General features: G+C 36.3%; 3 protein-coding genes across 16 annotated transcripts; 1 reads left to right on the top strand and 2 right to left on the bottom strand.

Annotated features, from left to right (window-relative positions):
• Positions 1-3,756: 3,756 nt before the first annotated feature.
• On the top strand, positions 3,757-5,541 carry LOC127849610 (uncharacterized). Its single transcript, XM_052382338.1, has 3 exons — positions 3,757-4,220; positions 4,559-4,716; positions 5,180-5,541. The coding sequence occupies exons 1-3, from the start codon at positions 3,875-3,877 to the stop codon at positions 5,378-5,380; spliced, it is 705 nt and encodes a 234-aa protein (XP_052238298.1). The 5' UTR covers positions 3,757-3,874; the 3' UTR covers positions 5,381-5,541.
• Positions 5,542-14,850: 9,309 nt separating this feature from the next.
• On the bottom strand, positions 14,851-23,896 carry LOC127850671 (uncharacterized). Of its 3 annotated transcripts, none has more exons than XM_052383862.1 (2): positions 23,698-23,896; positions 14,851-16,420 (listed from the first exon to the last, which is right to left on the bottom strand). In XM_052383862.1, the coding sequence occupies exons 1-2, from the start codon at positions 23,748-23,750 to the stop codon at positions 15,817-15,819; spliced, it is 657 nt and encodes a 218-aa protein (XP_052239822.1). In that variant the 5' UTR covers positions 23,751-23,896; the 3' UTR covers positions 14,851-15,816. The 3 variants fall into 3 exon arrangements, with proteins under 3 accessions (XP_052239822.1, XP_052239823.1, XP_052239824.1); XM_052383863.1 differs by lacking the exon at positions 23,698-23,896 and adding an exon at positions 22,655-22,835; XM_052383864.1 differs by lacking the exon at positions 23,698-23,896 and adding an exon at positions 19,276-19,662.
• Positions 23,897-42,736: 18,840 nt separating this feature from the next.
• Positions 42,737-67,612, bottom strand: LOC127850669 (uncharacterized). Of its 12 annotated transcripts, none has more exons than XM_052383849.1 (2): positions 67,435-67,612; positions 42,737-43,652 (listed from the first exon to the last, which is right to left on the bottom strand). In XM_052383849.1, exons 1-2 carry the CDS (start codon positions 67,491-67,493, stop codon positions 43,040-43,042), a joined length of 672 nt encoding a protein of 223 aa, XP_052239809.1. In that variant the 5' UTR covers positions 67,494-67,612; the 3' UTR covers positions 42,737-43,039. The 12 variants fall into 12 exon arrangements, with proteins under 12 accessions (XP_052239809.1, XP_052239815.1, XP_052239810.1 ...); XM_052383855.1 differs by lacking the exon at positions 67,435-67,612 and adding an exon at positions 67,003-67,326; XM_052383850.1 differs by lacking the exon at positions 67,435-67,612 and adding an exon at positions 58,354-58,649.
• Positions 67,613-72,089: the final 4,477 nt, after the last annotated feature.

The following is a 72,089-nucleotide window of genomic DNA, read 5'->3' as shown; positions in this document are numbered from 1 at the left end:
CATGATCATCATCGTCATCATCATCATCATCGTTTGTCGTCGTCGTCGTCGTCGTCATCATCATTACAATCATCATCATAATAATAATAATCATCATCATTATCATCATCGTCGTCGTCGTCGTCGCCAACATCATCATCCTCATCATCATCAGCACCATCATCATCCCCACCACCATCATCATCATCTTAGCTATCAACATCATCATCTTAGCCACCAACGTCATTATCAGCATCATCGTCGTCGTCGTCCTCCTCCCCCTCCTCCTCCTCCTTCTCCTTATCATCATCATCATCATCATCATCATCATCATCATCATCATCATCATCATCATCATCATCATCATCATCATCATCATCATCATCGTCGTCGTCGTCGTCGTCATCATCATCATCATCATCATCATCATCATCATCATCATCATCATCATCATCATCATCATCATCATCATCATCATCATCATCATCATCATCATCATCATCATCATCATCATCATCATCATCGTCATCGTCATCGTCATCATCATCATCATCATTATCATCATCATCATCATCATCATCATCACCATTATCATCTTCATCATCATCATCATCATCATTATCATCATCCTAAACATCCTTATCATCATCCTTATTCTCATCCTAATTCTCCTCTTCATCGATATCATCAAGATCATAATCATCTGAATGTTTATGCCATCGTCATTAAAAGCAATATTCCATTTTTGTAATTTTATTCTTACTGCATGTTTTAAATGTTCAATACCCCATGCGTGTTGCTATGTTCAAAGTAAGTTATGTAATATGTTATCTATTTAAATCTATCCATTTAAAGTAACATAAATACTCAAAATCACTGAATATTTCGCAAAATATTTCCCAAAATAAAGTTAACCCATACAAAATCAGTATTTCTTATAGCAATAGCCACAAGTTCTACGATAGATGTGGCCTGGTAATATAGATTTAACGTGGTGGTATCGTCTACAAACTATTTTAACCCAATTATGCTTTGCGTCTTTGCAACAACGTAGACCCAGATGAGACGCCGCATGACGCGGCGTCTCATCTGGGTCTGCGCTGTTTGCTTAAAGGAATTTCTGTAAGAAATATTCTAAATATAGAAATATTTCTAAATAAAATATTCCAACCTATAGATATAATGCTTAAGTATTACACGAAGAGTCATATATTGTCATATTATTGTCGATTGATGTTTGAAACAAACCAAAAGAACTAAAGATAGCTTTGGCAGAAATTGGAATATATACAGATATTAGTGCCAGATCTTGCTTTTTTGCTGGTATGAGTTTACGGTTAGTTCGTAAACATAGAAGTTTGAGCTGCAAACACGTACGCGAGTTTCCTTTTATTCGTATTTTGTATATTTAGTACTAGTCTCATTTCATATACTTTACAAATTGAGATAATGGTAATTCATGTATGTTCCACTGTCTTCTATTTAATTCAACATTGTATGCATTGAGAGTTTTTAACAATTGTAAAAACATTTTATGACGTGATACAAAAAAGAACACGCGACTGCCTTCGAAAAATAGGTTCGACTACAACTGTTGTCATTATCTGTTTAAACAACTTTGCCGAATTCCCGGCTTCTGACTCAAACGTTAAACAACATTGAACCGTCATTGAACACATACCTCTTGCCAAAAGAAGTTTGTTTTAGTCCAATGAAATGTCACGCGATTAAAATGCTTAAACAGATAGGCTCTTTGGCAATATTATAATACATTGGAATGGCTAGCCAAGAATGTCTGTAATTTCAGCCACTATTATAATGTATTCCGTACCCTCTAAATAAGAAATCGTGTTTAGTTATATATGTGTTGTTTTGTAATAGATGTGTATCAAACATTTATTTAGAATATAGTCGCCGCTGTTTCCGTATCGGAATCCGGATAGTGCAATCTATAATCTCGTTCTTCTTTCAACAAGGGCGACACACGAAGCGATACACGATATTTTGCGCGACACACGAAGAGTCACACGATATTTTGCGCGATACACGAAGAGACACGCGATATTTACCACGATATATCGCCTTTTGGGCTACATACACAAGGGCGATATTTTGTGTTACATTCTCGCGCGTCGCTTCGTGTATCGCGCTAAATACCGTGTGTCACTATGTGTGTCGCGCTAAATATCGTGTTTCGATTCGTGCGTCGTGTGTCGCCCTTGATGAAAGAAGAGCGAGATAATAGATTGCACAACCCGGATTCCGTACGAAACAATGTTTTTGTATGACATTAAGAGTGTTCAAAAAAGGCTGGTTGTAAATTGATAGCGAACGTAACATGTTTACACAAATGTTACTTTCAAAAATACATTACACAATTGAAATTTGTTCATTGTTCTCCATTCTGAAGGCTCTAGATTTCAGCATAAAATGTGTCAATATTGACAGACATGGCGATAGTGCGACAGCTGCGCTACATATTTTCCTTTTAAGTCGGCGCTAAAATCTATTGCGAAATGGAGAAATTACTCTTCATGTGAAGATGTACACTTTATATTGATCCGAAGATGGTTCACTAGACGTTTTGCCGATATTTAACAAATGTCTTGATATTAAAACATATGAATCTCGCTATAGAAAAACTGGGCTTAATGCAAGTGCGTAGAATGTAGTCCCAGCGCACAACGGACTACAGAGGCTAATCCTTGAAGACACTTTAAAGGGATCTTTTCACGGTTTGGTAAATTGACAAAAGTTGTTTCAGATTCGCAATTTTTTCAAATCGTCAAAAGATACATATAATGGCTATATTGGACTATGGTAAATGTTCAGTAATACTGTTTCCTCACAAATATCATAACTAAAACGAAAAGTTGCGAATCTGAAACAACTTTTTTCAATTTTGTCAATTTACCAAACCGTGAAAAGATCCCTTTAAAAGTTTTTTGTACATATTTGGTGCCATGTCAGTTGTGTACTTTCCCTTTACAGTGATTATATTGATGGATAAGTGTGCGGTTTGACATGACTTTAAGCTGATTCAAATCCCCAGCATTGACCCGGGCTTTAACCATTTGCCATGTTTATTGATGTATTCTATTTATGCGTGGTCCGGTAAAAGCAATTGGTCGCTTGTCTTAAATAAAATACTATCGATATGAACACACACAGTCTGTTCATAATGCTTATGGAGTTTCCGTATTTTTATATAATGAGGAAATTACTTAAACTGATTAAAACCCGCCTTTAACAGCGTATATAATTTATGCAAACATGGATCCACATTTGAACTACAACTCGATCAACCGAAAATCATTATCTTAAAAACATTCCACATGTCTATTATGGCAAGTCGTAACTTAAACTGCGCTGTGATTTGTTAAAGGTGCTAAATTGTGTTGCAAACAATAACACAATTTAAAATTATTGACAATATTTGAAAGATCTGCAGTAAAAATTAATGGTCGGTCGGTATACCTGAACGAGAATATTCATTTCATGCCCGATGGTACTCGGTTTCTCATTGTCAGTATTGCATGTTTTGAAACTACAAGAAATATTAAATCCAAATTAAACTAAACGTTCACTATGTTTACGAATGACTTGGTATGGTTGCTTAAAGTGCATCGGTTCAAGTGTTCTAGATCATCTTATCGAAAATGACAGGTGCTGCGCGAATTGGAATCGAAAAACAATGAGCATCACCAAATCTCCGCGAAATGACCGGAATATATTTAGAACATCTACCAAATCGACGTTTATTAAACAGATAACGATGGTATTTAATCGATCTGTAGATTGGCAGAAGCCAAAGCACCAGGTCTGACTTAACATTTGGACGTTTATTAAATTTAAGACGCGACAGTTCATTTTCCATACCGCACACCATTTTAATATGATAGGATACGTCTTTCTATTGGCAATATGCCTCGTAGCGAAGCCGACGTCAGGTACCATGACGTTAAACTGCCAGAAAGCGTTCCCTACGTCAACGCTGACCAAGAACTACAATGAGACGATTGCGCACGCCATTCACTCCATGACGGTCGCCGGTCTGCGCGTCTTCAGTCCCAAGGCGTCGGCGAACAACTTCGTGCCGACTGTGAACCAGGATCTCAGTCAGGAGCAGACGGTGCTCGACCACGCCCCCGAGCATGTCCTTGGGCACGACTTCAGCACGCTGACAATGAACATAATTGACAATATACTGTCAACTCTCGGGAACTCGATGGATGGTCTAGGTAGGATTACTACTATTAACTTACGCAAGTTTTACACATAAGCGTACGTCTATTCTATCCAACAATTGAAACATATTTAGTGTGCTGTTTACGCGTTTGCTTCTTTTACGCTTTACGGATCAAACAAACGGATTTGAGATGAGAAAACGATATCAAATGCATAACACCGTTGGAAATTTCTGCGCGCTTCCTGTTTTTAACAATGTTTGAATAGGCCTAAGTTTATCCATTAAGGTGTTATTTAGAAAATATGGTGAAATAAATGGGTCTATCACGTCGACAACTAGCGATTCCATCCATAAATTGATATAAATCTATTTCATACCTATTAACCATAGGCCCCCACTGGTCGCCGGTGGAGCGTGTGACGCACGTGTTCCACATGTGGGACCTATGGTACCGCATCAAGGAGAGCGCCTGGCCGCGCGTGCAGAAGACCCCGCCCACGGACGAGATGTGTACGTGCCTCGCCTCCGTCGAGTTCAACGGAATTAAAGTAAAAGGAGATGTCTTAATGCATGGTGTGTTTTTTTAATGCATGAACAAATACTCTGAGAATGTTTTTAAAATACGGGATATCCACAATTCGCAGAAATTGATGATTGATCCGTACACGTTGTTACTTATTTAGCATTTCGTTCTAATTATTAAGTTAAATACTAGTAAAATGAATTCATGGCTCCGACTCCTTTTAACTAAACTTAGGGAACACAGCGAAACTAAGCAACCTTAACGTTCGTAGAAATCAGCTTTCTCTATCATATACTGGATTAAGCCGGCAAACGGACCAATGGTGCCCCAATTACTTCCCTGTTTTCTAACAAAACAAGCTTAAACTAATTATTAGCTACTTTAGTATCTGAAAAGCATAGATAGCGTTTCGGTGGGAACACAACTTTTACACATCAACTCTTCTGCTTTATTTCATAAATATAAATACTTATTAATTTAAATTTCAGGACGCCGTTCAATGGGTAGCAAACCACTACAAAACCGGAACTCCCACTTCTTATCTTCTTACGCTTCTTAACCAACCGATCCCCAAATTGACGGACGCGTTTGCATGGAGCGTCTGGAAACAGCGTCTGATGCACTACTACACACCGGAAGCGCTCCAGGACGCCGCCATGTACCTTCATTGCGTCTCTCAGTTCTGGTAGGAACAACGAAGTCGGTGGAAACGCGCTTTTCTACGTGAATCCGGACAAAGCCCTAGAACTTACGGATGATAAATAGACCTGCATTGTTTGATTACTGTTTCCTATATACCTTTGTGTTTATTGATGTGTTTATTGACATTAAATAAAGGCGTTTCTAGCTAGATTTTTGTCATTTGTAAATAAGTAATAAACTTAAATATATATTGAATATATATAATTCGGATAGAATATTTGTAATAGTTATTATGAATTTACTTATTTGGATATTTGTGCATGATGACAAACGCACGTGTTAAGAAAAGCTTTATTTAAGATTTAGAACGAAAAATGACATTAACTTACACACTCATCATTCAACAGAATTACAACAATGAAGCTGGATTTCCATTTAAACAACTATTATTTATCAAACATTAATATACATGTAGAATAAAGTACTGACGAAAAGTATTTTCTTAAATGCTATTCTAACTTCAACTGAACAAGAAGTGTTCTTGAAAACAAACACCGACGGTAGTTAAAGGGGCCTTTTCACAGATTTTGGCATTTTTTAACTTATTCATTAAATGCTTTATATTGATAAATGTAAACATTGGATCGTAAAAGCTCCAGTAAAAAATCAAGAAAAAAAATAAAAAAAGGAAAAGAACATTGCTCGGAGCAGGTTTCGAACCAGTGACCCCTGGAGTCCTGCCAGAGTCCTGAAGTAAAAACGCTTTACCCTACTGAGCTATTCCGCCGAGTACACATTCGTGACGTATTTTATACCTTATATAAGCAATCTTCGTAGTTTCACAAAATTTAACGACAAAAACAGAACTCTCCAAATTATTCAATCGTTTCGCGTTGCAACGCTTTATAATTTTTATGTTTTAAAATCGTCAAAAGATGCATATAATGGCTATATTAGAGCATGGCTAATGTTCAGTATTACTGTTTCCTCACAAATATCATAACTAAAACGAAAACTTACGAATCTGAAACAACTTTTTTCAATTTTGTCAATTTACCAAAGCGTGAAAAGATCCCTTTAACAAGTTCTATAAGACAAGAGGACCATGATGACCCAAGTGTTCACTTGTTGACTAGAAGAGATGAAGATCATGTTTGATAATAAGGGTATCTGCATACCATTCATCTGTATCGAATTAAAGTGTTATGAGAAGGTTCGATTCTGAACAACGGTTAGTAGGCCTATATGGGATTGGTCTCGAGTGTTATGGGATTATCCAAATGTAATGAGCTTAAATGAACAATAAAGTTGAAGTTTATATGAAAATACGTTTCTTTCCTTAACTAGAAAACACACACTGAAGAGCCTTATTGAAGAATATTGATCAATAGAGACAAAACATGACAGAATGACATAATTCTACCTTATATAGTAGCAGCCAGAATTCCTTCCTTTACGCTCATCTACACACCATGTTCATTACTGCGGAAGTAGAAGCTAAATCTGCCGAGGACTTTAAGATGAGTTGAAAACACAATATTATCGGGACTTTATGTTCCATAGTAGAAAACAGACGAGGGGCGGTATTCAGCAAAAACAGGTCGCATGAATGATTTATGTAAACGTTTGAAAACATTTCACTCAACCGTTACATAGAAATAAGAAACATACACGTGGATACCTACGTGATACAGACGTTAGGAGAATTGCAAAACCAAATGCATTCCCTTCTCCACAAAGACAAGCGTGTGTAGCACACTCTGGTTTTCTTCTCATACACAAACTTTGAACGTTTTGCAAAAAATGCATTGAAAATCAAGTCTAATTAACTAAATGTTCCTTTCTTAATAAACAAGAGGGCCTGAAAGGCCCTAAGTCGCTCACCTGAGATAACAAGATATTATTGGGACAAATCTTCTGACCAAGTTTCACGAAGATCGGAAAATAAATGTGGCCTCTAGAGTGTTTACAAGGTTTTACTATAGCCATATAAGGAAAAATGCCCCGCTCCCTGGCAGCCATGTTTTTCAACCAACCGGCATCATTTTTGAACTCATCCAAGATATTATCGAGATGAATCTTCTGACCAAGTTTCATGAAGATCGGACAGTAAATGTGGCCTCTAGAGTGTTAACAAGATTTTACTATAGCCATATAAGGAAAAATGCCCCGCCCCTTGGAAGCCTTTTTTTCAAGCAAGCATAATTATTTTCGAACTCATCCAAGATATTTTTGAGACCAATCTTCTGACCAAATTTCATGAAGATTGGACAATAAATGTGGCCTCTAGAGTGTTAACAAGATTTTACTATAGCAATATATAGCCATATAAGGAAAAATGTCCCGCCCCTGGTGGCCATGTTTTTAAAGCAACCAAAACCATTTTCGAACTCATCCAAGATATCATTAGGACAAATCGTCTGACCAAGTTTCATGATGATCGGAAAATAAATGTGACCTCTAGAGTGTTAACAAGGTTTTACTATAGCCATATTAGGAAATTAGCCCCGCCCCTGTGGTGGCCATGTTTTTCAACCAACCGGCATCATTTTTGAACTCGTCCAAGATATTATTGGGATGAATCTTCTGACCGAGTTTCATGAAGATCGGACTATAAATGTGGCCTCTAGAGTGTTAACAAGGTTTTACTTTAGCCTTATATAGCCATTTAAGGAAAAATGCCCCGCCCCTTGGCGGCCATGTTATTCAAACAAACGTAACCATTTTCGAACTCATCCAAAATATCACTAAGACAAATCTTCTGACCATATTTCATCAAGATTGGACAATAAATGTGGCCTTTAAAGTGTTAACAAGGTTTTACTATAGCCATATAAGGAAAAGTGCCCCGCCCAATGCGGCCATGTTTTTCAACCAACCGGCATCATTTTCGAACTCGTCCAAGATATTATTGGGATGAATCTTCTGATTAAGTTTCATTAAGATTGGACAATAAATGTTGCCTCTAGTATGTTAACAAGATTTTACTATAGCCATATAGCCATATAAGAAAAAAATGCCGCGCCCCTTGGCAGCCATGTTTTTCAAGCAAAGGTTACCATTTTTTAACTCATCAAAGATATCAGTGGGACAAATCTTCTGAGCAAGTTTCATGAAGATCGGAAAATAAATGTGGCCTCTAGAGTGTTAACAAGGTTTTATTATAGCCATATAAGGAAAAATGCCCCGCCCCCTGGCGGCCATGTTTTTCAACCAACCGGTATCATTTTCGAACTCGTCCAAGATATTATTGGGATGAATCTTCTGACCAAGTTTCATGAAGATCAGACAATAAATGTAGCCTCTAGAGTGTTAACAAGATTTTACTATAGCCATATAAGGTAAATGCCCCGCTCCTTGGCAGCCATGTTTTTCAAGCAAACGTTACCATTTTCGAACTCATCCAAGATATCATTAAAACCAATCTTCTGACCAAATTTCATGAAGAATGGGCAATAAATGTGGCCTCTAGAGAGTGAACAAGGCAAATGTTGACGTCGCACAACGGACAACGCACGACGGACAAAAGACGATCACAAAAGCTCACCATGAGCATGTTGTGCTCAGGTGAGCTAAAAAGGGGGCAATAACTCTTGATTTACTGGTGAGATCTACATAAAAAGCATTACTAAATAATATTGCATTGTCAAACACGAATATTGCAAATTTGGTTAAGGTAAAACCAAGTGTGCTCTCTAGCATAAGAACAAACACAATGCAGACACAATAAAAACAACGACGAAGAGGTCCCCGATAGTAACTGAAAGCTCGCCAAACACGTTGTGCTAACGTGAGATAAACAACAACCAGACGAATTTGATACTATTAAAACATGTGCAAGTACAAAAAAACTCACCACAGTATAAATACAAACATATATTGAACAACAATATAATGACTATCAAAGCGCTTGATGCTTGTTTTCAGATCTCAGATTATATCTCACTGTTCGTTGTTTATTTTAAACAAGTATGGAAAGCCACACAGATTTATGCAGTCCACTGAAGCACTGATGAGTTGTCACTGATGAGTGGTCTCCCTTTGATCTATATGTCCTGTCCAAACTTGCTCCTGTGGGCAGAACTCTTGGCTGGTCCAAGGGCCTTTAAACAAAGAAGACTCAGTTATATAATGTTAGTTAGAATTGTCAAACCAATAATTGTATGCATAAAAACATATACACAATTATTATTCTAGAAAATGCATGTTATTACTATAAAAGTTGAAATATTTAAATGACAAAAGAGTGAAGTGTACAGAAACGTGGTTAAAACCCAGTTCAAAAGGTTCCCAGTCTGAATAAAACTTTGTTTTCACTATGACTTATGTTATAAACCCGGAGAAGATCTATACCAAATCTAAATTAATCTTTGCCTTTAAATATACAATTAAAATACTTTCAAAGCGAATAGTTTGACATAATATGATATAATTTATAATGATTTTACAGGTACATAGGTAATTTAGAAATGGGACTTTAAAGACAGAAACACCAAATCACTTGCCTCGTTATCAAGGTAGTTTTCGCATTTGCAACACCAGACAGATAAGTCAGCGTAGCTCAACACCATGGGGTTTTCAGTGTCCCCCCCCCCCGTGTTTCACCCCTATCCAGTCATTACACCCCACAGACGTTACACCCCTAGTCATTACACCCTCTAAGTCTGGACATTACACCTCTCAAGGTGTAGTCATTACACCCCCCAAGATATTGATTAGATTAGTAAGGTGTGATAACTCCTTCCAAAAGATAACTTATGAACCACTGATTAGATTTGTTGTGTGTAAGATGACACTAATGAGATTAATGGTTGCTCAAATTATTTAATTGAGCAGCCATCATCTAAAAGTGTGTCATTTACATTACAAGCCCAATCAGTGAATATAAGTTATTTATTTGTTGATGTGATCATACCCACTAACTTGTTAGTATAACTATCTTTGCTGCATGTTATAGATTAAATTAAATTAATTTAAGACATTAAGTAAAATGTTATGGTCAATTATACTTTATTAATTGATCCAAATGAAATGCTGCATTAACAGAGAACTTTAAAATGTTTTTTTTTTCAGTCATGCTAATATATTAAATCAATGATAATAGCTTATTTTGATAGAAATAGAAGTTCTTAAAAGTTATCCTTTAATGGAGAATTTATTTCAATCTAATAAATAAAATAACTGTAAAAATCTTAATTTATAATAACAAATACAAGAATAAAATATTTTTGCAGATGTTACTGTATATACAGATTTTTACAGAAATACTTGCCAAAGGTAACAAATTAAATTAATTATCATTAAATGAGCATGCAGCAAAGAAAGTCAAGCCTATAATGAAACTGATCAAATTTTTGGTGGGCCATTTTATAGCCTTTCACAGGAAGTGTCAAATATTTGTGAAATTCTTTGAGACTGGAATGCAGCAAGAATGTAACAGACCATCTTTGTTTACGCCTTTAGGACGTTTTCAAATGTTCCCTCCATATAATCCGCGTCTGTGATTGGCCGATTATCTTGTGCGCACAATATAGCGATTGTGTTTTCAAGTCTCAAAAAAGAGACGGGAAAACAGAACTTGTGTTTTCTGCTCCAAAAAAAGGCGTGAAAACAGAACTTTTGTTTTCCCGTCGCCAAAAAAAAAACTCCTGAAAACAGACTTATTTTGTGTTACCCCGAGTTAATTTTTTTTTTTTGGCGACGGGAAAACATAACTTGTGTTTTCCCGACTTTTTTTTTGGAGCGGTGATGTCACCTTAGTGCCACCGTAGTAATGTATTCCAAATTAAGAGTAAATTGACTCTAATGTTCCCAGTCTCACACGGTGTAATAAATAATCCAAAAAAGCTGAAAAAAACGAAACTTACTTCAGCCTATGTAAATTTTAATAAACGTGCACGCTTTTGCTCGGTGATTATTTCGACTCGCGCTTGGCTGTAACAAAACTACCAAGTAGCCAACCGTAGCAATCTGACGAATATTAAAGTTTGAATTATTATTTGGATTGCTATTTGCACCATACGTTCAAACATCATTTTTCAACATAAAGTAACCAGCCGCACAGAACGTCTCAACCTAGTTACTAAGTACATGTTCATGTAAACAATAGATTGCCGATAGAGCTATTAAATTTGGCTATGGCATGTTATCAAACATGAATGTTCTATAATAGCCAAGTGCACTGAACTTGGCGGTTACTGCTTTGAAGAAGATATCTCATTTATAAACCTTGCGACGAATAATTTATTGACGGTCAGATAAAAAAATCTTAAAACGTTGAGACACGGTAAAAAAACTGACATTTTGCCCATCGTGACCCTCCTGTGTTATTTCGATCTTTTTAAAGTGATTTTATGGCTTTAACCCTTTAAGTGCGGGAACCGAATTTTAAAGGCCTTTGCAAACAGTTTGGATCCAGATGAGACGCCACAGAACGTGGCGTCTCATCAGGATCCAAACGGTTTGCTATTCTGATAATTTTATTTGAAAAAAATGCTAATTTTAGAAATTAAGCAGACGACATTTAAGCAGACGACAAATTTCCCAGCATGCAATGGGTTAAATAAACTGCCGAAAAACAAACATGAGCCCCGCTCTGTGAAAATGAGGCTAAATGCATGTGCGTAAAGTGCCCCATATTAGCCTGTTTTGTGGAGACGAAACATTCCGCTTTTAATGAAATGTTGTTTATGAAAAGTCTTTTTTTTAGGGTAAAGCCAGTTCCGGCGAAAAATATCGGCCTAGATTAGCCTGTGTGGGCTGAAGAGGATATTCTGAGAGGATGCTTAACACAAATGCATTAAAGGGGCCTTTTCACAGATTTTGGCATGTTTTGAAGTTTGTCATTAAATGCTTTATATTGATTAATGTAAACATTCAATTTTAAAAGCTCCAGTAAAAAATCAAAAATTAAATTTAAAAAGGGGATAAAAAAGTAGCCTGGCGCAGGGCTCGAACCAGTGACCCCCGGAATCCTGAAGTAAAAACGCATTTGCCAACTGCGCTTTCCTGCCAAGCATACATAAACTTTTTATTTATACGTTATATAAGCAATCTTCGTAGTTTCACAAATTTAAACGACAACAACAGAACTCTCCAAATTATTCAATCGTTTCGCGTTGCAACGCTTAATAATTTTTATGTTTTTAAATCGTCAAAAAAATGCATATAGATCTAATTGCTATATTAGACCATGGCAAATGTTCAGTAATACTGTTTCCTCACAAACATCATAACTAAACCGAAAATTTGCGAATCTGAAACAATTTTTTTCAATTTTGTCAATTTACCAAACCGTGAAAAGATCCCTCTAAGTAACGTTTCACCAGAGCGCGGCTCATTTGTGTGTCCCTTATAATTACGTGGAAATATTCCTCTACCCATTTATGCCTAGTTGACTCTCCCATCCTTCAAAATTGGATCCATTTATTTCCAAAATTAGGGATGTCTAGTATATTTTTTTTCTATATTTAGAATATTTCTTACATAAATTCTTTTAAGCAAACAGCGTACACCCTGATGAGACGCCGCATCATGCGGCGTCTCATCTGGGTCTACGCTGTTTGCAAAGTCCTTTTTTCAGGACGCTAGGCATAAATGGGTTAATGTTTACTTTTTTAACTTAAAAAAAAACCACTTTTTTTGTGGCATAAGACTTATTTTGAACAAAAGTTGGCCAAGTAAAAAACGTTTGTTTATAGGATCTCAACACTCTCTTTCACATGTTTGTATTTATTTTTTGGTAGTTTATAGTTAATCAAGCGAATATGAACGGCTTAAGTAAATTTTATCGCATACGTGTTCTGGAATACAAAATCACGTTTAGGGTTGGCTTTAAAAAGTGGAAGAAAATAAATTATTGTTTACGCCTTATATTTAAAGTTTAATATTTTTAATCGCAACTAACCGTCTTAATAACATTAATTCCATCAATTTATACCAACTAGAACTGTTCACTTCAATTGGAAATTCATCAAACATACAATATTTGATGGACAATTAAAAAGTTGTGCGGTTTCAAAAAATGTTTGCTTTCACCAAATATGTTTGTACTGCAGAATTTATTGCTTTCACCAAATATGGTGGTGCGCAAAGGTCAAATACATGTGTTATTAGTTCACCGTCAGGCGATCATTGAGAACCACGCGTAGCACATGCATATAACTCATGCGAGTCTGTTCTATTTTAAGAAACTCGTTTAAGCAAACATCATGCGGCGTCTCATCTGGGTCTGCGCTGTTTGCCAATGCCTTTTTTCTAGACGCTAAGTATAAATGGGTTAAATTATGAAAATGGCGCTAAGTTACTTTGAAGGTTTTAAAGGGGCCTTTTCACAGATTTTGGCATTTTTTGACCTATTCATTAAATGCTTTATATCGATAAATGTTAACATTGGATCGTAAAAGCTCCAGTAAAAAATCAAGGATAAAATTAAAAAAAGGAAAAGAACATTGCCCCGACCAGGTTTCGAACCAGTGACCCCTGGAGTCCTGCCAGAGTCCTGAAGTAAAAACGCATTAGCCTACTGAGCTATTCCGCCGAATATATATTCCTACGTATTTTATACCTTAAATAAGCAATCTTCGTAGTTTCACAAAAATTTAACGACAAAAACAGAACTCTCCAAATTATTTAATCGTTTCGCGTTGCAACGCTTTATAATTTTTAGGTTTTAAAATCGTCAAAAGATGCATATAATGGCTATATTAGACCATGGTAAATGTTAAGTATTACTGTTTCCTCACAAATATCATAACTAAAACGAAAATTTGCGAATCTGAAACAACTTTTTTCAATTTTGTCAATTTACCAAAGCGTGAAAAGATCCCTTTAAAGAAAAAACAGCTGACATTGAAATAATAGCAGACATGTTCCGCGGAAGTTATATATAAATCCGCGTCTTTGAATTATATGGCTATAGTCAAGTCGTCTTCTTTACATAGCTCGTCACACCGTTCAATCGACTCGAGCGACGACTGTGGATCATGCGACGACTGAGATACTGTTTGCATGTCGGTGAAAATCGGAGTGTAAGAATTTCCCTTTTCTTTATATTTTACGTATTGGATTGAGCAGGTTTGAGTGTGTTCGTTGAGAGCCTAAGTGAGAAGGACTTTGTGTACGTAATTCCAACCTTCCTAGTTTCTATGATTTCCGAAGCTAGGAAGGTAGGGATTACGTTCACAAAGTCCTTCTTACTTAGGCTCGTAAAGAACACGCTCAAACCCAATTAATTAGATTAAAGATTAATTATAAGCGGTATTCATAAAAACAAAACATTTTATTGTTTTTCGGTTTTATTATTTTTTTATTCACATTTTTTTTTCAATCGATAAATTCATATAATAAATTGCATGGAGCAATAGACATATATACCATTTTGAACAGGTGGTATTCATCAAGTTATATATGGCACAAACACAATAAACGGCATGGTCCATCAAATACATAAACTAAAGAAGAAAAAATTGTGTTCGAAAAAACTAAAAAAATGATCCAAAAGAAAACATTTCTATAGTTATTTTAACACTTTCATTTCAAATAACGAACAATTAACGAAATCTTATTGACATGGAAATTAAGTTTGACAAAATAATAATACTTTTTTGATACATACACAATCTCACACTGACATAACATTACGTCTATTTAAAAAAACAGTAGTTGCTAGCCATGCAAGGATATTAATATAAAGAGCGTTTTGGCACAATTATGTAAAATGGTATAATGGTATTATCTTCCGTTGTACAACCAGATAAAACCCTACTCCCAATAATAATGTTCTCAAGTTGGAGAATATTTTTTCTTTGTTGTATTTTCATATATACACTGCAGAGCGCATTATTCGGTAACCAAACGATTTCTGCAACGTTTATATGCAGAAAGAAGTTCGGGAGTAGGACGCCAATTTCAAATACTTAATCCAATCCAAATCCAATGATTACAGGTAAATGCGACTAGACCTTCCACAAGGAATGTACAAAAATGGTTCAAATAAGTTCATAGTACGTGGTAACTTATCATGCAGACGATGACAAGATTTTTTTCTTGATCTTCACCCATTACAATTTTGATTCTAAGAGATGTATTTTTTGATTAGCATTAAACATTGATTTCACCGCCTATCAATTTCAATGTTTCGATGTTGAAAAAATATTTCATTTTTCTCATTTAATAATTTGGTATGCATATAATTATAGACGTAGGATAAATGAAAAATGCTTTAAATAATTAGAAACGGCTCTTTATATGTGATAATAAATAGCTTACAAAAATGAAAAATTCTAACAATGTTTCTGTCCTTAATCAATACACACGTTCACTTCAATTTCGTCTAAAGTAAGTTTTGCTAGTGAAAGCTGCGCATCGTCGAATTGATAATAATAATGCTACATTTTCTTCTGTTGCTGATGATGAGGATGAGGATGAGGATGAGAATGATAAGGATTATGATTTAATCACATTGTTGAGGTATCACTTTATGCTACCGTCGTCCACCTGTGCATACGAAGGGTAAAAGGCACTTTATCGGCGATGACGTCATATCATCCGGACTTTGTTTACTATTCACGTCACATCCTGTCATGTCCGCGCCTGCGCGCTGCAATTTCCGCACTGCGAGACTATTGTTAGCCAAGGAAGCGTACAGCACCGGAGTCTTACTACTGTTGTCTCTCACATTTAAATCCGCACCGTTTGAGATTAACACATTGATAATACTGACGTCACCGCGGTGGGCGGCCAGGTGGAGCGCTGAGCATCCACCTGGGACGCCGTCTGGAGATCCCATAGTCAAATTTACGTCGACGCCCGCCTTGAGACAAAGTTTCACAATTTTGCGAGCGCCTCGCAAAACAAAAGCGTGAAAAGGCGTCCAACCGTCGACTTCGTGCATGAACACGTCACAAGCGTACTTCCGGTTCTGCTTCACCAGCTGCTTCCCGGTGTCATTCAGGCTGTCTTCGTCCCGGTGTAAGAGCGCAAGAAGGGTACAAGCGTCCGAGTGCAGGTCATCCATGGTCATCGAGATGCATTTAACCATCGGACCAGCGGAGGAATCAGCGGATGGTGGGTGGTTAGGTATAAATCTGGAACGAGACGATACCGATATTTCAGATATATGCAGACATTTTCTAAGAAACCTCTATTGGATCACTTTACAATCTCAGAAGTGTCAAGTAAATCACATTGAAATTAAAACTCTGTATTTATTCGTCTGGAATATATTAATCTAAAGGACAACACATGGGTATCGGTAAAAACGGGTTTAAACTTTAAAACGCTATTAAACTAAACTAGTATTATGCCATTCTAGATTCATCGTTAATTCATCTTATACGTGTTTAAAGACGGGCGATACACGTTTGAACTATTCACAGGAAACTCGTGTTGATTCATTGTTCAAGGGCCGGGATTATCATTAAATTCTGCAGATAAAAATGTCTACGCTGCTAAATTCTAAAATGAATGTAAAAGCTGAAGTCTGACACTAGCAATAATTCTTTGCTCTAAAATCCATTCTACGGCTTAAAAAAGAATTGACTTAAAATCAAGTCATCTTACATGTGACTCATAATTTGATTAGAGACAGGCTATGAATGGAAAAGAAATGCCAATACTAAGCATTATTAGGTTAACCCTTTGCATGCTGGGAAATTTGTCGTCTGCTAAAATGTCGTCTGCTGAATTTTTAAAATTAGCATTTTCTTCGATTTTTTTCAAAGAATACTATCAGAATAGCAAACAGTTTGGATCCTGATGAGACGCCACGTTCTGTGGCGTCTCATCAGGATCCAAACTGATTGCAAAGGCCTTCAAAATTCGGTTCCCGCACTGAAAGGGTTAAGGGCTCCATTATTTTCTTTAAAAAACTTTGAATGCCAAATTGTAAGTGGAATGATTCGTATAACCTTACTATTGATATTAACAATACTTTTCAAAAATTGGAAACACTACAACTTTAAAAAACTATTATTAATCTTGGCAATTTTTTAAGGTATGCCCTTATTATACCAAAGTAGGGATTAAGGGCTTTTTTCCCTTTTTTGTGAAGCGGCCTTGGCCCCCACCCCATTTTGGTAAAAAAAATGAGTTGCGAACTGTTCAAAATTGTGAAAAAATGAGTCGCGAACTGTTCAAAATTGTGAAAAAATGAGTCGCGAACTGTTCAAAATTGTGAAAAAATTAGTCGCGAACTTTCTAAAATTGTGAAAATTACAGTAGCAAACTCCTTGAAATTGTGTAAATTTGAGTCGCGAACTTCTTGAAATTTTGAAACTTTGACTCGCAGATTTCCAAAAATTGTGAAAAAACGGCCATTCTTACAAAAGGAAATAAAAACCTGGATATAGAGCGTTTTGGCACAATTATGTAAAATGGTATAATGGTATAGTTTCCATGTATACAATCAAATAAAACACTGCTCCCTACAATAACTTTCTCATGTTGGCAAATATATTTTTCTTCAACTTCCTTAAACACCACAGAAAAGGCAATACGTGAGAAAATAATTTTACATGCGAATGCACTATACACGATTTTATAAATGCGGATCAGACTCTATTCAGATGAATCTAATATTTCATCTTGGACTCACTTTATTTGGCCCTGCTATGTGAAAAGGGGGTTTAATGTGTGTACGTAAAGTGGCGACCCCGATTAGCCTTGCACTCCGCACAGGCTAATCAGGGAAGACACTTTCCGCTTTTATGATATTTTTCGTTGCAACAAAATCTCTTCTTAGAAAAAATCAAGTTAATGCGGAAAGTATCGTCCCTGATTAGCCTGTGCGGACTACATAGGCTAATCTGGGACGACACTATACGCACATGCATTAAAGCCCTTTTTCACAGAGCATGGCCCATTTATGTTCCTCGCATATCAGTCACTTTGTCCAAGACCAAAGTTCATAATGCGATATCTGGTACTAGACAAAGTCGGCCAGAAGTTAAATTCCAATTTGCTTCCCCATTTACTCTTGTGTAACTGTAGATGTACAATGTAGACACGGGAGCTTCTCGTATTGAATGAAATGGCATCAATATGGGAATGAATAATTGATGTCGGCACACTTTCGTTGATTAAAGTCGCCACTGATTATGGCAGAATTAATATAATAATCAAACGACTGATGTAGCACGACCTTCATTATCAACAACTTCATCTGAAGAATTTGTAACACAAACAACACATGGTTAAAACAACAATCGACATCTACAAAAACAAAGACAACAACTACACGGTTGCGCCAAACGTTTTTTTTATTAAGTGGATAATTTCTTAAATGAATATTTATTCTCCAACGAATAATGCACAAACGAACTTATATAACAGTCAATGCTGATTATGGAATGAACCTTTGCTCTTTTCGCAGTATTGATAGGTGAATTATTGAGTATTATTCAATAACTTCGACTTTGTCGGCAATTATTGGTGCTGAAGGTATTAATCATTGATGTCGCCTTACTTTGATTAGAGTCGCTTCTTCGTATGGAAGAAATACAAATATAATAAGAAAAAGAGTGGTGCAGCACGAACTCAATTATCGTCATCTGAATAAATTGGAATATAAAAATAAACCGATGCTTACAAGAACAATCGAGGACTTGAAAAAATAAAGACAGCAGCAAAACGGTCGCGCCAAACTTTTTTATTAAGTACTGAGTTATTCATAAACGGTTATTCATTATTAGTTGCCAAGATTAAACAAAGTATATCGGCGTGATCATAGAATGAACCAGTGTTCGTACCACGGTAATGATTGATTATGTTTTGTTCCGCGTATTCAACAACTTCGATTTTGGGCGGCAAATTTGAGTTAATTTTTCAAGATACATGTTACTAAACATATTTCGAAGTATACCGGTCTAAGCAGTGAACAAATCAAATTCTGAACCAGCGAGATATTTTACAGTGTTATAAAATTTGATAATTTGTTACAAACCTTTTATTTAGACCATAATTGTAGAACCTTGCAAACAAGTCACATTACGTCCACACAGGCTACTCCACGTAGATAGAACTAGCACAATTTTGCAACACGACAGTTCACATGGTTTGAAACTTCCTGTATGCGTACGCGTCGGTTTTAATGAACTAAACATACCACTTAACGACATTTGAAAACTTGTTATGGCACGTGTGTCACAGTTTTTGACCGATAAAACACTTGAATGCATGCATTATGATTTAACGCGCTAAGATTTAAAGCGACCTAGGGCATTTTGTATTTGAAAAAGGCAGTAAAGCTGCGTTCAAGTGTAGTTAAGTACTATTAACCCATTTATGCCCACTGGACTCTCCCATCCTTCTATATTGGATCAATTTATGTCCAAAATTAGGGGTGTCTGGTATACTCTTTTCTATATTTAGAATATTTATTACAGAAATTCCTTTAAGCAAACAGCGCAGACCCAGATGAGACGTCGCATCATGCGGCGTCTCATCTGGGTCTACGCTGTTTGCAAAGTCCTTTTTTCAGGACGCTAGGCATAAATGGGTTAAACCCACTTTCGCGGTTAATGACAATTTAACCCACTTTCGCGGTTAATGACAATTTAACCCACTTTCGCGGTTAATGACAATTTAACCCACTTTCGCGGTTAATGACAATTTAACCCACTTTCGCGGTTAATGACAATTTAACCCACTTTCGCGGTTAATGACAATTTAACCCACCTTTGATGCTTATGGGACTTAACAATATTTGGCAACAAACAAACAACCACAACATCATACCATACAACCACAACATCATACCATACAACCACAACATCATACCATACAACCACAACATCATACCATACAACCACAACATCATACCATACAACCACAACATCATACCATACAACCACAACATCATAACATACAACCACAACATCATACCATACAACCACAACATCATACCATACAACCACAACATCATACCATACAACCACAACATCATACCATACAACCACAAAATCATACCATACAACCACAACATCATACCATACAACCACAACATCATACCATACAACCACAACATCATACCATACAACCACAACATCATACCATACAACCACAACATCATACCATACAACCACAACATCATACCATACAACCACAACATCATACCATACAACCACAACATCATACCATACAACCACAACATCATACCATACAACCACAACATCATACCATACAACCACAACATCATACCATACAACCACAACATCATACCATACAACCACAACATCATACCATACAACCACAACATCATACCATACAACCACAACATCATACCAAACAACCACAACATCATACCAAACAACCACAACATCATACCATACAACCACAACATCATACCATACAACCACAACATCATACCATACAACCACAACATCATACCATACAACCACAACATCATACCATACAACCACAACATCATACCATACAACCACAACATCATACCATACAACCACAACATCATACCATACAACCACAACATCATACCATACAACCACAACATCATACCATACAACCACAACATCATACCATACAACCACAACATCATACCATACAACCACAACATCATACCATACAACCACATAGTACCATACAACCACCACATCAATAACCATACAACCACAACTATTCATACCATACACCACAACATCACTACCATACACACACATCATACCATACAACCACAACATCATCACCATACACCATACCCAACATCACTGACATACAACCACAAATACATCATACCATACAATACCACAACTCATACCATAACAACCACAACCTGCATACCATACAACCACAAACATCATACCATACACCACAACAGCATACCATAACAAACCACACATCATGAGGAAGTTGGAAATAGACCCATACACACCACCCCATCCATAAACGCATACAACCACAACCATCATACCATACAACCAAACATCATACATACACCCACAACATCATATCCAAACAACCACAACATCAGACCAAACAACCACAACATCCATACCATACAACCACAACATCATACATACAACCACAACATCATACCAAACAACCACAACATCATACCATACAACCACAACATCATACCATTACGCAGGATTTTTTTCATTTTCGATATGGGGTTTTAAAAATGTTTTAAAAATAATTTAATTCCCACCCCCACCACAAATTTCTAATGTAAAGGAAACAGTTTTCAAATGCTAATTTTGGTTAATATTTAATCTCCCTTTGAAACTAAAATCAAAGACTATGACCTATAACCAAATATAAAAAGACATGAAATATGTCGATATGAATATTTACTTTGGTAAAATCGAATTGTCAAAACTAATTATAGTACATGTATAAACATACATACATGTTTTGTTTATTTTGAACTGCACGACAACGCAATCAGTGATTATAAATAAATTCGGAAGTCACGTTTCACAATCTTTAGTTTAATCATTGGAATGTTATGGGCCAGTGTCTGAAAAACTATGCGCTAAAATTCTGAATGCAATTCGCTTTGTATGTCCGAAAACAACTTAGTAGTATGTTCAATACAAACGCGTGAATACAAATTTGTTTTTAAAAATGTTAAAATATGTTTTATTACACGTAAACGAATACTTTTGGTATTTACTCAGGAACCAAAATCATCGTTATCTATCTAATGGTATCTAATGGTAGGACAAAAATACATACATGTACTCATGGAGAAGTATCCGTGTGTAACATTTTCTAATTTAACCCATTTATGCCTAGCGTCCTGAAAAAAGTACATTGCAAACAGCGTAGACCCAGATGAGACGCCGCATAATGCGGCGTCTCATCTTGGTCTGCGCTGTTTGCTTAAAAGGAATTTCTTTGTGAAATATTCTAAATATAGAAATAAATATAATTGACATCCCTAATTTTGGAAATAAATTGATCCAATTTAGAAGGATGGGAGAGTCAACTAGGTATAAATGGGTTAATGACAATTATTTTTCCGCGTAAACGTTAATTTTACCAATCGTATGCAGTCAAATAATGAATGAATCGTGGGTCGTGATCGCGGTAGAGATTTGTTGAGTCATGCCCGGAACCTGTTAGGTAAATGTTGTTTACCAACACGCATACGATAGCAAAAACATGAAGTGATTAAGATGTTTCAAATTATAAAATACTAATTTTTAAATTCTTTTAAAATTTTAACACAATAATTAAATATATATATATATATATATATATATATATTATATTTGTTCATTGCTGCATTTTATAAATACCAACATCCATATGACTCGTATATTATATAGTACAATTTTACAATCAAATATGAAATATTTTACCTGAAGTGCATCTATTCGCGTCTAATTATCAAAAGTCAAAGCAATCGAAAAACTTGAGTCCACTGTGTTTATAAAGTTAATCGAACGAATTATATCTAGGTATATAAATAGTAGGAAACACTCCCTCCATGAATTTATAGAAAATTGAAATTTTAGAATGATTGCAAAACTACAATAGTTTTCTGCGAAGGAGTGCCAACGTGTGTAGACGTGTTAACATATTGTTTATATGATGATTCACATTTACTTTCAATACGCATGCCATTATCATGGTTATCAGGGTGCAGAATCAACGGGGTTTCCCGGGTTTTACACACGGACTGGACAGAATGTAAACAAACCGTTGAGAACTTTATTTTTGCAAATATCGCAAGTTATTGAAATGCTTTTGTAAAAATCTTTAGTGCATAAAAGACAGTTTTTTCTTGCAGTGTGTGTCAATATCTTGAGGTATAGTAATAATTCATTGAATAAGTCTGAAATCGTTGACAACATTTCACGTTGCCTGAAGCATAACCGTGTACAATGAAATGCAATTGATACCGATTTTTTTACCAAGATCACAGGCTTATTTAATAAAGTAATTCCGATGTATTTCACATTGCCATAAGCAGCATAAAAATCTGTCCTTATGCACTAGTTGAAATTCTTAAGGAGAAATACTTTTAAAAAGTTATTGGTTATAAAGCACCACTTACCGTCCTGTATACATCCATTAAAGTTAAAAGGTGGAACCTCACAAAGTCACGTGATCCTGCACCCTGGTTATGTTAGTGATATTATTATATTTTACTAAATTATCGATTATCGAATAATGTTTCCGATTTCCGATTTCAATAGATGATTATCAAAAAGCGAACATATTGTTTTAAACTTCTTACGGCTTGAGTGTGATTATGCTTGTATGAAAATAAAGCGTACATTCATGTTTGAATATATGACCTTTTAAAGATAGTCATTTAGCTTAACTTCATTACGCTTAATGAATTGTACAACAAAACTCGTGGCAGTTTGAGCTAACAGCGTAAAATCGTAAATATTACCTTAATTTTGCTCTCACTTTTATCATCAATGCACTAAAATGGCTGTCTTTCATGTTTATATCCACTACGATAATAAAGGCAGTGTTTCCTCTATCCGTATTTTAATATCGATATCAGTACCGGATCACGCGTTGTGATGTCAGGTGATCGTTTTCTACTACTCGAGTCATGTATTGGTAGCAATTTCTTAATGGCTCAACTGTACATAGAAACTGATGTTCATACAACAAAACATGGGCATACACTCGCGTGATTATTCTGATGCGCTAGATCGTGCCCTCCTCACAAAAGACCGTTGAGATGCGATAGATTTAAACATTGGCATTACGCAGCATTATTTCTTAAGTGCACACGCGTCGGGAGCCCTTTTAAGAACAAAACCTACCGACATAGACATCCGTCATGCGTGCGGACGATCAGACAATTTACGTAAATATGTAACATTTTAAAACGAAATGGGCAACGTATTCTGAGAAAATTTTTATATTTGCATTATGGGCAGAAGGATCATATGGGATACAGTCAAATTATAATAATTAATAGAGCCTTAATCACATAACGGATCTAGTAATTTTGGGTGATTATCATGTCAGTACAGGTGCGGATTTCTGATTAGGAGGCGGGTTATTGACAGATTTGCTGGGGGGTCTAGGTGGCCGCTAGGGCCCTGTTGGGTGTAGGGCAAGGCCCTGTTAGAGGGTTCAGGGGTAGGGGCGAAGCTCAACGATTTTAGTGATCCTGAAGGCTTTGACAACCACTTCTCGGGCTCGTCACGCCTTATGTTCTTTCATCAAAGTACCTTCTTATAATGCCAAAATAGTGCATAGTTTATACGTAATTCTAACAGGCTTGTAGCCGCAAAGAAATCACAGCTTTCGTCTATGCGGTTGATGGTCACGCAATCGTCGTAGTTGTGTTGAATAGCTATTGTATAATATAACACCGATCATAGCGGAAAAGGAATCCATTTAAACAGCGACACAGACGTGCTTTTTAATTGGACACGACACACTTATCAACTTACATTAGCGTAACTAGGTTGCGGTGTACGGGTTTCGAAATATCGCTTAAGTAACTACAATGACAATGTTTGCGATCTGATAATCAAACACGAGTTTTAGGTGACTGGTCTGTCGCCGATAACCATCGTGTACTGGTCATGAAACGAAATGTCAAATAGTTCTCAATATTGCTTATTCCCTTAACTGTGCTGATACATTAAAAAAAAATAGTATAATATACAAAATTTGTGCCGTAGTTGTAGGCTTGTAGCCTATGCTGTGGTTGTCGCTTCTGCTGATGATGATGTTAAAATTATAATATTTCCGTACAATAGGAACTGTGTTAAACGGAACAAATTTGTTAAATGAATTTTAATGACATTCAATTACCAACAGCATGTCATTGTGATAAGAACGCGAACTGTAACAGAAAAGTAATTCGTCCTGTGCGCTAACACAAACACCCTACCTGACGATATTTAGCTCCCACGAATCGCTTTTTTATCAGAACCCCTTACCCAGATTTCTTTGAATACGAATTCCGGGTAATCTTGTAAAGTGTTTGTCAAAGCGAGCGTTTCAAAGTAAATGAAAGAAAAGGTCTGATAATTCATTTTCATGAAACAGACACTTATAAAACCGTTCCTCATACAACCGCTGATAGTGTTTACCATTGCAATGTTTACAGTTATTCGCTTACAGGCCTAACCTCAATTTGAGGTTATCTTGTCATACTTCGAACTGGTCTGAACCCATTTGTATGCGGTTCATAGGGCCTATGGTATCTGGTCGCACTTAAAACTGGTCTGGACCCATTTTGTACGGTTCTTAGGTCCAATTATATCTAGTCGCAATTAAAACTGATCTGGACCCATGTTGTATGGTTCTTATGGCCACATAGATGAATTTAACGAAAGCTCTCACTATGGTTTTGGTTTTCGCAAACGCGTGAGGAATACGGCATCATTTGTCAGGATTTAAGCTAAGAAAATATTGCGAACATTAACTAACATATTTTCTTGTTTTACAAGGGGATTATTGACGGTAAATACGGTCTTATATTTTCAAACAAAAAAAGTTTATAATACAAGAATAAAATCAGTACGATGAAACAATTTTGAAAAACAAAACACAGGTATCGTTTTTATAACCGACAGATGCAATATATACTCTTTATGAGTACACAAAAACTACCCGAGACAGATGATGTTGTTTTTGACCTGTTTTTTTCTTCTCGTTATTTTAGGGGGGGGGGGACTCGTGAAAAATTCGTTGTGCAAGTAAATTTATATGCGATTGCATAACAAGCCTAACACTTATATGAAACGCTCTCGAGTCGGTTTCCTGGCTCTAGAATCAGTTAAAACTTATTGGTGTATATGGAGGAGATCGAAAGAACGCTCCTAGTGTGGTACGAACCCGTGACCTCTCGATCGCTAGGCGGACACCATAATCACTACGCCACGGCGACCTTATTTGCTGGAATTGAATCAATGTGATCGTCTGAACCCACAAATACGTCATGGGTCTTGATATTTTTAATGTAGTGACACCTGGCTTGGATTACGACGATGTATGCATTGTAGATGTGCCTCAAGTAACGTTTCTCTATGCCGTTACGCTTAATTTTTATTTTATTTTTGTACGCTATAAATAGTGCGTTCGTTTACCAACATATTAACTAACAAGAGGTATATCGACAGGTAAGCAGGTCTTTTATTTTCCTAAAATATATGAACCATAATTTAATTGTCAGTCATTTTTATAAATTGCAAAAAAAAATCAACACTGGCCCCGTTCTTTAATGAACGCTCAATAAATACATATAGACCGGCGCAGTCTTGCTATTTTGTTAAACATAATGTCGTATGTTCGAATAGTGGGAATATGCACTGATACATTAAAGTCTATATTTTAAATTAGGTGAAATATCGTCGAAATGCCCCCGGTTATCGTTTCTCTAAGCCATTTTGCTTTATTAGTTTCTTAATTACTAACGAGCATATCGATAAATCAAACATCACAGCGACACTGTAAAAGTCAAACTCATTACGTTCGATCCGTTCAGAGTCGCATTAAAGTACAGAAGTCGTATGGGGAAAACGAGATAGCATACATAAATGATCAACTAGTGGTGATTAATTGCCGTACTTATGCCAAAGGGCATTGGCAGCTCTTAGGCAACGTTGCTTTAACTGGAATGAAATGTTATGATAAATGGAGTTATCTTTGAGTTAAAGAGTCATTGTGATATACATGAGATAAAACGACCATACAACTTCTAACTTTTTTTTCTTCAAAAAGATGTGATTCGAAGATTTGCTGCAAATCAAACGACAATATAAAAAAAGGGTTTTCCATTTCATAATGGAAAGCAAAAATAAAACGTTCAAGTATATGGACACCGCCTGTATTCTGAATGGCAAAAATACTTAAACCGGTCATAACTTACATGGGACTTTTGTTTGCAATTAAGACATAAAAATATCGTAAAAACGTCTTAGCGCTTTAAACGTAAAATAATAGAGTTTAAGACGCGCGAATATGACAGCATAGAGATAAGATAATTAAACGATTCGTTAAATTAATGTGGCATGGCATATAAGAGTGGTTGACAATGTCCCAATAGAAGTGTAATTTATAATAATGGCAGTACGCCAACACGGAAACGATTGGCTTAATAGATTGGTGGACAATGGCCCCATGGAAGTCAAGTGTAATTTATAATAATGACAATTCGCCAACAAAGCAACGATAAACGGCTCTGCATGTATACACATTACGTTAGGTATACACATGTGATATGAGAAATAAAACGTTCAACTTAGGTCTTATCTTATTTTTTACTAAGAAATGGACATGGGTTGCATCACATCAATAAACATCGCTGACTGTGTGTGCTTTCTCCTCGTGCTTAATTTGTTTCTCACCGCCGTTGTTTATTTTATGATTTGTAACGTACAAAAAACACCAGGTACAAATTTGGCCTTCCTTGTAGAAAATGTCGCCTATTCAGTACATTAAAGCGAATAGGTTGTTTAAGTCCGCGCCAATTCAACGTACGGTTATAGTTAACTATTCACTTAAACTTAATTTGTGCAATAAATATTTCGGAACACTCTATATGTACAACAAAAAAGGCTGCATTGAAATTGATAACAAAAGACGTGTAAGCACGAATGTGACATTCAAACATACATTACACAATCCGAATTTGTTAGTGTTTCTCCATTTTTTTGATGCTCTACATTTCCGCGTAGTAGTCGTTAATATTGACAAACATTGACATTGATAGTGCGTCAGCTGCGCTACATGTTGATATATAAAGTCGGCGCTTAAATCTATTGCGATTTAGAGAAATTACTCATTCTACAAAAATGAACGCATAATATTGATCCGAAGATGGTTCACTAGACGTTTCGTCGAGGTCAACACAATGTCTTAATATCAAAACATATGAGCCTCGCTATAGCAAAACGGGGCTGAATGCATGTGTGTTAAGTGTAGACCCACAATAGCCTGTGCAGACTACACAGGCTAATCTGTGACGACACTTTATACGCCCGATCATTGCACCCGTTTTCCCAAAACTCTGCTCATATTGCTTTCAGAGATGAGACGCATTTGCTCAAATATGGTAATTAAGCGATTTTGTTTGCCCAATTTGGAAAAGTACCCGTACCAGCCAAATTGGGAAAAAAAATAAACGCAAAAAATGAAATTGGGAACATTCGCGTCGTTAACTTTTCAGATTGGGAAATGAGTGCTTTTGATTTGTTGCTTACAGATACTTTAAAATTGATAACTTAATGTTTTCAGGTTGTCAATATTATGTTTACTTAGGTTTAAGCCTTAAAGCTGTACAGGGAATTTAAAAAAAAATGTTGCATTTAATTTATCAGAAAACATGTGAAAACTTTAATAGGGCTTTTTTATTACAGTTAATCGGAAAGTTTTTTCCCGATTGGAAAAGGGCCGTTTTTCGGTAATTTTATGAAGAAGGAAAAATCGCTGTTATTAATATTTCTTATTGGGGACACATATGCGCCAGAACTAAGAGGTCGAAGTTTCGCTCCTCCGCTGCATTCTAACCGAGAAACTAATTCGCCTTGAAACAGTGTCCGTCTAGCAGTCGGACAGTCGCGGGATAGACCCACACTTTCATATAAGATATTTCATTTCAAAACCTTGCAGCGAATTATTAACTGACGGTCAGATAAAAACTCGCCAAACTTTTAGACACGGTAATTAACTATAATTTATCATTTTACCCAAAGTGACCCACCTGTGTTATTTCAATCTTTTTAAAGTGATGTCTCGGCTTTATTTCACCTGCTTCAAAAATATATGAGCCGTGCTCTGGGGAAATGGGTTTAGTCCTTTGCATGCTGGGAAATTTGTCGTCTGCTAAAATGTCGTCTGCTGAATTTCTAAAATTTGCATTTTCTTCGATTTTTTTCAAAGAATACTATCAGAATAGCAAACAGTTTGGATCCAAATGAGACGCCACGTTCTGTGGCGTCTCATCTGGATCCAAACTGTTTGCAACGGCTTTCAAAATTCGGTTCCAGCACTGAAAGAGTTAAATACATGTGCGTAAAGTGCCCCGTATAAGTCTGTGAAGTCCGCACAGGCTTGTTGGAGAAGACATTCCCCTTTTATACAATGTGTGCTTATATGAAGTATTTTATTTGGGATAATCCAGTCCCGGAGAGAAATATCGGCCGGACAGCACAGGCTATTCTGAGTTTATAGTTAATAAATAAAATATGAACGCCTGAACCAAATTTTACCAACTCACCTGAGTTGGAAATTCTTCAAGCATACACTATTTGATCGACAATTAAAAAGTTGTGCGGTTTCAAAAAATGTTTGCTTTCATCAAATATGTATGTACTGCAGAAATTATTGCTTACACTATATATGTGTACACTGTTGACACGATGTAACCGATGAAGACGCGTTGAAAATAATATTTCCGAATCATCAACGGTGGTGCGCAAATGTCAAATACATGTGTAATTAGGTAACCATCCCCCAACGCCCCACTCAACTCAAGAATCCCCCCCCATTCCCCCCCCTTTTGTATTATTTTGTCTTATTTTTCAAAGATCACCCTATGACCACGTGACCCCACATTATATTCCACTCCCACCCCACCCATTTTTTTAAACATGGAAACAAAAAAACAAAATTTTTATTTTTTTTTTTTTTTTTAAGGACCGTTCAACCATCCCACCCAAGCTATTGCTATCAAACTTGAAAATCTTATTAGTTGGTTTTATGTCTTAACACATGTTCAATAGATTGTGGAAAATATACCTTAACTCAGAATCGTCTATAAAGTACAACTTTTTTTAAACATAAGCGATCAATATGTTTCAATTATGGTCCTCTTCCACTTAGAATATGACTATATAACCTTGACCTTCCCATGATGGCTTACGTTATACTGTCAAGCACTCAAATAGTCGAGCGTGCTGTCTTCTGAAAGCTCTTGTTATGGAACTTGAAACATGGATCAATGGCAATATGAAGATTATGCATATCGTTTCACAACAAATAATTAAAAAAAATACTGACATGGTGGAGTTTCACCGGTAGGGGACTTTTATTCAACAAAATAATGGGAGAATGTAGACTATAATTATTGTACCTTTCTGTTGGTGTATTGGTTTTAGAGCCTTGCATTTTCTTTTAATTTATATAGGACATGATATTTTAATATGTAATATCATAACGTGAGGATCAAAAAGAGTCCCACTTTTTTCAATTACCCTGAAAATTAGGTTAACAGAAAGATTACACATGTTTTAATTTATTAATTTGTCATATAATGAAACAAGAGGGCCAAGATGGCCCTAGTTCGCTCACCTAAGAGGAGTCGGTTCATTCCATCTTTACCTAATGTCAAACTTGACCTAGATATTGACCAGACAAATATCCTGATCAAGTTTCATCATTATTGGACCAAAACTATGGCGTACGGAGTGTTTTTGTAAGATTTGAAATGGTGACCTATCATCAAACTTGACTGTGATCTTTCATCAACTTTGATAAAGAATGCTTGAGAAATATGAATGCTAGAGTGTTTACAAACCAAATGTGGACGGACGGACTGCGGACAAAGACCAATCTTAAAACCTCACCTGAGCAATCAGGTAAGTTAAAAAGTGTGTTTCACCGATCTGAGCCATTTTCTAACTTGTCCAAGAAATCAATAAAACCAATGTATTGACTAAGTTTCACGATGATTAGGCAAAATATGTGACTTCCATAGTGTTCAATCATAAAGTTTCTATCTATAAAGTCACATAAGGAAAACTGCCCCACCCCCCTGGCAGCCATGTTTATTGACCCATCGGGACCATTTGCAAACTCAGCTGAGTTATATACAAGAGATGTGTTTGTCAGAAACGCAATGCTCCCTTTTGCGCCGCTTTTAAGCCATATATTTAACCTTTGACCTTGAATGATGACCTTGGCCCTTTCACCACTCAAAATGTGCAGCTCCATGAGGTACACATGCATGCGAAGTATCAAGTTGCTATTTTCAATATTGCAAAAGTTCTCCCAAAACTTTAACCAAAGACAGAATGACAGACAGACAGAATTACAGACAGACAGAATGACAGACAGAGAGGCCAAAAACAATATACCCCCGATCATTCGATCCGGGGGCATAAAAAGTTATGGCCAATGTTAAAGTTTTCGGACGGACAGACGCCATATATTTGACATTTGACCTTGATGGATGACCTAGATTTTCACCTTTCACCACTCAAAATGTTCAGCTCCATGAGATACACATGCATGCAAAATATCAAGTTTCTATCTTCAATAGTGAAAAAGTTATGTCCAATGTTTTAGTCTTTTTCGGACGGACGGACAGACTGACTGACATACTGACATACTGACTGACGAACAGTTCAACTGCTATATGCCACCCTACCGGGGGCATAATAAAACCAATATTTTCACCAAGTTTCATGATGATTGGGCAAACAATGTGACTTCTAGATTGTTCACAAGCTTTTTTTACTATATAAATATAAGAAAACTGCCCCCCCCGCGACAGCCATGTTATTCAACTGACCGGAACCATTTTCTAACTCATCTCTCGTATCGAGGAAACAAATGTTCTGACCAAATTTCATGAAACTTGGGCTAAACATGTGACTTCTAGAGTGTTCACATGTTTTCACTGTATACAAAAAAAAAAGAAAAATGCCCCACCCACTGGCGGCCATGTTTTTTCACCGATCTGGACCATTTTCCAACTCGTCCGACATATCAATAAAACTGATGTTTTGATTAACTTTCATGGTGAATGGGCCAAAATTGTGACTTCTAGAGTGTTTACAATGTTTCTCTATAGCCATATAAGGAAAACTGCCCCTCCCACTGGCGGCCATGTTTTTCAACAGACCGGAACCACTTTTGAACTCAACCAACATATCAGTAAGACAGATATTTAGACAAAGTTACATGATGATTGGGCATTTAATGTGACTTCTAAAGTGTTTTTAAGCTTTTTCTTTTTTTGACCTAGTGACCTAATTTTTGATCCAGCATAACCCAGTTTCGAACTCGATCGAGATATCATTGGGTCAAATCTTCTGACCAAGTTTCATGAAGATCAGACAATAAATGTGGCCTCTAGAGTGTTTACGAACAAATGTGGACGGACGGACGGACGACGGACAAAGACCGGTCACAAAAGCTCCCCTGAGCAATCAGGTGAGCTAAACAAGAGCTGTAAGAGGACAGCGCGCTCGACTATTCGAGTGCTTGACAGTATAACGTAAGCCATCATGGGGAAATTGTTCATATTCAATAATGTATTAGATGATCTTTCAAAAATAAAAAAATATAAAAAATAGGGGGGGGGTAGGGGGGAGGCGAGAGTGGGGTATAATGTGGGGTGTGGTAATTTATTAGATGATGTTTAAAAAAAAATGGGTGGGGAGAGGTTGGGGGTGGGGGGGGGGGGTAAGGGATTCTGGGTAGGGGCGAGGGTTATTGTTTGGGTGGAATCCATTGTGGAATTCATGTAAGTGTTGTTTTGTCAAAACATTAATAAAATGTGATCATAAATAAAGAAGTTATGGCAATTTAAGCATAATGTTCAATTATCTAAGTGTAAAAGGGGCCATAATTATGTCAAAATGCTTGATACAGTGGTCTGCTCTTGTTTATAGGTTGGGGTCATGTTGGTCAACAAGTATGCAAAATATAAAAGCAATATGTCAAAGGATATATCAAATATTTGGGGTAGTACTCACAGTTTAACATATATTTATCAATAATATGCATATTATAAGTATAAAAGGGGCAATAATTCTGTAAAAATGCTTGATACAGTTGTATGCTCTTGTTTATTGGTTGGGGCCATGACGGTAAACAAGTATGCAAAATATGAAAGCAATATGTTAAGTGACTTTGAAAATATTTGGGGTAGTAGGCAAACTTTAACATTTGCTGCATATTCTAAGTGGAAAAGGGGCCATAATCATGACAAAATGCTTGATAGAGTTGTCTGCTCTTGTATATAGGTTGGGGTCATGTTGGTAAACAAGTATGCAAAATATGAAAGCAATATGTCAAGGGACAATGAAAATAATTGGGTTAGTACGAAAACTTTAACATTTGCAAACTAACGGAAACGGCACGGAAACGGAAACGCCGACGCCGGGGTGAGTAGGATAGCTCCACTATATATATTTCATATATAATAGTCGAGCTAAAAATAAATAAAAAAATACTGAAATTTAACTACAACTTAAAATTAAACAAGAGATGTGTTTCTCAGAGACACAATGCCCCATAATGCGCTGTTTTTTTACCTTTAACCTGGAAGGATGACCCTGACCTTTCACCACTCAAAATGTGCAGCTCCATGAGATACACATGCATGCCAAATATCAAGTTGCTATGTTCAATATTTCAAAAGTTATTGCAAAACTTTACTATATTAAAGTTTTAAATTTTTGACCTTTAACCTTGAAGGATGACCTTGACCTTGACCTTTCACCACTCAAAATGTGCAGCTCCATGAGATACACATGCATGCCAAATATCAAGTTGCTACGCTCAATATTTCAAAAGTTATTGCAAAACTTTACTGTAAGGTTAAATTTTTGGGACAGAATGACAGAATGACAGACAGAAGAAAGAAAGGCCAAAAATAATATACCCCCGATCTATCGAACTACTGTTTTGATATCTTTGTTGTGAACTGCCGGTACGTGTTTACGTTCAACGTCCGAAAAAAAGATGTCCGAATATAACTGCAAGGTGTTAAAACGCGAATTGAAGTTTAATTGAAACAATCATGCGTTAAATATAACTTGTCATCAATCTGACATTATTCACGGCGACTGATCCGAGCAATCTCACGGGGGGGGGGGGGGGGGGGGGGGGTTATCTGACAGATTTCACGATCTGACAATATTTACGTTACAACGGTCTCAGCAGTTAATAATACTTTTTACTTAAAACGATTTTAGAATAAATACCGTCAAGTAGATACTTATTTTTTATTCTTGTTTTTCAATTTTGTAATTCATCATTTTCCTCAATTAAAAAGAGATTTTCAACATTGGTTATGAATAAATCTGAAGGAAAAACGGCTCAAGAGACGAGTGTTTTGATTGGCTGTTCAGAAAATGTGTACGTCGACGTACGAAAATGTACGTCGACGTACAAGACGTACACATATATACGTCGACGTGTATTTCATATTTGTACGTCGACGTACAATTTTTGTACGTCGACGTACATTCTCATTTAACCTAGTAGGTCTTGTTGACTTTCGAAACAAATGGTACGCCATATATGTGTTATTAGGTTACCGTCAGGCGATCATTAAAAATCACGCGTAGCACAAGTGCTCAACCCATGCGAGTATGATCTATTTTAAGAACCGAAATGACCTTCGATGCTCCCGATGTACGGTTTATTAATTATGAAAATAGCACTAAGTTACTTACTAAAGATTTAAAGGAAAAACAACCTACATTGAAATAAAAAGCAGACATGTTCCGCGGAAATTATATATAAATCCGCTTCTTTGAATTATATGGCTATAATTTAGTCGTCTTTTTCGCATAGCTCTCCACACCGTTCAATCGACCCCAGCGACGAACTGAGATACTGTATACATGTCGGTGAAAAGCGGAGTGTAAGTTTTTACCTATTCTTTATATATTACGTATTGAATTGAGCAGGGTTGAGTGTTTTATTTGAGAGCCTAAGTAATAAGTACTTTGTGAACGTAATCCCTACCTTCCTAGCTGCTTCCTTTTCAAGAAATCCTTTACTAGGATTTCCGAAGCTAACAAGGTAGGGATAATGTTCACGTAGTCCTTCTTACTAAGGCTCTCAAAGAACACGCTCAAACCCGATTAATTGGATTAAAGATTATGTGTGTATTGTTCTGATAAAATTGGGTTAAATGCATGTGCGTAAAGTGTCGTCCCAGATTAGCATGTGCAGTCCGCACAGGCTAATCAGGGACGACATTTTCCGCTTTTATGGTATTTATAGTATCAAGGAAGTCCCTCCTTGCCGAAAATCAAATTTAGGCGGAAAGTGTCGTCCCTGAATAGCCTGTGCGGACTGCACAGGCTAATCTGGGATGACACTTTACGCACATGCATTAAGCTTAATTTTCTCAGAACAAGACATAATTATAAGCGGTATTCATCGAAGCAAAACATTTTATTGTTTTAGCGTTTTTATTTTATTTATTAACTTTTTTTTTCAATCGATAAATTCATATAATAAATTGCATGGAGCAATAGACATATATAACGTTTTGAACAGGTTGTATTCATCAAGTTATATATGGCACAAACATTATTAACGGCATGGTCCATCAAATACATTCACTAAATAAGAAAAAATGGTTTACGAAAAAACGAATACATTTTTGTAGCTATTTTAACACTTTCATTTCAAATAACGAACAATTAACGAAATCATATTGACATGGAAATTAAGTTTGACAAATTAATAATACAGCTAATTTTTCGATACATACAAAATCTTTAAATGACATAACATTACATCTAATTTTTAAACCACCAATAGTTGCTAACCATGCAAAGATATTAATATAAGAGCGCTTTGGCACAATTATGTAAAATGGTATAATGGTATTATGTTCCGCTGTACAACCAGATAAAACCATGCTCCCAATAATACTTTTCTCAAGTTGGCAAATATATTTTTCTTTGTTGTGTTTTCATCTATACAATGCAGAGCGCTGTCGGACCGTATTTGGTACAAAAACGAATATGTACAAGTTTGTACCATATTCGGCCGAATATGGTACAACTGTCTAATTGTACCATATACGTATCTGCAGTTTTGGGGTAAAATGCCTGACCGAATATGGTACAAACTTGTACCATATTCGGATGAAAAATGTACCACATTCGTTCCGAATATGATACACACTCATCATCGTAATCATCATCATCATCATCATCGTTATCTCATCATCATCATCATCATCATCATCATCGTTATCTCATCATCATCATCATCATCATCATCATCATCATCATCACATCAATTATCAACACCCCAATGATCATCATCGTTGTTATCTTTACCAACACCACCATCATCATCACCATCAAAACCAACATCATCATATCCATTATCATGATCGTAATGGTGATCACAAAAGTTTTTTTTGTGATGATAATGACAGCGATGTTTTCGGTCGATAATGAGGATGTTGTGATGATGATGACGACGATGAGAATATCATCATCATCATCGGCCAATAAACATCGCCATCATCATCATCACAAATATTTTGTTATCATCATCATCATTATCATCATCGTCGGCCGATAAACATCGCCGTCATCATCATTTAAAAACTTATCATCATCATTATAACCATCATCATCGTCCGATAAACATCGCTGTCATCATCATCCCAAAACGTTTGTTATCATCATCATCATCATCATTATCATCATCATCATCATCATCATCACCACAATCATCAAACCCCAATCATCATAACCACTGTCATCATCATCACCACCACCATCATCATCACAATTTTTTTACCATCATCATCATCACAAATGTTTTGTCATCATCATCATCACATATTCATTTTACATTTTGTATTTTATAATTTGTTTCATTCAAGAGATTCAACAAACTTGTACTTTTTTCATTTATTGGTATACTGACAGGATTTTTCAAAGTAATATTGAAGAACATAGAACAGCATTTAAATTTTAATCCAACTGTAGCATTTTGACAAGACATAATATACATATATACATTCATTTTAGTAGCAGCCAAAATATCCCAAATGTGCTTCGTAAAAAGTTACCAGTAAATGAGCAAATGACAACAAATTTCCGGTAGAAGAACATAATCATCAATCACAAAAATAACATAACAGGTTTCCAAACACCGATATACATGTATATTTCACCTGTAATGTCTGTACATGACATCTATGATATCATACCAACCGATTCCACTAACACGCAAACGCAGCCATGCGTTTGCCCATTTTGGCCCCTTGATGATTTCTTTTATTGCCGAAATAAGACCGCTGTTTCTGCCCGCTCTTGTTAATAGGAAACGAACGCTAACAGGATTTCTGTTACTAGTATCTAGTCCAATATCCGGCCGAATGTAAATTCTAGGTGTTTGCAAACTCATTGACCTTATTAAATCTCTAAAGGGTTTGCCGACCTTCGCCAACACAAACTGGATTGACGGGTTTGATTGTATGCAGAACTTAAAAATTTCAACTTGAATGTGAAGTGGTAACATCAGAAATGGAAAAGTCGTTCGCTTCTGTGCCCTCCTATTGTTTATCATATCTTAAAGCTCTTTCAGGGCTGAACACACAGAGACGTCACCGTTGTCGCCAGAGTCACCGTTGTCGCCGGAGTCACCGTTGTCGCCAGACGCAGCGTTGTCGCCGGAGTCACCGTTGTCGCCGGAGTCACCGTTGTCGCTGGAGTCACCGTTGTCGCCGGAGTCACCGTTGTCGCAAGAGTCACCGTTGTCGCCAGACGCAGCGTTGTCGCCAGATGCAGTGTTGTCGCCAGACGCAGCGTTGTCGCCGGAGTCACCGTTGTCGCCAGACGCAGCGTTGTCGCCGGAGTCACCGTTGTCGCCGGAGTCACCGTTGTCGCTGGAGTCACCGTTGTCGCCGGAGTCACCGTTGTCGCAAGAGTCACCGTTGTCGCCAGACGCAGCGTTGTCGCCAGATGCAGTGTTGTCGCCAGACGCAGCGGTGTCGCCGGAGTCACCGTTGTCGCCAGAGTCACCGTTGTCGCCAGACGCAGCGTTGTCGCCTGACGCAGCGTTGTCGCCAGACGCAGCGCTGTCGCCAGAGTCACCGTTGTCATACGACTGTTCTAAGCGTGATATTATGTCCTTGTACACGCGTTGATTGATACGGATACTAACGTAATGCATGCCAAATCCTTCTGGGAAATACCCCAATGCAATTGTTCCAACATCACCATCGAACTTTCCATCTGCTGACACAATTGATGAGTGTTCTAGTCCTCGGGTAGAAACTACCAGGCACTGCAAATTATATTCTCTCATAAGTGCAATGAGCGTGAGGTTGTCGCCGTATGTCCCATTCTTAGACATATTCTTTACGTATTCATCAAATGTTTCATCATAGACAAAAGTTTCATAGAAATATCTGTTTTCTACAATGTGATGGACTGCTTCCTTACGTAAAGCATCTACGTCTTTGTATATACCAATTTTACCAAGTTGATGCGATATAGCAGCAAATTGACAATTTCCATCCGGATTTGGGTCCATGGCAATATTCACCCCATCCAACAACTGCAGATTTTCATGGTGTGTTAAAACATGATAGTACTTAGTTCTGTGATTTTGTTTCTCTAAGCGGTTCTGTTTTAATGAATGTTTTTTAATTTTTCGTTGTTTCTCTAACGCAACAGTTAGGCTAGTCATGTTTTCGACCCCAACCGATTTGCTTACGAATCCAAGTTCGGGTTTGTTCGGTACTTGAAATGACACGATATAAACACCATTTCGTTTTACTTTTTCTACCTTGCCTTCGATAACATATCTTTTGGTTGGCACCCTGGATTTTCGAAAGGGATAGCGAATTAATACTGTCTCTCCTACTTTGTACTTGCTTGGGGAAGTTGCGTTTTTCAACAGCGACCTGTAAGCCTTTTTATTTGCTCGCCGTATGGTTTTCTTTATTTCACGAGAACTATGACGTTCTTTGGTAAAACATGACTTCTTCCGTAGTAGGCTTCAGAGGGCGTGAGACCCCCAAGAACTCGTTTGAAACTTGTGTTTATGGCATAGGCTAAATCTTGAAGCCCTTCGACCCAGTTAAATCCACGTTTACTTTTTGTTGCAAATAGAATCTTGGCCTTTATAACACTGTTTGACCTTTCACACTTGCCCTGTGATTGAGGATGATACGGCCTACTATTGATCATTTTGATGTTGTACTTGTTCAACAAAAGTTTCATACTAGGGCCTTTAAATTCCAGTCCGTTGTCACATTGGATGATGTCAGGGGCAAGGTTAACCATCAACACGTCCTCTAATGCCTTTGCAACTTCACGCGAACTCTTCGTTTTCAGGGGTTTTGGCATAACGTACCTAGAATAAACGTCCACGACTTGTAGAATATAACTGTATGTGGACCCCTTGTAGCTAACACTTTGATTTTTCATGTTAATTATGTCAATCTGCCATCTTTTGCCTGGTTCCTCTTCTGTAATTGTCTTTGGCTTTGGCTTGTTTGTAAATCTCGGATACTTCTCATGGTAATACTTGCTATTGTACAGTATTTCAAGGATAGCTTGTTCCGAGAACCCCGTGTAATTTACTTTCAGTTTGTTGTAAATAACCCTTGCTTCACATCCTTTGTTTTCCATGAACATCTTCTCAACAAATCTAGGAAGATCTTCTTTCACAAGGACTTGCTTTCCGCCACACAATAAAGAACCCCGGTCACCAAGCTCGAAGTCCTTACGTTTTCTAATCATGGCCAAACAATTATTCTCTTCAGGTGTCCGTTTCTTCACAGGGACATCGAACGATCCGTTTAAACGTCTGACAATAATGTCGTACTTCGACCTGGAAAAGCACCCTAATTGCTTCCTTTTTCTCCTAATTGCTTCCTTCATCTGAAATAATATAATAAGTTATTATACATTTATACTTCATTAGTTAATAGAGCTTGTATTGAACACCGCGTGTCGAAAACGAATGTCTCACGACATGAGCTGAGCTAAAATCACTCGTCTGATAGCTCCGCTAAAATTTACAATCCGAACTTCCGGGCAATATGCGCAATGAAAGTAGCAAGTACTTCATGTAAAGTTTCATTGAAATCCAACCGAATTCAAATTCAGGGGAAAAATAGCGGGCAAACTTATGGCGGTCAACGGACAAACGGTCTGTAGAAACCAATGCTACGTGGATGGAAGGGATATAAAGAAGGGGCCCTGGGGGCCTAGGTCGCTCACCAGAAGTCACGACTAGGCAGGGTTCGAAGGTCAAAGACCTATAAACTCCATAAAATTTAAAATGTTCAAATCTACAGATTACAGGAGCTCGATCTGATTTTGGTGGAAAATACACTTTCGAAAAAATGACTGTAGCTTAAATATTTTAGCAGTTTAGGAGTTACGCACCCGGAAGGAATGCCACGGACAATTGGATAGACGGACGGACAACTGCAAATGCACTCTGAGGGGGGGGGGGGGCATAAAACATAAAAATCAATGCATGTTAAAACATCAATGCATATTAAGACAACTGAAAATTAAAATTATGTACAGTACTTACTGTCAAGAATTCTTTTGAAGTTTGAAGAAAGTTTGGATTTCAATTCTTTCTAGTCGAAAATCACAACTTTTCTTGCCGACCGCCAAGTCAAATATGGTTACTGACTTCTGAGTAAGACTCGTGTGCAAAATTCCCGCCTTTTTAAAGCGGCACGTTATCAAAGAAAAAATCGGAAACTTCAAAGCTTTGTCGGCTTCTCAGCAATATGACGTCGGAACGACAAATCAACTTTACAAAGTAATGTTTAGGAATACAGTCACACCTGTCTAAAGCAGCCAGTCAAACATCCTTATTTTTGGAGAGATATATTCATTTAAAAGAGCTCAAAATCTCTTAAATCGGATTTTGGTGAAAATACACTTTCGAAAAAAAAAGTTTTAAAAATTTGAAAATTGCTATTAATGATCTCCACGAAAGTATCTGGCCCGCCCGGGAATCGAACCCAGGCCGCCTGCGTGCCAATCTGACGCGCAACCGACTGAGCTAGCCGGCGAAACTGTTACACAACCAGCAAAATCCATGTAAAGTGTGGTTAGGTTAGCTGTTTCTGTTACTGCTAGTTACGACGACGACGACGACGATGATGATGATGATGATGATGATGATGATGATGATGATGATGATGATGATGATGATGATGATGATGATGATGATGATGATGATGATACTTTTGTCACTTCCAATATTAGGTTAATACAATGTATTTGAGTTTGAAAAAAAGTTTACACATCGGCAGACTATTTCATTTATTAAGAAATACATAATTTATGTACCATATACGTAGGCCATTTTCATTTTTATGAGTTTTTTTGGTATGTACCAAATACGTTTTGGCGAGCATAGAAAAACTTATTCCAACCGAATATGGTACAATGTTTGTACCATATTCGGTCGAAAATTGTACCATCTTCGGTCCGAGTATGGTACATTTGTACCATATTCGGCCGAATATGGTACAAATGTACCATATTCGTTTTTGTACCAAATACGGTCCGACAGAGCGCATTATTCGATAATCAAACGATTTCTGCAACGTTTATATGCTAAAAGAAGTTCGGGAGAAGGACGCCAATTTCGAATACTTAATGCTAATCCAATGATTACGGGTAAATGCGACTAGATCTTCCAAAAGGAATGTACTATAATGGTTCAATTAAGTTCATATTACGAGGTAACTTATCATGCAGACGATGACAAAATACACGCCACTTAATCCGCAAACAATCAATTAACATGAGTGTCATAACATGATTGTCATAATAAGACTTTAACCCATTTATGCCTAGCGTTTGGAAAAAAGGTCTTGGCAAACAGCGTAGACCTAGATGAGTATGAAGCGGCGTCTCATCTTGTTCTGCGCACTTTGCTTAAAGGAATTTCTGTAAGAAATATTATAAATATAGAAATAAATATACTTGACATCATTAATTTTGGAAATAAATTGATTCAATTTAGAAGGATGGGGGAGTCCACTAGGCATTAATGGGGAAATTGCGTTATCAATTTATGCAAACAAGGACAGTGTAAACGTTGATTCTTACTAGTTTCTTATAACGCCAAAATACCTGTATACATACACAATGTACGAAGTAAAACGACTCGCACCAACATGTAGAAATTCACATTAATATGAAATTTTTAATGTAAAGTGTATAAATGTAATAATAATGAAATTCGATCGGTAACGCAACAATAATACGTATATATCAGTCGACAAACGTACTTTTATTTAGCTGTAAAAGTCGCCCAACAAGATTAAATTCTCCTTAAAGAAATACCATTAAAACACGTAATGGCAGTATTCGAACAAATTGTCCGGCATTGATTTAATAAAGGTAAAATCTTTCTAACAATCCCCGTACAACAGTGTTTCCCTTTTTCAATATCTGTCTTGACTGAAGGTTTTAACAACCAGTATTTGAGGGTACATTTGTAAACGGGTGTGGTGTCCGACGGGTATGATTTACGAATTTAAATACAAAATATTAGAAACAAAATACGCTAAAACTAATTTCCCCACACGCATTTTACAGATGTACAATTATTATCCATTATCCGACTTTACGGATCTTTTCCTTAATCTTCACCCATTACAATTTTGATTATAAGAGATGTATTTAAATTAAAATTAAATATTGGTTTCGCCGCCTATCAATTTCAATGTTGCGATATTGGAAAAAAAATCATTTTTCTCATTTAATAAATTGGTATGCATATAATTATAGACGTAGGATAAATGAAAAATGCTTTAAATAATTAGAAACGACTCTTTATTTAGATCATTAATAGCTTGCAAATTATAACAATGTTTGTGTCCTTAATGAAGTCACACGTTCACTTCAATTTCGTCTATAGTTAGCATTTCTAGTGAAAGCTGCGCAGCATCGAATTGATAATAATAATGCTACAGCTTCTTCTGTTGCTGATGATGAGGATGAGGAGGATGAGAATGATAGGGAATATGATTTAATCACATGGTTGAGGTATCACGTTATGCTACCGTCGTCCACCTGTGAAATGAAGGGTAAAAGGCACTTTATCGGCGATGACGTCATATCATCTGGACTTTGTTTACTGTTCAGGTCACATCCTGTCAAGTCCGCGCCTGCGCGCTGCAATGTCCGCACTGCGAGACTATTGTTAGCCAAGGAAGCGTATAGCACCGGAGTCTTACTACTGTTGTCTCTCACATTTAAATCCGCACCGTTTGAGATTAACACATCTATAATACTGACGTCACCGCGGTGGGCGGCCAGGTGGAGCGCTGAACATCCGCCTGGGACGCCGTCTGGAGATCCCATAGTCAAATTCACGTCGACGCCCGCCTTGAGACAAAATTTCACCATTTTGCGAGCGCCTCGCAAAACAAAAGCGTGGTAGGGCGTCCAACCGTCGACTTCGTGCATGAACACGTCACAAGCGTACTTCCGGTTCTGCTTCACCAGCTGCTTCCCGGCGTCATTCAGGCTGTCTTTGTCCCGGCGTAAGAATGCAAGAAGGGTACAAGCGTCCGAGTGCAAGTCATCCTTGGTCATCGAGACGCATTTAACCATCGGACCAGCGGAGAAGTCAGCGGATGGTCGGAGGTTAGGTATAAATCTGGAACGAGACGATACCGATAGTTCAGATATTTGCAGACATTTTTTAAGAAACCTCTATTAGATCACTTTTCAATCTCAAAAGTGTCAAGTAAATCACATTGAAATTAAAATTCTGTATTTTTTTGTTTGGAATATGTGGAATATGTGGAATATGTGAAACTAAAGGACAACAAATGGGTATCGGTGCTTTTAGATTTTAAAACGATATAAAATAAAACTAGTATTATTCCATTATAGATTCATCATTAATTCATCTTATACGTGTTTTAAGAGAGGGCGATACACTTTTGAACTATCTACAGGAAACTCATGTTGATTTATTGATCAAGAGCCGGGCTTATCATTAAATTCTGCAGATAAAAATGTCTACTCTGCTAAATTCTAAAATGAATGTAAAAGCTGAAGTCTGGCACTAGCAATAATACCTAGTTGTACAACCCATTCTTCGACTTAAAGGGGCTTTTCACGTTTTGGTAAATCGAAAAAAAAGTTGTTTCAGATTCGCAAATTTTCGTTCTAGTAATGATATTTGTAAGGAAACAGTAGTACTGAACATTTACAATGCTCTAAAATAACCATTATATTCATCTTTTGACGATTTAAACCTGAAAATTATAAAGCGTTCCAACGCGAAACGATTGAATAATTTAGAGAGTTCTGATGTTGTCGTTGCATTTTGTGAAACTACGAGGATTGCTTATATAAAGTAAAAAAAAGACATCCAACATTTTATGAGCACGGACAGCCGAGTGGTATAGCGGTAGACTTTTACTCGAGGACTCCAGGGGTAAGTGGTTCAAGCCATGTTGAGTTGTTTTTTTTTTTAAATTTTATTCTTGATTTTTTTTCCGGAGCCTTTTAGATCCAATGTTTACATTTATCAATATAAAGCATTTATTGACAAACATCAATACATGCCAAAATCTGTGAAAATGCCCCTTTAAGAATGAAGAACAGACTAAGACTCAAGACATCTTACATGTAACTCATAATTTGACAAGATAAGGCTATGCATGGAAAAGAAATACACGTACTAAGCATTACCAGGTTAAACAAATTAAGGGCTCAAAGGGCTCCATTATTTTCTTCAAAAAACTTCGAATGCAAAATTGTAAGTGGAATGATTCGCATAATTTGACTATAGAAATTAACTATACTTTTCATAAATTGAAACCATTACAACCTTAAAAAATATTATTAATCTTGAACAAATGGGTGTGCCCTAACTCTACCAAAGTCAGGATTTATATATAGACCGTTTTGAAACAATTATGTAACATGGTAAAATACTTTATTTTCCTTTTACACAATCAAATGAAACACTGCTGCTTACAATAATGTTCTCATGTTGGCAAATGTATTGTTCTACAAATACCTTACACACCACAGAAAAGGCAATAAGTGAGAAAAGATATGTTCATGTGAATGCACTATACACGAGTTTATTAATGCGGATCAGACTCTATTCTTATCTTATATTTCATCAGATAAATATCTCTTGGACTCAATATATTTGACCCCGCTCTGTGAAAAGGGGGTTTAATGTGTGTACGTAAAGTGGCGTCCCGGATTAGCCTGTGCGGTCCGCACAGGCTTATCAGAGAAGACACTTTCCGCTTTTATGATATTTTCTGTTGCAAGAAAGTCTCTTCTTAGAAAAAATCAAGTTTATGCGGAAAGTATCGTCCCTGATTAGCCTGTGCGGACTGCATAGGCTAATCTGGGACAACGCTTTATGTACATGCATTAATACCCCTTTTCACAAAGCACGGCCCATTTATGTTCCTCGCATATCAGTCACTTTGTCGGAAACTAAAGTTATAATGCGATATGTGGTCTAGAAAAAGTCGGCTAGAATGTAAATTCCAATTTGCTTCCCGTTTACCCTTGTGTAACTGTAGATAAAGAATTTAGACATGGACGCTTCTCGTATTGAATGAAAGCGCATTAATATAAGGATGAATAAATGATGTCGCCACACTTTCGTTGATTAGAGGCGCCACTTATTATGGAGAATTAATATAATATTCAAACGACTGATGTAGCACGGCCTTCATTATCATCAACTTCATCTGAAGAATTTGTAACGCAAACAACAAATTGTTACAACAACAATCGATAACTATAAATCAGCAGCGACAGGGTTACGCCAAACGTTTTTTTATTAAGTGGGTAATTTGTTAAATGCAGATTTATTCTTCAACGGACAATGCACACATGACTTTATATAACAGTTTATGCTGGTTATGAAATAAACATTTGCACACACCGCCGTATTAATAGTTTGACTTATTGAGTAGTATTAAATAGCTTCGACTTTGTCGGCAAATTTTGGTGCCGAAGGTATGAATCATTGATGTCGCCTTACTTACTTTGATAAGAGTCGCTTCTTCTTATGGCAGAAATAATATAATAAGCAAAAGACGGGTGCAGCACGAACTAAATTATCATCATCGCCATCTGAATAATTAGGAATATAAAAACAAACTAATGCTTACAAGAACAATCGAGAACTTCAAAAATAAAGACAGCAGCCAAAAGGTTACGCTAAACGTTTTTAACTTTTTATAAAGTGCGGAGTTATTCATAAACGGTTATGCATTTATGGTTGCTAATATTTAACAATTTATACCGATGTGAACATAGAATAAACCTGGGTTCCTACCACTGTATTGATTAATTTATACTTTTGCGTATTCAACAACATCGATTTTGGGCAGAAAATTTGAGTTAGTTATTCCAGATACATGTACATGTTACTTAACATATTTCGAAGTACATTTGTATACCGCCTTCTAAGCAGTGAACAATAAAATCCTTAACCAGCGAGATATTTTACAGCATAATCTTTCTGGTCATTTCCTTTTAAGAAATTTATAAAACTTGATTTTTTTTACAAACCATAATTGTAAAACCTCGCAAACAAGTGACATTAAGTCCAAACAGGCTCTTCCACGTAGTCAGAAGTAGCACAATTTTGCAACACTACAGTCTACATGTCACACGTTTGAAACTCACTGTATGCATACGCCTCGGTTTAAATAAACTAAACATACAACTTCACGACATTTGAAACGAAGTAATGGCACGTATGTCACAGATTTTGACCGATAAAACACTGTAATGCATGCGTTATGATTTAAAGTAGGACTTTGAAGCGTTAAGATTCAAAGAGACTTAGGGCATTTTGTTTTTTTTAAATTGCAGTAAAGCTTTGTTCAAGTGCAAGTAAGTAAACCGATTTTCGCGGTTAATCGACCTCTGATGTTTATGTAACTTAACAATATTTAGCAATAAACAGATAACCACAACACCACACCAATACGCAGGATGTTTGTCATCTAAATGGGCCTTTTTACCACAAGAGAGTGTTTAAAAATGATTCCACCCCCCCCCCACCTTCCAATTTCTAATGTATGGGGAACAGTTTTTGAAATTCTTATTTTGGTTACCTAAAATGGAAGACTATGATCTATAACCAAATATATATATAAAAAAAAACATGCAATGCGCGAATTTGAATATTTTTTACTCGGTAAAATAGAAATGCCAAAACCAATTATAGGACATGTATATACATACATAAATGTCTTAATGATTTTGAACTGAACGACAACGTTATCAATGATTATACATAAATTCGGAGGTCACGTTTTACAATCTTCAGTTTAATCATTGGAATGTAATGGGCCAGTGACTGAAAAATCGAAACACTTCCTATATCAATATAGTTTAAGTAGTTTAAAGGTCGGGTTACAGTCGACTAAACGTAAAGCAACTTTCAAACATAGTTTGACTGGCATTAACTTTGTGTCATAATTCTGATTGCAGTTCGCGTTGTCTGTCCGAAAACATCTAAGTAGTATTACAATACCAATGCGTGAATACAACATTGTATTTAAAAATTGTTTTATTAAACGTACTTTTGGTATTTCCTCAGGCACCAAAATCACCGTTATCTATCAAATGGTAGGACTACAATAAATACTCACAGAAATAACATTATCCGTATGTAACATTTTCTAATTAAATGACAAATAGTGTATTTATCCACATTAACGGTCATTTTACAAATCGTTTGCAGTCAAATAATTAATGAAAATAACTTCTTAAAATCCTACATTATTAAAACGGTATTTGAATTGACCATCGTCACGTGGGTCGTGATCGCGGTAGGGATTTCTTCAGTTATGATCGGAAACTGATACTGATAGGTAAATGTTGTTTACCAATACGCATATTATAGAAAAAACACGACGTGATTAAGATGTTTTAAATGATAAAAAATATAATAATAAACTTTTAAAATTGAAAATAACAATAATTTCAATTATTTAATATATTATCTTTGCTAATCCTGCATTTTATAAATGTATACCCACATTTATATGACTCGTATTATATAATACAATTTTACAATCAAATACATTTGATGAAATATTTTACCTGAGATGCATCTAAAAACGTCTAATTATCAACATTTAAAGTTATTAGAATACTAAAGTGCACTGTGTTTTAAAAGTATATCGAACGAATTATATATAGATTTAGAAATAGTGGGAAAACGATCCCTTCGTGAATTTATAGAAAATGATACTTTTAGAATCATTGCAAAACTGCATTGGTTTTCTGAGAAGGAGTGCAGACGTGTGTAGACGTGTAAACATCTTGTTTATCCAGGTCCCTGGTTTATCTAATGACTTACAATTTCTTTTACATTGTATGCAATCGGTTTACTGAATGCGACAACAATACGTATGAATTTATCATTGTTATGATAGTGATATTATTACATTTTACTATATAATCGATTTATTAAAGAATTATTTTCCGATTTCGATAGATGATTATCAAAAAGCGAACATACAGTTTTAACATTCTTAAGTCACGAGTGTAATTATTTTTGTTTGAAAATAAAGAGTGCATTAATATTTGAATATATGACTTTTAAACATAATTATTTAGCTTAACTAAGAACAAGTCCCCTTAACGACTTATACAACAAAACTCGTGGCAGTTTGAGCTAGTAGCGTAAAATCGTAAATATTACCTTAATTTTGCTCTCACTTTTATCATCAATGCACTAAAATTGCTTTCTTTCGTGTTTAAATCAACTACGATAATAAAGGCAGTTTTGCCTCTATCCGTTTTTTAATATCGGTATCAATACCGGATCACGTGTTGGGATGTCATGCGATCGTTTTTCACTACCGGTACTCTAAAAAATCGCTGCGCCGCGGTTGATAGCACCTTCTTTATGGCTCTACTGTACACAGAAAGTGAGGTCCAGAAATCTCCGCTTTCTTCTATTCGGTGAATTGTAACGCAATCGTTTTTATTGTCGTTATTAGCCGTTCTATTTTATAACGTTGATTATGTCGCAAATGGAATTCAATTGTACAACGACACAGACCTGCTTATTAAGTGGACTCGACACACTTATCACCTTACATTAGAGTAACTAGGTTGCGGTGTACGGGTTTCGTAATAATGCCTAAGTCACTACAATTACAATGTTTGCGATCAGATAATCAAACACGAGTTTAAGGTCTGTCGCCGATAACGATCGCGTACAGGTCTCGAAACGAAATGTCAAATAGTTCTCAATATTGCTAAGATCCCTTAACTTTTCTGATAAAGGTAAGAAAAATGAATGTAATATACACAATTTGTGCCGTTGTTGTAGCCTGGTGCTGGTGTTGTCGCTCGTGCTGCTAATGATGTTGAAATTATAATATTTACTTACAATAAGTACTATGTTTAACCAAACAAATGTGTTAAATACATTTAAATGAAATTCAATAAGAACGCGAACCGTAACAGAAAAGTCATTCGTTCTGTGCTCCAATACAATCACCTTAACTTACGATATTATTGCAAGAATCGCTTTTTTATCAGAACCCCATTCCCAGATTTCTTTGAATACGAATTCCGCGTAATCTGTTAAAGTGTTAGTCAAAGCGCGCGTTTCAAAGTAAATGAAAGAAAATGTCCGATTATTTATTTCCATGTAACAGAAACTTTTAACCGTTTATCAAACAAACACAGGCTTTCCTCTCACAACCGCCGATAGTGTTATACCATTGAAGTTGTTCGCTTGCAAGCATGACTTAAATTTGAGGTTATCTGGTAGCACTTTAAACTGGATACATTTTTGCACTGTTTTAGGGCTAATGTAATCTGGTCGCACTTAAAACTTGCCTGGGCCCATTTTGCACGGTTCTTAGGGCTAATGGTATCTGGTCGCAATTAAAACTTGTCTGGGTCCATTTTGTATGGTTCTTAGGGTCAATGCTATCTGGTCGCACTTAAAACTGGCTTGGACCCATTTGTACGGTATTTTGGGCCACATAGATGATTTAAACGAAAGGTCTCACTATGGTTTTGATTTTCACAAACGCGTGAGGAATACGACATGATGTTTCAGGTGTAAATCTGTAAAAAAAAAATATTGCGTACATTTACGAACATATTTACAGTATTAAAGGGGGTGTATAGACGGTCAATACGGTCTTCTTTTTTTTTTAATCTTCTGATAATTAAATACTAAAATCAGTACGATGAAACAATTTCGAAAAACCAACCACAGGTCTCGTTTTTTATAGACGATATTAACACTATATACTCTTTCTGAAAACACAAAAACTGCCCGAGACAGATGACATTGTTTTTGACGTGTTTTTTTTTCTCTCTTTTGCGGAGGGGTGGAGGGGACTTTTGAAAAATATTTGCTTTCATCAAATATGTATGTACTGCAGAAATTATTGCTTTCACCAAATATGTGTACACTGTTGAGACGATGGAACCGGGGAAGACACGTTGAAAAAAAATATTGCTGAATCATCATTGGTGGTGCGCAAAGGTCAAATCAATGTATCATAAGGTTACCGTCGGGCGATTATTGAAAACCACGTGTAGCACATGTGCTCAAATCATGCGAGTCTGTTCTATTTTAAGAACCGGAATGAGAACTTCAATGCGCCGGATGTACGGTTTATTAAATTATGAAAAAAACGTTTAGTTACTTTGAAAGATTTAAAGCAAAAACAACTTACATTGAAATAAAAAGCAGACATGTTCCGCGGAAAGTATATATAAATCCGCGTCTTTGAATTATATGGCTATAAGCTAGTCGTCTTTTTCACATAGCTCTCCACACTGTTCAATCGAATCGAGCGACGATGGTGGATCATGCGACGAATGAGATACTGTATACATGTCGGTGAACAGCGGAGTGTAAATATTTTCCTATCCGTATTAGATTGATCTGGTTTGAGTGTGTTCTTTGAGAGCCTAAGTAAGAAGGACTTTCCAAGAAATCCGTTTCTAGGATTTTCGAAGCTAGGAAGGTAGGGATTACGTTCACAAAGTCCTTCTTACTTAGGCTCTTAAAGAACACGCTCAGACCCGATTAATTAGATTAAAGATTAATTATAAGCGGTATTCATAAAAACAATTATTTTTTTTATTTTAAGCGTTTTTATTTTATTTCATTTTATTTTCCAATCGATAAATTCATATAATAAATTGCATAGAGCAAAAGACATATATACCGTTTAGAACAGGTTGTTTTCATCAAGTTATATATGGAACAAACAAAATTTAATGGCATGGTCCATTAAATACATAAACTAAAGAAGACAAATTGTTAACGAAAAAACTGAAAAATTACATTCATAAGAATACATTTTTGTAGTTATTTTAACACTTTCATTTCAAATGACGAACAATTAACGAAATCATATTGACATGGAAATTAAGTTGTACAAATAATTATACTTTTTCGATACAAACAAACTCTTAACTGACATAACATTACATCTTTTTTAAACTACCAATAGTTGCTAGCCATTCACGGATATAAATATAAAGAGCGCTTTGGCACAATTATGTAAAATGGTATAATGGTATTATGTTCCGTTGTACAACCAGATAAAACCATGCTCCCAATAATACCTTTCTCAAGTTGGAAAATATATTTTCTTTGTTGTATTTTCATTTATTCACTGCAGGGCGCATTATTCGGTAATCAAACGATTTCTTGAACGTTTATATGCAGAAAGAAGTTCGGGAGTAGGACGCCAATTTCGAATACTTAATGCAAATCCATTGATTACGGGTAAATGCGACTAGATCTTCCAAAAGGAATGTTCTAAAATGATTCAATTAAGTTTATAGTACGTGGTAACTTATCATGCAGAATGATGACAAAACACATGCCATTTAATCCGCAATGCAGACGATGACAAAATATTTGCCACTTAATCCGCAATGCAGACGATGACAAAATATATGCCACCTAATCAGCAATCAATCCATTAACATGATTGTCATGCCAAGACTTAACTCATTTATGCCTAGCGTCTAAAAAAGGCCTTGGCAAACAGCATAGACCCAGATGAGAAATATAGAAACAAATATACTTAACATCCCTAATTTTGGAAATAAATTTATCAAATTTAGAAGGATGGGATAGTCCACTTGGCATAAATGGGTTAAATTGCGTAATCACTACATGCAAACAAGGTCAGTGTGAACTATGATTTCTTACTAGTTTCTAAACAAGCAAAATCTACTTTAAACATACACAATGTACGAGGTAAAACGACTTGCACCAAAATGTAAAATTTTACATTTATATGAAATTTGTAATGTCATGTGTATAAATGTAATGATAATGAAATTCGGCCGGAGACGCAACAATAATGCGTATATTACAGTCGACAAACGTACTTTTATTAAGCTGTAAAAGTCGCCCAACAAGATTAAATACTCCTTAAACAAATACCGTTTAAAAATGTAATGGCATTATTCGCACAAACTGTTCGGCATTGATTTACTAAAGGTAAAATCTTTCTAACAATCCCCGTACAACAGTGTTTCCAGTTTTCAAAATCTGTCTTGACTGAAGGTTTTAAAAATCAGTATTTGAGAATGTAATTTTTTAAACGGGTGTGGTGTCCGACGGGTAAGATTTACAAATTTAAACACAAAATATTAGACACAAAATACGTTAAAACATATTTCCCCACACGCATTTTACAGATATAAAATTATTATCCATTTTCCTCCTTTTACGGATTTTTTCTTGATCTTCACCCATTACAATTTTGTTTCCATGAGATTTTTTTAAATTAGCATTAAACATTGATTACACCGTTCAATTTGAATGTTGCGATATTGGAAAAAATATTTTATTATTCTAATTTCATAATTTGGTATGCATACAATTATAGACGTAGGATAAATGAAAAATGCTTTAACTAATTAGAAACGGCTCTTTATATGTGATCATTAATAGCTTATAAAAATGAAAAAAATTATAACACTGTGTCCTTAAAGGTGACCACTCATGCCGAGCGAACCAGACCAGTACCCGACCGCTTGGTCGGGCTTGATCGAGTTGATCTGATCGGCAGTGGGAACCCAGCTTAATGAGGTCACACGTTCACTTCAATTTCGTCTGTCGTTAGCATTGCTAGTGAAAGCTGCGCAGCGTCGAACTGATAATAATAATGCTACAGCTTCTTCTGTTGCTGCTGATGATGATGAGGAGGATGAGGATGATTATGATTTAATCACATGGTTGAGGTATCACTTTATGCTACCGTCTTCCACCTGTGCATACGAAGGGTAAAAGGCACTTTATCGGCGATGACGTCATATCATCTGGACTTTGTTTACTGTTCAGGTCACATCCTGTCATGTCCGCGCCTGCGCGCTGTAATGTCCGCACAGCGAGACTATTGTTAGCCAAGGAAGCGTACATCACCGGAGTCTTACTACTGTTGTCTCTCACATTTAAGTCCACACCGTTTGAGATTAACACATCGATAATACTGACGTCACCGCGGTGGGCGGCCAGGTGGAGCGCTGAGCATCCACCTGGGACGCCGTCTGGAGATCCCATAGTTAAATTCACGTCGACGCCCGCCTTGAGACAAAGTTTCACCATTTTGCGAGCGCCTCGCAAAACAAAAGCGTGAAAAGGCGTCCAACCGTCGACTTCGTGCATGAACACGTCACAAGCATACTTCCGGTTCTGCTTCACTAGCTGCTTCCCGGCGTCATTCAGACTGTCTTCGTCCCGGCGTAAGAGCGCTAGAAGGGTACAAGCGTCCGAGTGCAGGTCATCCTTGGTCATCGGGACGCATTTAACCATCGGACCAGCGGAGAAGTCAGCGGATGGTCGGAGGTTAGGTATAAATCTGGAACGAGACGATACCGATATTTCAAATATATGCATACACTTTCTAAGAAACCTCTATTGGATAACTTTACAATCTCAAAAGTGTCAAGTAAATCACATTGAGATTAAAACTCTGTATTTATTCGTCTGGAATATATGAAGCTTAATGACAAAAAATGGGTATCGGTAAAAATGGGCATGAACTAAACGCAATAAAACTAAACTAGTTTTATGCCATTAAAGATTCATCATTAATTCATCTTATACACGTGTTTAAAGAGGGGCGATACACTTATGAACTATCCACAGGAAACTCGTGTTCATTCATTGATCAAGAGACGGGCTTATCATTTAATTCTGCAGATAAAAATGTCTACGCTGCGAAATGATAAAATCAATGCAAAAGATGCAGACTGGCACTAGCAATAATACCTAGTTGTACAATCTATTCTACGACTTAGAGGGGCCTTTTCACGTTTTGGTAAATTGACAACATTAAATTAAGCTGTTTCTAATTCGAACATTTAAGGTTTAGTTATGATATTTGTAAGGAAACAGTAATACTGAACATTTACCAGGCTCTAAAATAGCCATTATATGCATCTTTTGGCGATTTAAATACCTGAAAATTATAAAGCGTTCCAACGCGAAACGATTGAATAATTTGGAGAGTTCTGTTGTTGTCGTTATATTTTGTGAAACTACGAGCATTACTTTAATAAAGTAAAATAATAGTAGTGGTCTTGGCGGTAGGCTTTTACTCCAGGACTCCAGGGTTCAGTGGTTCGAACCCTGTTTAGGGATATATTTTTTTCTGTTTTTTTAAGATTTTATTCTTGATTTTTACTGGAGCTTTTTAGATACAGTGTTTACATTTATCAATATAAAGCATTTAATGACAAACTTCAATACATGTCAAAATCTGTGAAAAGGACTCTTTGAGAATTAAGAATAGACTAAGACTCAAGTCATCTTACATGTAGCTCATAATTTGATTAGATACAGGTTATGAATGGAAAAGAAATGCACATATTAAGCATTATTTGGTCAAACCAATTAAGGGCTCTGTTATTTTCTTTTGAAAGAGTTGATTGTAAGGGCAATGATTCGTATAACCTGACTATTGATATTAACAACACTTTTTACAAATTAAAAGCATTTCAACTTAAAAAATTATTATTTATCTTGGCAAAATTTTTAGGCATGCCCATACTATACCAAAGGTAGGATTAATATACGTATAGCGTACTCTGGCAAAATTATGTAAAATTGTGTAATGGTATGTTTTCCTTCATACAATCAAATAAAACACTGCCCTCGATAAAAACGTCCACATGTTGGCAAATATATTTGCTACAGCTACCTTAAACACCACAGACAAGCCAATAAGTGAAAAATAATTTTTTTTATGCGAATGCACTAAACACTGTTCGGATCAGACGCTGTTCTGGGCATCTAATATTTCATCAAATAAATATCTCTTGGATACAATATATTTCTGTTCCTCACATTGCAGTCACTTTTGAAGAGACTAAAGTTCATAATGCGATATCTGGTATAAGACAAAGTCGGCTAGACTGTAAATTCCAATTCCCGTTTACCCTTGTGTAACTGTAGATATACAATGTAGACATGGACGCTTCTCGTATTGAATGAAAGAGCATCAATATAGGGATGAATAAATGATGTCGCCACACTTTCGTTGATTAGAGTCGCCACTTATTATTGAAGAATTAATATAATATTCAAACGACTGATGAAGCAAGGCCTTCATTATCATCAACTTCATCTAAAGAATTTGTAACGCAAACAACAAACTGTTACAACAACAATCGATAACTACAAATCAGCAGCGACAAGGTTAGTCGGGTTACCCTAAACTGTTTTTATTAAGTGGATAATTTCTTAGATGTTTATTTATTCTTCAACGGACAATGCCCACATGAACTTAAAGGGGCCTTTTCACAGATTTTGGCATTTTTTTTAACTTATTCATTAAATGCTTTATATTGATAAATGTAAACATTTGATCATAAAAGCTCCAGTAAAAAATCAAGAAAAAAATTTAAAAAAGGAAAAGAACATTGCCCGGAGCAGGTTTCGAATCAGTGACCCCTGGAATCCTGCCAGAGTCCTGAAGTAAAAACGCTTTAGCCTTCTGAGCTATTCCGCCGAGTACACATTCTTGACGTAATTTATACCTTATATAAGCAATCTTCGTAGTTTCACAAAATTTAACGACAAAAACAGAGCTCTCCAAATTATTCAATCGTTTCGCGTTGCAACGCTTTATAATTTTTAGGTTTTAAAATCGTCAAAAGATGCATATAATGGCTATATTAGAGCATGGTTAATGTTCAGTATTACTGTTTCCTCACAAATATCATAACTAAAACGAAAACTTACGAATCTGAAACAACTTTTTTCAATTTTGTCAATTTACCAAAGCGTGAAAAGATCCCTTTTAGAACAGTTTAGTCTATTTATGGAATGAACGTTTGCTCATACCGCAGTATAAATAGTATTGAGTAGAATTAAATAGCTTCGACTGCGTCGGCATATTTTGGTGCTGAAGGTACTAATCATTGATGTCGCCTTACTTGCTTTGATAAGAGTCGCTTCTTCTAATGGCAGAAATACAATAATAAGCAATACTATAATAGGCAAAAGAGTGGTGCAGCACGAACTAAAGTACCATCATCGTCATCTGAATAAATTGGAATATATAAAAATAAACTAATGCTTACAAGAACAATTGAGAACTTTAAAAAATAAAGACAGCAGCAAAACGGTAACGACAAACGTTGTTATTAAGTGCTGAGTTATTCATAAAAAGTTATGCATTAATTAATTAGCCGCTCAGCCTGTATGCATACGCATCGATTATAATAAACTAAACATACAACTTAACGGCATTTGAAAACTAGTAATGGTGCGTATGTCACAGTTTTTGACCGATAATACACTTTCATGCATGCGTTATGATTTAAAGCGTTTATACATTCATAAATGTTTTATTTATTTTGAACTGAGCGACAACGCAATCAGTGATAATATATAAATTAGGATGTCACGGTCCACTATCTATAGTTCAATCATTGGAATGTTATGGGCCAGTGACTGAGCAATCGAAACACTTCCTTTATCAATATAGTTGAACTACTAAGGTCGGGTTACATTCGACTAAACGTAAAGAAACACTTCCTTTATCAATATAGTTGAACTACTAAGGTCGGGTTACATTCGACTTAACGTAAAGAAACACTTCCTTTATCAATATAGTTGAACTACTAAGGTCGGGTTACATTCGACTTAACGTAAAGATTTTAAAGTTTTACACATACTTTGACTAACATTAACTTTGTGTTATAATTCTGAATGAATTCCCAATGTCTGTCCGCAAAAATTGTATTATTAAACGTAAACGAATACTTTTGGTATTTACGTAGGAACCCAAATCTATCTAATGGTAGGACTACAATAAAGTACTCACAGAAATAACATTAGCCGTGTGTAGCATTTTCTAATTAAATGACAAATAGTGTATTTATCCGCATAAACGGTCATTGTTCAAATCTTTGGCAGTCAAATAATGATTGAAAATAACTTCTTAAAATCCTACATTATAAAAACGTGGGTCGTGATCGGTAGGTATTTGTTGAGTTATGCCCGTAACCTGTTCGGTAAATGTTATTTACCAATACGCATAGTACAGCAAAAAAAACGAGGTGATTATGATGTTTTTAATGTTAAATACTAATACTTTTAAAATTGAAAATAACAAAAATTTCAATTATTAAATACACTATCTTTGCTAATCCTGCATTTTATAAATGTATACCCACATTTATATGACTCGTATTATATAATACAATTTTACAATCAAATACATTTGATGAAATATTTTACCTGAGATGCATCTAAAAACGTCTAATTATCAACATTTAAAGTTATTAGAATACTAAAGTGCACTGTGTTTTAAAAGTATATCGAACGAATTATATATAGATTTAGAAATAGTGGGAAAACGATCCCTTCGTGAATTTATAGAAAATGGTAATTTTAGAATCATTGCAAAAATGCATTGGTTTTCTGAGAAGGAGTGCAGACGTGTGTAGACGTGTAAACATCTTGTTTATCCAGGTCCCTGGTTTATCTAATGATGTACAATTTCTTTCACATTGTATGCAATCGGTTTGTGGAATGCGGCAACAATACGTATGGATTTATCATTGTTATGTTAGTGATACTATTATATTTAACAAAATTATCGATTTATTAAATAATTATTTTGCCGATTTCGATAGATGATTATCAAAAAGCGAACATATAGTTTTAACATTATTATGTCATGTATGTAATTATGTTTGTTTGAAAAAAGTGTGCATTAATATTTGACTTTTTAAACATAGTTATTTAGCTAAACTGTGAACAAATCCCCTTAATAAATTTTACAATTAAAATAGTGGTATGGTATTTTGTGCTAACAGCGTAAAATCGTAAATTTTACCTTAATTTTGCTCTCACGTTTATCATCAATGCACTAAAATTGCTTTCTTTCATGTTTAAATCCACTACGATAATAAAGGCAGTGTTTCCTCTATCCGTATTTTAATATCGATATCATTACCGCATCACTAGTTGTTATGTCATGCGATCGTTTTTCACTACTGTAGTCCGGTATTGCAAAATCGCCGCACCGCGGTCGGTAGCAATTTCGTAATGGCTCTAATGTTCATAGAAACTGATGTTCATACAACAAAACATTGGCCTACGCTCGTGTGACGCTGACTATTCTGATGCGCTAGTGCCCGCCGCATAAATGACCGTTGACATGCGATAGATTTAAAGATTGGCATTACGCAGCATTATTGCTCAAGTGCACGCGCGTCGGGAGCCCTTTATAAAGAACAAAACCTACCGACATAGACATCCGTTATGTGTGCGGATGATCGGACAAAGTACGTAAATATGTAGCTGTAACATTATAAAACGGAATGGACAACGTGTTCTAAGATACAATCTATTCATCTGGGATACAGTCCAAATTTAATAATTAACGTAGCCTTAACCCATTTATGCCTAGCTTCTAGAAAAAAAAAGGCATTGGCAAACAGCGTAGACCCAGATGAGACGCCGCGCTGTTTCCTTAAAGGAATTTCTGTAAGAAATATTCTAAATATAGAAATAAATATACTAGACATCCCTAATTTTGGAAATAAATTGATCAAATTTAGAAGGATGGGAGAGTCCACTAGGCATAAATGGGTTAATCACGTAACGGATCTAGTAATTTTCTGTCTTGTCAATAGTTTGAAATATTGATAGTAAGTTCGACCACTCCATTTTTGTAACAAGCCTGCATTGTGACGTAGTATAGTCGTGTAGCCTCAAAGAAATCACAGCTTTCGTCTATGCGGTTAACCCTTAAAGCGCTGGAGCTGAATTTTAAAGGCCTTTGCAAACAGTTTGGATCCAGATGAGACGCCACAGAACGTGGCGTCTCATCTGGATCCAAACTGTTTGCTATTCTGATAGTATTCTTTGAAAAAAATTCGAAGAAAATGCTAATTTTAGAAATTCTACAGACGACATTTTAGCAGACGACAAATTTCCCAGCATGCAAAGGGTTAATGGCAACGCAATCGTCGTAAGTGTCGTGATCAGCCATTCTATTTTATAACATTAATCGTGACGCAAATGGAATCCAGTTGTACAACGACATAGACCTGCTTTTAAGTGGACTCGACACACGTATCACCTTACATTAGCGTAACTAGGTTGCGGTGAACGGGTTTCGTAATATCGCATAAGTCACTACACTGTTTGCGATATGATAATCCAACACGAGTTTAAGGTCTGTCGCCAATAACGATCGTGTGCAGCTCTCGAAACGTTATGTCAAATATTTATCAATACATGTATTGCTTAGATCCCTTAACTTTGCTGATAAAGTTAAGAAAAATGCATATAATGTACAAAATTTGTGCCGAAGTTGTAGAATTTGCTGTTTTTGTCGCTTCTGCTACTGATTATATAAACTTATAATATTACAATACGTACTATGTTGAACCGAAACAAATTTTTTAAATGCATTTTAATAAAATTCAATTTCTGGCAGTATGTCATTGTGATAAGAATTGTAACAGAAAAGTGATTCGTCCTGTGCGCTAACACAAATACTCTACCTTACGATATTTAGCTCCCACGAATGCACGTATCGTTTTTTTAATCAGAACCCCATACCCAGATTTCTTTGAATACGAATTCCGCGTAATCATGTAAAGTGTTTGTCAAAGCGAGCGTTTCAATGTAAATAAAATAAAAGTTCTGATAATTCATTTTCCTGAAACAGACACGTATAAAACCGTTTATCAAACAAACGCATGCTTACTCATTAAAACGCTGATAGTGTTTTACCATTGCAATGTTTCTAGTTATTCGCTTACAAGCATAACCTCAATTTGAGGTTATCTGTTCGCACTTCAAACTTTTCTGACCCCAATTTTTGCGGTTGTTAGGGCCAATGGTATCTGGTCGCACTTAAAACTGGTCTGGACCCATTGTGTACGGTTCTTAGGGTCAAAGGTATCTGGTCGCACTTAAAACTGGTCTGGACCCATTTGTGCACGGTACTTAGAGCCAAGGGCATCTGGTCGCACTTAAAACTGGTCTGGACCCATTTTGCACGGTTCTTAGGGCTAATGGTATCTGGTCGCACTTAAAACTGGTCTGGGCCCATTTGTGTACGGTTCTTAGGGCCAAAGGTATCTGGTCTCACTTAAAACTGGTTTGGACACATTTGTGCACGGTTCTTAGGGCCTAAGGTATCTGGTCTCACTTAAAACTGGTCTGGACACATTTTGGCACGGTTCTAAGGGCCAATGGTATCTGGTCGCACTTCAGACTGGGCCGGGACAATTTGTATACGGTTCTTAGGGCAAAAGGTATCAGGTCGCACTTCAAACTGGTCTGGACCCGTTTTTGTACGGTTCTTAGGGCCAAGGGTATCTGGTCGCACTTAAAACTGGTTTGGACCCATTTTGTACGGTTCTTAGGGCCAAGAGTATCTGGTCGCACTTAAAACTGGTCAGGACCCATTTTGTACGGTTCTTATGGCCAATGGTATCGGGTCGCACTTAAAATTGGTCTGGGCCCATTTTTTGTACGGTTCTTCGGGCCAATGGTATCTGGTCGCACTTAAAACTGGTCTGGGCCCATTTTGTTCTGTTCTAAGGGCCACATAGATAATTTTAATGAAAGCTCTCCCTATGTTTTTGGTTTGTGGGGAATACGACATAATTTGCCAGGGGTTGAGCTATGAAAATATTGCGTACATTTACGAACATATTTACTAGTAGTAAAGAGGGTTTATAGACGGTCAATACGGTTTTATATTTTTAAACAAAATCTGTTGATAATACAATGACAAAATCAGTACGATGAAACAATATCGAAACACAAAACACAGGTCTCGATTTTATAAACGACAGATGCAATATGTACTCTTTATGTATACACAAACACTCCCAGAGAGGGGGGGGGGGCTCGGGGAAAATTGGTTGTACAAGTAAACGCATACGTCGGACTTATTGATAAGTGTACTATAGCGGTGTAATTTTGGATTGAAATGCGAATACGCATTTGCTGTAAGGGTGACTGGAACCGTGCAGCAGATGTATTTATTGAAATTGAATGAATGTCATCGTCTGAACCCATATTCATTCAAATACGCTCTGGGTCTTGATATCTTTAATGTAGTGACACCGGCATATATAACTTGGGTTACGACGATGTGTGCATTGTCAATGTGCCGCAAGTAACGTTTCGCCAGGCCATTACGCTTAATTTTTATTTTTATTTTTTTTACGCTATAAAAATAGTGCGTTCATTTACCAACATAATACTTAACAAGAGGTATATTAACGGATAAGCAGGTCTTTTATTTTCCAAAAATTATTTTAACCTAAAAATAATAGTCAGTTATTTTTATCCATTGCAATAAAAAATCAACAGAACACTCACCATCAACACTGGTCCCGTTTTTTATGAACGCTCAATACAATACATATCCACCGGCACAGTATTGTTAATATAATAAACGTATTTTCGAATAGTGGGAATATGCACTGATGTATTAATGTCTATATTTTAAATAATGGGAAATATCGTCGATATGCTCCGAATAACGTTACTCTAAGCCATGAAGTAACGAGCATATCGATAGGTTAAACGTCACAATTGCTCTGTATAAGTCAATCTTTATAAGTTCGATCCGTTCGGAGTTGCATTACAATACAAAAGTCTTTCAAGAACGAGATAGCGTACAAGTATGAGCTATCAGTGGTGATTAAATTGTCATACTTATGTCAAAGGGCCTTGTCAGCTCTAAGGAAACGTTGTGAAACTGGAATGAAATGTTATGAAAAATAAAGTTATCTTTGCGTAAAAGAGGGATTTTGACAAACATGAATTAAAACGACCTTACAACTTTTGGCATTTTTCTTCAAAAAGAAGTGATTCGAAGATTTGATGGACATCAAACGACATTATAAAAAAGGGGTATTCCATTTCATAATGGAAAGCAAAAATAAAACGTTCGAGTAAAGGGACGCCGTCTGTATTTGTGATTGAAAAACAAATACTTAAAACGACCATAACTTTCATGGGACTTTCGCTTGCAATTATGACATGAATTTATCGTAAAAACGTCTTAGCGACGATACGATAACAGGGCTTTTAACATAAAATAATAGCGCTAAAGACGCGCGGATATGACAGCATAGAGATAAGCGACATAAAATATTCGTTAAATTAATGTGGCATGGCTTAAAAGATTGGTGGACAATGGCCCAATGGAAGTCTAGTGTAATTTATAATAATGACAATACGCCAACAAAGCAACGATAAACGGGTTTGCATGTATAAACGTTATGTTAGGTATACACATGTGATATGAGAAATAAAACGTTACACTTGGGTCTTATCTTATTTTTACAAAGATATGGGTTGCATCGCATCATTAAAAATCGCTGACTGTTTGTGTTTTCTCCTCGTGCTTAATATGTTTGTCACCGCCATTGTTTATTTTATGTATTGTAGCGTATACTAAAACAGCAGGTACAAATTTAGCCCTCCAGCTAAAAAATGTCGAATATTCAGCACATTAATGTACGGGTACGATTCACTATTCACTTAAACTCATTTTGTGCAATCGATATTTCGAAACACTCTTCTTTTATTACAAATTTTATCAAAAAGGGCTGCATTCAATTTTATAGAGAACGAAACACGAACGTGACATTCAAACATCCAGTACACAATCAAAATTTGTTATGTTTTCTCAATTTTTGATGCTCTACATTTCCGCGAAAAATTCGTCAATATTGATAGTGCGACAGCTGCGCTACGTATTTTTATAACGTCGGCGCTAAAATCTATTGCGATATGGAGAAATTACTCTTCATATGAATTGATCAGAAGATCGTTCATTAGACGTTTTGTCGAGAGTCAACAAAATGTCCTAATATTAAACATATGAGACTCGCTATAGAAAACCGGGTTTACTGCATGTGCGTTAAGTGTTGTACTAGAATAGCCTGCGCAGTCCGCACAGATGACTACACAGGCTAATCTGGGACGACACTTTACGCAAGAGCATAACACCCGTTCAACCATTAATATACGCATATTGTTTTCAAATATAAGACGCATTTGCACAAATATGGTAAATCAGTTTTTTTAAGTACCCGTACCAGCGAAATTGGGGAAAAATAAACGCGAAAAAAACTGACATTGGGAAAAATTTATTTTTTACCCCATTGGGAAAGTGCCGTTTTTCGATAATTTTATTAAGAAGGAAAAAAATCGCTGTCATTAATATTTCTTATGGTTACATATATGCGCCAGAACTAAGAGGTCGAAGTTTCGATCCCCCGCTGCACTCTAACCCGGTAACTCATTCGCCTTGAAATAGCGTCCGTCTAGCAGTCGGCAAGTCGCGGGATAGACCCACACTTTCATATTAGATATTTCATTTCAAAACCTTGCGGCGAATAATTAACCCATTTATGCCTAGTGGACTCTTCCATCCTTCTAAATTGATCAATTTATTTCCAAAATTAGGGATGTATAGTATATTAATTTCTATATTTCGAATATTTTTTACAGAAATTCCTTTAAGCAAACAGCGCAGACCCTGATGAGACGCCGCATCATGTGGCGTCTTATCTGGGTCTACGCTGTTTGCCAATGCCTTTTTTCTAGACGCTAGGCATAAATGAGTTAACTGACGGTTAGATAAAAAATCGCCAAACTTGAACGTGATTAACTAACATTTTGCTAACCGTGACCCACCTGCGTTATTTCATTCTTCTAAAATAGATTTTACGGCTTTATTTCACCTGCTTCCAACATATATGGGCCGCGCTCTGGAAAAATAGTTCTAAATACATGCGCGTAAAGTGCCTCATATTAGTTTGTGTAGTCCGCACAGGCTGTTTTGGAGAACACACTCTTCGCCTTTATAGAATTGTTGTTTATGGGAAGTCTATTTTTAAGGGAAATCCGGTCCCGACGAGAAATATCGGCCTAGAGTAGCCTGTGCGAACTGCACAGGCTATTCTGAGACGATACTATACGCAATTGCATTAAATAACGTTTTCTCAGAGCGCGGCTCATATATGGGTACAGCGATTTTTTGCCTAAGTAGGAAAAGTACCGGCAACAGCCCAATTGGAGAAAATATGCCCGAAAAAAATTTTGGAAATTCGCTTTGTGAAGTTTTCATATTGGAAAAATTGATGTATTTGATTTATTGCTTCCAAATACTTCAAAATTGATAATTATATTTACTTAGGTTCAAGCCATAGAGCTGCATAGGGACACTAACAAAATTGTGCATTTTATTTATTTAAAAAAACAACCTTCAACCTTTTACAGCAATTGGGATATTTGTAGTTTTCAGTGTGAGCGTTGGCTCACACTGATGTTACAGAGCAAGTTTTGCAAATCAGTATGCGCTTAACTGCTTAACTACGCTATGGAAAGACAACCACTGCCTGTTGCAGAAGAATTATGCAGACGACAAATGCTTAGAGCGTCTGCTAGGAACGATATCCACCACCTCTGTACAAAAGTGAGACGTTAATAAACTATTCTGTCTGTCTGTCTGTCTGCCTGCCTGCCTGCCAGCCTGCCTGCCTGCCTGCCTGCCTGCCTGCCTGCCTGCCTGCCTGCCTGCCTGCCTGCCTGCCTGCCTGCCTGCCTGCCTGCCTGTCTGTCTGTCTGTCTGTCTGTCTGTCTGTCTGTCTGTCTGTCTGTCTGTCTGTCTGTCTGTCTGTCTGTCTGTCTGTCTGTCTGTCTGTCTGTCTGTCTGTCTGTCTGTCTGTCTGTCTGTCTGTCTGTCTGTCTGTCTGTCTGCCTGCTTATAGTTCACCACTGGTACACTGGAGTGTATTATGACTAATAGTGTTTTACAGCTTGTAAGACGACATTGGCCCGTCAAGTGTTTATCATTGAAATCTGTACATTTTGGCTGCTTTCAGGGAAAACGAGGCTTAATGCATGTCAAATAAGATAAGCATGTGCACACTGATTAGCCTGTGCACACTGATTAGCCTGTGCACACTGATTAGCCTGTGCACACTGATTAGCCTGTGCACACTGATTAGCCTGTGCACACTGATTAGCCTGTGCACACTGATTAGCCTGTGCACACTGATTAGCCTGTGCACACTGATTAGCCTGTGCACACTGATTAGCCTGTGCACACTGATTAGCCTGTGCACACTGATTAGCCTGTGCACACTGATTAGCCTGTGCACACTGATTAGCCTGTGCACACTGATTAGCCTGTGCACACTGATTAGCCTGTGGACACTGATTAGCCTGTGCACACTGATTAGCCTGTGCACACTGATTAGCCTGTGCACACTGATTAGCCTGTACAATGCGCACAAGCTTATCAAGGACGACAGTTCTGATTTAATGTTTTCGTTTAAAGAGAGTCTCTGGTACTGGGATGACAATTAATGCATATGCATTAAGCCGTTTTCCCAAAATGAAGCTTAAATTATATTTTTATTAATGATTTAAAAACAAAAAACACATCTGGACCTGTGCTTTAAAGGGGCCTTTTCACAGATTTTGGCATTTTTTAACTTATTCATTAAATGCTTTATATTGATAAATGTAAACATTGGATCGTAAAAGCTCCAGTAAAAAATCAAGAATAAAATTAAAAACAGGAAAAGAACATTGCCCGGAGCAGGTTTCGAACCAGTAACCCCTGGAGTCCTGCCAGAGTCCTGAAGTAAAAACGCTTTAGCCTACTGAGCTATTCCGCCGAGTACACATACTTCGCGTATTTTATACCCTATATAAGCAATCTTCGTAGTTATACAAAATTTAACGACAAAAACAGAACTCTCCAAATTATTCAATCGTTTCGCGTTGCAACGCTTTATAATTTTTAGGTTTTATAATCGTCAAAAGATGCATATAATGGCTATATTAAAGCATGGTAAATGTTCAGTATTACTGTTTCCTCACAAATATCATAACTAACACGAAAATTTGCGAATCTGAAACAACTTTTTTCAATTTTGTCAATTTACCAAAGCGTGAAAAGATCCCTTTAAGAAACACTCTTTATAAATTTTAATGGGTTGTGTTCATTTAAAACTTGCAATATAAAAATATATTACATAATTTTTAAAACTGAGTTGCGTCTAAACTTAAACAACAGCGAACACCTACAGTGCCTTCAGCGCTTTGAATCCCTAATTGGTAAAGTGCCGTTTTCTGGTACTTTATTAAGAAAGAAAACAAATCGCTGGACCGTCAGTGTACCCTATAATTACGTGGTAATTTTCCTTTCCTCATTGTAACCTTTTTTTTTTGGGGGGGGGGGGGCGAAATTAAGTAAACGGCGTTTGTTTATATGATCTCGGCACTTTCTACTAAACATGTTTTTCTTTTTGTTAGATTACATTTAATTAAGCGAATATGATTGAACGAACCAAATATTATCACAAACTAATTCTGAAACTCAAAACAACGGGTATAGTTGGCTAAACATGGTTAGTCGGATTAGTGGAAAAAAGTAGTTTTTTTCACGCCTTATATTTTAATTTTAATAATTTTATTCGCAACTTACCGTCTAAAGAATATTAATCCCATCAATTTATGCCATGAAATCCAGTCAGTCCACTTGGATCGAAAAGTCTTCAAGCAGGCAAGATTTGATCGACAATATAAGATGTACCGTTTCAAAAGATGTTTGCTTACGTCAAATATGTGTGTACTGTCTAAATTATTACGTTCATCAAATATTTGTAAATTATTGAAACGATGTAGCCGATGAAAACACGTGTGCCCATTTTTTTTAATATTTCAGAATCATCAATGGTGGTGCGGCGCAAAGGTCAAATACATGTTTATTAAGGTTACCGTGAGGCGATCATTGAAAAACACGCGTAGCAAATGTGGTCAACTCATGCGAGTCTGTTCTATTTAAAGAACCGAAATGAGAACATCGATGCGCTATTTTATAAAATAGCGTTAAGTTAAAGAGGAAAACACAACCTACCTTGAAAGAAAAAGCAGACATGTTTCGCGACAGTTATATGTAAATCCGTGTCTTTGCATTAAGATAGATCTAATCCATTCGTCTTTTCACATCTCTCGCTGCCCTTTATTTCAGTAGCGCAGTCTCTTGGTCATGTAATTTGCATAGATTTGTACACACTAGAAATGAGGCCCGTCTTTGTTTTGTATGTCCCGGAAGTAAATTGCCGCCTGTTATCAAATTTCGTCCGCTGAGGTGTGTAAAACCTGTTCCTAGTATTAAAGTTCTTGATTTTGATAGTGGTCCACTGTTTACGTGGAAATTGGACTTTAAGGGGAAACGAAAAAGGAAGATATTTTATACAGCTTTGCATACAAATTATATATTTAACACGGTTTTATCGTATATATGTTTGGAAAATTGACAACAGTATACTATTAGCAAAGTAATTTCGGGAAAACGTGTTTTTAAGTAAAACAAATGAAATACATAGCGAAACTAAACATATTGCATTCCAACAAGTTTTCCTTTAATAAACAACCCATATATAGCAAACAAACGTTAACAAACGTACTTAGATAATTATATAAGTTATTATTATTGCACGTGTTTTGTAATGTTTAAACCAACGCGTAAAATGGGAATTTAATTTTAAATACAAAACCAAAAAGAGCGTAAGTCGTGAAAATATTTATCATCGCTTCGAGTGTAGAAACCTTCGTATTTTTTCGCAAGTGAATGCACAATCGAAAAAGGGCCTTTTCACTTTTTGGTAAATTGACAAAATTAAAAAAGGTTGTTCCAGATTCAATAATTTTAGTGTTAGTTATTTGTGAGGAACAATAAAACTGAACATTTACCATGCTCTAAAATATCCAGTATATGCATCTTTTGACGATTTAAAAACCTGAAAATTATAAAACGTTGCAACGCGAAACGAGTGAATAATTTTGCGAGTTCTGTTGTTGTCGTTATAATTTGTGATACTATGAGGATTGCGTATACAAAGTATAAAATACAACACTCATTGTATGAGCGCGAATGGCCGAGGGGTCTAAGCGGTAGACTTTTACTCCAGGACTCCAGTGGTCAGTGGTTCGAGCCCAGTAAAGGGATACTTTTTAAATCTTTTTTTTTTTAATTTCTTGTGTTCTTTTACTCGGGCTTTTTAGATCGTATGTTTGTATTAAATATAAAGCTTTTAATGACAAACTTCATTACATGCCAAAATCTGTGAAAAAGCCCCTTTAAAGTGGAACGCGACACAGAAACACCTGCAGACTACTGATATATCTGACTATTAAAAATAACCTTTTTTCAGATTCATATTTTGACAAATGTCATTAACATTACTAACACAAGAGTGGAATTTGGAATAGTTTTAAATAATTATAATAGCAAGGAAAAATAGATATAGGCCATGTTTTGTGAAAAGGGGGTTTAATGCATGTGCGTAAAGTGTCGCCCGCCTTAACTGGATTTTTGCTAAAAAGATACTTTCTTCAAACGGAAAATACAATAAAAGCGAAAAGCGTCGTCGCTGATTAGCCTGTGCGGATTGCACAGACTAATCTGGGACGGCACTTAACGCAAACGCATTAAACCCCCATTTCACAGAGCACGGCCCATTATTATTAAACAAATGCTTTCACTTATACTCGAACCTGGAGCCTCTCGACAAAATTGCAGCTATTTAATTATATGGATAGTTCAAACGCAATGTAATAAATACATGGTTTTATTAAAATCTCGACGAAAAACTTTACAAACGCTTTATCAGTTACCCGATTTCGAAGTATATATGTATACATTTTCCGATATTTAAAAACTTGTTTTTAGTCATTAGTGTATTATTTTTGTTTGAATCTTATGCATAAATTGTTTTGAGTGTATAACTTTTTTTTATAAAAAATTGCCATTTGCCACACTGTGAACAAGTCCCATTAAATCAAACGTTTTGAACTAAAATCAGTTAATTAACTGTCCTAGTGTAATTGACTGAATGAAATATTTTATTCAATTTCTATAAACAATATGCAATCACAAAGCCTTTTCTAAACCAAGTAACAATGTTCATGAAACCTTGTACATACAAAATACTTTATCGATACAATTGTTTAAATATTTACCGAACACTCACTATACGAGCCTCCAAACACGAAAACGAAACAAGCTAGTCATTAGCTGTCAGTCGATAATCGTAAGACCCTCGCACTCACATTTGATTGGTCGATGTCGTCGCGCGCTTCAATTTCATTGGATTACCGAAATACTGACGACCCAACTATGTAAATGAACCGGGTTAAGATACCGTGAGTTATTATTTGTAACGATCCGTTTCAGTAGCTATTTAAAATAATAGACTGATAAAGAATGATGAATACACGGGGACGTAAAATAAACATAAATAACGGTTGTACACGTATTACCGATGATCTTTAGTTAACATGAAGAAAAGCAACAACTAAGGCGACAATAATACAACAACTAAAACAATCAAAAGTTATATGTATGAGATCAAATATAGCGAATGCTTTTTTCCGCGCAAATCTTAGCTGCATCGCACGCAAATTAATTACGAGGTGTTGCGTCAGATTTCGTTGCGTTTTTTGATTTGTAAGAAATATTCTAAATAAGAAATTAATGATCAGATATCTATATTTACAGATTAGAAAAACACAAGAAGAATGAAAACGAATAAATGAATATAGGTCAGCCGGCAACACACGAATCATCCGTACATATATGAAATATGTATACGCGCGAACAGACGATCAGACCTGTGTTAGTGGTTTGTCGGACATAGTTATTTGATTAGATTATTAATAGTATAGTGAATCATCGCGCCTTTGCTAAATACATTAGTCTATATAGTGGAATATTTCTAATTAGATTAATCAAAACCGGTACTTTTGATGGAATTGTTGAAAACGCATTAAGAATGTATTTGTTGAAAACACATTAATAATCTACGATTGATATACGATTTTAATATCGCCGTATATCACCATTAAATATCTTATCAAAATAAACTTTAGTTAACATAGTTAACGCGAAAGCATTTATATAACGACTTCTGTTACTGACAGCGAACTGACCTTGATACCTGGCAGGTTGGAATGCAATGTATTATAGTGAGGTTATGATTCCACTGCTGGACCGACGGCTTGTTTTAAGCTTTATACATTTACCTATTTAACGGTAAATTTCGAAAACGATTTTAAATATTTTCGTAAAAGCGTATATTAGGTTATTGAACAACAATACTAATGTGATCTAAAATATACGAGTGCACAGCATGCAATATCGTAGTAATAACTTAATATGAAAACACAGCCTTTTAAGTACAAACACTCTGGCGCTGATAATCTTCTTAATATAAAGTGGAAAACACATTTGTATTAATGTCGAGAGTTCAGTGTGAAACTGCCCTACAGAAATCTCTCAATACATATCCCCAGATATATCAGTGTTGCACGCAATTAACATCGTTTCTAAACGCACGGTAGTGTTCCTGTTCATACCCTATACTCCCCCCCCCCCCAACCGCCCCCCCCCCCTACCCCCCCCCCCCCCCCCCAAAAAAAAAAAAGAAAAAGAAAATCGATTGAATAAGTTCACAATTATTGTCAATTAGGCAATATTAAATTTATACTTAATTAAGTAAAGATAACTCCTCTTAATTTATCTTGCACGGATTAGAAGAGTTGCTTCCCTTGCACCTATGTAGCATGTCGAATATCGCAGTAAGAGTGACACGTAAAACGTCAATAGAAAGAAATGAAACATTTAGTTTCGGAGTCTTTGTTCACTATATGCCCTATACATGACATACATTATGCCATATATTATGTTTGTAACCTCCATCTCTTACAATTATGCATGTGTCTTGCTGTCAGCTCAGTATTAAATAAATGGGCCGTGCTATGTGAAAGCGGGGTTTAATGCACGCGCGTAAAGTGTCGTCGCAGATAAGCCCCCGCAAAGGCTAATCAGGGACAACACTTCCGCGTTTATCATAGTTTTCGTTTCAAGAATGTCTCTTCTAAGCACAAATGAAGTTAAGGCGGAAGGTGACGTCCCTAATCTGGTACGACACTTCACGCATATGCATTAAATCCCCTTTTCACAGAGCGCGGCTCAAATTTATGTCGAGCTGCGACTTTTTATATGTTATTTGTTACGTATATTTAACAATGAACTCTTGAATAAAGCGAAATTTGGCGAAAGCAATAAATAATAGAAAATGTTTGTCTTTTTTCTCATCGGCGTTTAAACACATTCGAAGTATCATCTCTTCTCTTTACTTACACATACTAGTCTCTTCTCAAGTCATTATGCTGCGTTCGGCGTCTAATAATTTGTAAAAGATGCAAATACAACGGATCAAGTTTCCCATCTCGCTTGTGCAGCTACAGTATCATGCTTCTGTGAACGTATGCTCCTGTTCCCTCAATGTACATGTGACCCAGCCAGAAAAATCACGGACCACAATGGGGCTTTAATAACTTCCCGGTTCCAAATCATGCCGCGTCGTTATAAAAATTAGCACATATAGCACGGCAGTATACTTTCTCGTTATACCGAGCCCTGCATTACACACACCCTTCAATTATGAAATTCTTCCACGAATTACCTCTTGCCACGACATCTGAGGGACGCCTGACACTCATTGT

Source organism: Dreissena polymorpha, chromosome 11, assembly GCF_020536995.1.
Source record: "Dreissena polymorpha isolate Duluth1 chromosome 11, UMN_Dpol_1.0, whole genome shotgun sequence".
Taxonomy (NCBI): Eukaryota; Metazoa; Mollusca; class Bivalvia; order Myida; family Dreissenidae; genus Dreissena; species Dreissena polymorpha.
Note: the sequence above shows the minus strand (reverse complement) of the source record. Positions and strands in the feature narration are given on the sequence as shown.

Bases quoted from the DNA above. Each gene is read 5' to 3' on its own strand.
- LOC127849610 (XM_052382338.1), top strand. From the start codon at position 3,875: ATGATAGGATACGTCTTTCTATTGGCAATATGCCTCGTAGCGAAGCCG. The intron at 4,221-4,558 runs GTAGGATTACTA...TATTAACCATAG, and splicing joins GAACTCGATGGATGGTCTAG to GCCCCCACTGGTCGCCGGTG. The intron at 4,717-5,179 runs GTAAAAGGAGAT...TTTAAATTTCAG, and splicing joins TCGAGTTCAACGGAATTAAA to GACGCCGTTCAATGGGTAGC.
- LOC127850671 (XM_052383862.1), bottom strand. From the start codon at position 23,750: ATGAAAGACAGCCATTTTAGTGCATTGATGATAAAAGTGAGAGCAAAA. The intron at 16,421-23,697 runs GTAATATTTACG...GTCTCGTTCCAG, and splicing joins AAAGTGAGAGCAAAATTAAG to ATTTATACCTAACCACCCAC.
- LOC127850669 (XM_052383849.1), bottom strand. From the start codon at position 67,493: ATGCAAAGACACGGATTTACATATAACTGTCGCGAAACATGTCTGCTT. The intron at 43,653-67,434 runs GTAGGTTGTGTT...GTCTCGTTCCAG, and splicing joins TGTCTGCTTTTTCTTTCAAG to ATTTATACCTAACCTCCGAC.